Raw genomic sequence first — 70,368 nt, forward strand, 5'->3', positions numbered from 1 at the left:
CAAGCTACGCTCTTACCAAAGAAGAGAAGGAAATCTTCTTTGAATGCCTGCTCAGTATTAAGGTACCATCTGGCTTCTCGTCGAATATAAAGGGAATAATAAACATGGCAGAGAAAAAGTTCCAGAACCTAAAGTCTCATGACTGCCACGTGATTATGACGCAACTGCTTCCGGTTGCATTGAAGGGGCTTCTACCGGAAAACGTTCGATTAGCTATTATGAAGCTATGTGCATTTCTCAATGCAATCTCTCAGAAGGTAATCGGTCCAGAAATCATACCAAGGTTACAGAATGATTTGGTGCAATGTCTTGTCAGTTTCGAGTTGGTGTTCCCACCATCCTTCTTCAACATCATGACGCACGTCCTAGTTCACCTATGCGAAGATATTAACGTTTTGGGTCCTGTATTTCTACACAATATGTTCCCCTTTAAGAGGTTCATGGGAGTCTTAAAGAAATATGTTCATAACCGTGCTAGGCCAGAAGGAAGCATCTCCAAGGGCCGTCAAAATGAGGAGGTCATTGAGTTTTGTATTGACTTTATTCCTGACCTTAAACCGATTGGTGTTCCTGAATCGCGACATAAGGGCAGACTGGATGGAAAAGGCACGCTAGGAGGGGAACAAATAATATGTATGGACGGACATTCTCTCACTGAAGCACACTACACAGTTCTACAGAATTCCGCCTTGGTGGCTCCGTATATGGATGAACACAAGAATTTGCTACGCTCCAAACACCCGGAGTGGTCTGATGACTGGATTACACGTGAACAAACCAGGAGTTTCGCCAGCTGGTTGCAAGCACGTACCATGCATGACACCTATATTGAAGATGACCTGTACTTGCTGTCCCAGTTACCATCTTCGAATATAATGACTTTCAAAGGGTACGAGATAAATTGTAATACATTTTACACGATCGCCCAAGATAAGAAGAGCACCAACCAAAACAGTGGTGTCCGCTTTGATGCAGAAACCAAGACGGGAAAGGAAACATATTATGGTTATATACAGGACATATGGGAACTTGACTATCGACGTGGTTTGAAGGTCCCTTTGTTTCAGTGAAAATGGGTCAATATGACACGAGGCGGGGTAACGAAAGACCCGCAGTACGGAATGACAACAGTGGATCTCAACAATCTTGCGTATGCAGACGAACCATTCGTCCTAGCCAATGATGTGACACAGGTTTTCTATGTGAAGGACATGTCTACCAAGCCAAAAAAAGAAAAGATAAGGAAGCGAATGCATCGTACGATGAGCCAAAGCGGCACATAGTTCTTTCTGGGAAGAGAAACATCGTGGGAGTGGATGACAAGACAGACAAGTCAGAAGATTATGAAAAGTTTGATGAAATTGCTCCATTCACAGTGAATATTGACCCGAGCATCCCGTTAAATGATGAAGATTTTCCATGGCTACGACGCAAAAGGACACACGCGAAGAAAAAGTTTCACACCCAAAGATCTGGGATGTGATCGGCTTAACTATATCACTTTCTTCTGTGTTTCACACCCAGGAGGGAATCTCTGTAATAGTTAGGGTAGCTAGTTATGTGTTTTGGCATTTGAAACGCGAAAAATTTTATGTGCAAGCAAATTCTTTCATGCATTTACGGATTTTTTCAGCTAAATGACCCTGAAATTGAAAAGCATTTCAAATGAACTCAAAAAAGGATGAAAGTTGGCATGGTATCATAATTTCACCCACATAGCATGTGCAAAAAAGTAGAGAGGGTTACCGCAAAAACTGGATGCACTTCGTGTACAAAATGGACAATCTGTTTCGAAGTATCAGGGTTTCGGACAAAAACTCATCTGTTACAAAGGCATTTCATTTTTTAAATAACCTAAGCATTACCAAATTGAATATAATGATAAAACACACTAATATTAAACATAAAAAAAGAATCACTAAAAAATCTATTTTCAAAGTTAAGTTATTCACAAAAATAAATAAAGCAAAAAAAATAAGAAAAAAAAGCCCACCTACTGGGCCACAGCGGCCTGCATACGACTAGAAACCCAAATTCAAGTTGGGCCAGGATGCAGGCCCGCTAGCCCAGTAGGCCCAACAGGGCATCGCAGAAGAGGTAGGCCCAGAAGGCCTGCTTAAGAGAGGAGCTCGAGACAGCAGCGACGGCGGGGCTTATAAGCAGGTGCGAGTGCCTCTCGGCTAGCGAGGTGGGACTAAACTTTTGTGCCCCTCGCCTGGCAGCGCACACCCTTTAGTACCGGGTCGTGGCACCAACCGGTACTAAAGGGGGGGCCTTTAGTACCGGTTGGAGCCACCAACCGGTACTAAAGGGGGTCGCTTCCCGCCGCTTGGGCTAGCCAAAACAGACCTTTAGTACCGGTTGGTGGCTCCAACCGGTACTAAAAGTGGGTTCTATATAAGAAAACACTTCAAAATTTCGTCAGTTTCTCATCTCTCCCTCTGCTTCTTCTCCTCTACACCGTCGCCCGCCGCCCCCGCCGTCTCCATATCCCTCGTCGCCGCCCCGGCCCGTCGCAGCCCCGTCCCCGTCGTCGCCGCCCCGTCGTCCCGTCCCCGTCGTCCCCGTCATCACCGCCGCCCCGTCCCGGCCGCGTCGTCACCGTCCCCGTCGTCGTCGCCGCCCCGGCCCGTACGTCCCCGTACCCATCGTCGCCGCCCCGTCGTCGCCGCGCCCGTCGCCGTCCCCGTCGCCGCGCGCCCCCCGTCGCCTCTCGCCTCGCCGGACGGTGAGCGCGCACACACACACATTTTTAGTTATATATTTTTCTGTTTTTTAGAAATTGTTAGACATTTTTTTTAGAAATAGTTAGAAATGTTAGAATTGTTAGAATAGTTAGAAATGTTAGAATTGTTAGAAATGTTAGAATTGTTAGATTTTTTTCTATTTTTTAGTTATAGAAATAGTTATAAAAAAGTTAGAATTGTTAGAAATTTTTCTGTTTTTTAGTTATAGAAATAGTTCTAAAAAAGTTAGAATTGTTAGAAATTTCTGTTTTTTAGTTATAGAAATAGTTATAAAAAAGTTAGAAATTTTTCTTTTTTTTAGTTATAGAAATATTAGAAATGTTAGTTATATATAGCATTATTAGAAACATTATAGAAATGTTAGAAATTTTAGTTATCAAAATCCAATCATTAAAAAAATGTTACTTTTTGCGGGCATATAGCTAGTATTTGTTGTCGACGATGCCCGGCCCGCATCCTCGCCGACGACACGTCCGCGACGACGTCCAGCTGACCCATGTCCGGGACTGGGCTCCGCCGGGCTGGCACTGGGAGGTGCTGCCTGGAGGGGCGCGCCGCTTGATGAGGAACCCGGCCCCGGGTCCCGTCGTCGACCCTGATCTCGTTTGGTGGCGTTCGCATGGGCCAGTTTCGGTGCGGAGGGAGCCGGCCCCGCCGGAGGTGGTACGTCGTCGTGTCAGGGAGGAGGACGAGCACGTCCATCGCTACATGGTTGCGTTAGAGGGCGGCAGGTTCTCCAATACCTGGCAGTTTGTTCAGGGATCTCACTTCAGCTATGACCCTGTGAGGGTTCCTTCTCTTTGGGTGTCCACCGCCCGCGCCGCAGGAACCGCGAGTGTCCTAGATTCTTCTGTAGTATTCGATCTTTAATTAGCTACCTAGCCAGTGATGTACTATTCAATATTATATATTATTCGAGACGATGTATTCGAGATTAAATCTATTATTCGAGACGATGTATTCGAGATTAAATCTATTATTTGAGACGATGTATTCGAGATTATATCTATTATTCGAGACGATGTATTCGAGATTATATCTATTATTCGAGACGATGTATTCGAGATTATATCTATTATTCGAGATTATACTAAATTGTTTTATATTTCTTTTAGCATAGTTAAATAAAAGCTATGGCGGACAATACCGACAGAGAGAGAGAACAGACCATGCTCGATATCATACGCGGGCCAGATGATGATCAAAATGAAGAAGATTTTGACGGCTCCGAATTTCTAAACAACACCGGAGAGGGTGATATGATATTCGATCGCGACGACCGAGTAGATGAAGTCATGAACTACGACGAAGAACATGTTGATCCTGAAACAACAAACACCGGCGAGGTATATATATTTATATAAGCAGGAATCTGGTGATCATCGCATGTTTTAAATGAGTTGAAGATATATTAACGAATCGATCTTTCTTCTTTCAGCCATCCGGATCGAGCAAATCTTCAGGCAAAAGGACGAAACGAGGCCCGAACAAAAAGTTAAAGGAGGGCGTAAAGTACAATATCGAGGCATTCAAACCTAATGGCGAACCATTAGCGCCTAAGAAGATTGCGGACAAGTTCGTTCGTCAGTGCGGAGTTCTTGTGAAGGACCAACTCCCGATCTCCCTTCAAGAATGGAGAAAGCCAGCAAAGCCACGTCCAAATGTTACTTTTGTCGACGAGAATAAAAAAACTGCTTTGGGATACTCTCATGAAACATTTCACCCTACCAGATAATTTCACAGAAGCAGATGTGCGGAAAGTCAAGGACGTTGCTTTTAGGAAGATGGCGGTTGCATTCAAGAACCACAAGAGAACGACGTGGGAGAAGTACGACAAGGGAGGAAGGAAGACTCCAGTATTCGAGGGGATACTAGAGAATCAAAGTGCTCATTGGGACGATTTCGTGAAATTCAAGGATTCAGAATTAGCTAAGGAACGGTCGAGAATAAACAAGAAGAATGTCGAAAAAAAGGATAAGTTCCATAAGCTGGGGCCAGGTGGCTACGCGGTGGCAATGCCTAAGTGGGATAAGTCTGAGAAAGAGATGAAGGATGCAAGTGTCACTCCGGTTACTAAGAGCTGGCCCCCCAGGTGCAGGACTTGGTTCTATGCGCATTGGGGGGAGTTGGACCCGAAGACAGGCAATGTTTCGACGAAGGCATGTCTGAACGGAGCCGACGATGCGCTACTTGTTGCAATAGAAGAGGCTCGATCGGGGGTGTTCCAGCCCAACAGAGAGAACGACGAGCTTACGCGTGCCCTGGGAAATCCTGAACACCCGGGAAGAACACGAGGCAAGGGCGCTATTCCGTGGTATGAGGGATTTTCAGACTGGAACGCCGACTACAGAACCCGTGCGAGAAAGAAGATTGCGGAGGAGAAGAAGAGGAAGATGGAGGAGGAGCAGAGGAAGCTCGACTATGAACGCCTTCAAGGCCTAGAAGCAAGTCAAGCGGAATTGGCAGCTAAATTCCAGCGGCAGCAGGAGCAGATCGACTCACTTAGCCAGCAAAGGGGGTCTCAGCAGCTGCAGCAGCTAGCGGATGATCCAGCATTGGATACCACCGCCCCATCCATGCCGAGAAGCAGTGTGGGTTCCGCCCCGGGCGACGCAGTAGTGCTGGATAGATACCCCGTGGATGACATCACGGAGAACACTAACTGCGAGCTACACTTCAAAATGAAGAACATATCCATGAAGGTGGCGGACGCCGTTGCTTTTTCAAATTCCCCCGAGGCAACCTTTCATTGCAACCCGATTCCAGCGGGCTATACTCGTGTCTTGGTTGATGAGGTGGTGGACCAATATTCGGGGCTGGAGCTTGACATTCCTGGAGGTGACGAGGAGCACACACTCGGAGATGCCAAACATCGTATCATCCTATGGAGAAAGGATTGCATCATTTTTCGAAGGCCACCGACACCGCGTCACCCGACTCCTCGTCAAAGTCCGCCACCGAGTCAGCAGACTCCCGCTCCTCCAAGTCCACCAACGCGTGAGGCCACTCCTCCTCCTCCAAGTCCGGCAAAGTGTCAGGCCACTCCTTCTCCAAGTCCGACACAGCGTCAGACGTCCACTCCTCCTCCAAGTCCGGCACAACCTCAGGCCACTCCTCCTCCAAGTCTGGCACAGCTTCAGGCCACTCCTCCTCGTCCAACTCAGCCCCGTCAGCCGTCTCCGCCGCCTCAGCAATCGCAGAAGAGACACCCCGCAGCTATGGTGCGTAGCGGTACCAGTCGAGGTCATAGTACAGGAAGTACAGGTGGAGGCAAGCGATATAAATATGGTCCAAACCTCACTACTCCTCTTCCTGTGAGGGCTTACGACAGGACCGAGGAGCAAACCAATGCCATAGTGCGGGCAGAAGTCGACGCCCATTTTAGACCGAAACTGCCACCGCGGCCAAGGGAGAAAGTGCCTGTGGAAGTAGTTGACCACTTCATTCGTATAGCTCAATCACCAGCTCCTAAACCTGTTGACACAGACTATGAGCGCCACATCAGGAAGTTACATCGACAACGTCTACAGAAGGAGGCGAGCTCGCGCTCGAGCAAACAACAAGCTGCTGTCGAAAAATGCGGGAAAACCGTTGCCCAGCTGGGAGAACAGGCGGCGCAATCGATCCCCCCGCTTGTTGTGCCGCCAACAACACGTGACAGTACGCGCGCCCAATATTATTGTGGCCAAATAGTTTACGTTCCCGAGGTGGGCGATGTGGTAATAACCCAGGAGCATATAATGCAGGCTGAAGAACTCAAGATCACTGTTGGACAACTCCTCGAGATCGAGGACATGCCTGTGATTACAGAGGAAATAAAATGGAAATATGTCCGAGGCCAACCTTTGGTCGAGCCAGAAGATGTCAAGAAGCTCCCAACGAGAATGTATGAATTGCATCAATGGTACATGGACATTATCAAGAGATCCGATCGAGAGTCCCTCATGGTGTATGTCAAGAAGGATCATTACTACCATGAGAAAGCTGTGGCGTTGAGTATTCTGAACTGTTTCAGTTATACAATCAAGACGCACTCAACAAATCTATCGTCAGTTGCTATTGTCTGTAAGTGATTTCTTTCTGTAATTTAAGTCTCAAGCTAGCTGTAGTGATCCTTTTGATCAATCATTACCTGTAATTATCCTCACTATATTCTTTTCTGTGGTATTATGCAGGATGAAGATGTATGAAATAAGAAACGGTGGACGCTATGGCATTGGGTTCATTGACCCAAACACCGTTAATGAATACACATGGAAAATGAACAAGTATTATGAAAAGCAGGTAGAGGACAGCATGCTAGAGTTCTTGAAGCGCCTCAAATATAATGAAGATATACTACTTCCTTACAACTTTCAGTGAGTCACACTTTTTTGTACTACAAATTCTCTATTTTTGCCTACTAGCTAGCTACATGTTTTTGCTTACATATGCCCGCTTAATTAAGACATGCAAACGTGTGTGCATGCAGATTTCACTGGATCTTGTGTATCATTAAAGTTGACGCCGGAACAGTTGAAATACTGGACTCGCTACTCAAAGCAAATAGTGACTACAACATCTTGTATGGGATAGTCAACAGGTAATTTCAATCATTATTAACTATATATATCTCGGCCTATTTAGTTCGTCATTTCATGATATGAACTATTTAATAACCCCTTTATTCATTTTCTTTGTCGGCGGGCAGGGCTTGGGCAAGGTTCATCAGCGTCACGGAAGGCGAATGGAAACCACAGCTGAAATGGTTTCGATCCAAGGTAAGTAATTAAGTAGTACTAGGTAGCTAGCTAGCTGCCATCTCTTTAATTATCATGCTTGATTAATTATTATCTGATCAAATTAAATTCCATTCTCGTAATAAAGGCCCTAAAGCAGGCGCAGGGGGATGATCTGTGTGCATTCTGCGTTTGCGAGAACATTCGCATGATGGCGTCCGAAAGGAGCAGATCTCAAAGACAAGAATGGGTACGCTTGTCAAAACACTATTCATAATTTTTACACCATTATCGATATCTAGTCACACAACTAATACACATGCATATTGATCTCCTTCTTAACAGTTCAAAGAGGTGCGGGACAAGCTCTTAGAAACGGAGCGCGTAGAAGCACTTCAAGAGGAAATAGCGGGATTTTTGCTCGACCAGGTCATAAATCCGAAGGGAGAATACTATTACCCGCTACCGCCCCCATCGAACAGGTCATGAACCACTTCCAATTGTCATCGTACTCCGAAGGCACCAATTAGGCTAATGCCACTGGCTCCGAAGGCAACATGCATATGTAGGAGAAATTGTATATAGCTATACATGTGTGTATGTGTAAATTAATATGATGGTTTGTGAGACATTGATGATATATATATATGACTGGTTCTACTAGAAATTTATTTATATATATATATATATATATATGCATAATGTGTACAATGTGTAGTACCGTAAAATACCAGCAAACGAAAAAGAATTAAAATGGAAAACACAAAATTAAATGAAAAAGAAATCATAAAACCAAAACCCCCCAAATATTTTAGTACCGGTTGGTGTTACCAACCGGTACTAAAGGGCTCCCGGCCCCCGAAGCTGGCTCGTGCCACGTGGTTTTCCTTTAGCACCGGTTCGTGCTGAACCGGTACTAAAGGGGGGGGCCTTTAGTGCCGAAATGTTAGTGCCGGTTCCTAAACCGGCACTAAAGGGCCTTACGAACCGATGCTATTGCCCGGTTCTGCACTAGTGGACGCCGATTTAGTACATATCCATCATTTCCCGAGCGTCGCTGCTATGTCCCACATCTTCGAAGTTCGTTGTTGCATCCATGCCTGCGAGAAAAGTAATTGTAACAACCTGAAATCACGGTCTCTTCTTTGTAGCCTTATTTACGAAAGAAGACTGTGTGATGGGGCAGTACCAGCTAAAGACAGCAAGATTTCTTCACCTCCGGGGTGTTCCTCAAGAAACTTGGTCACATCATACACCTATGGAAGAAGAATATTTTCTTTAGTGAGTACTTTCCGACGATGACGACGATGATGAACAGCAACAATAATCACCACAACAGAGCGAATCTGACTCTTCTAATCGATCGACCCATGGACTGAAAAGCTAGCCGTTCTGCTCCTGATCGATTCTCTGGACGTGAACTAGTAGTACGTATGTGGTAGTGCTTCTAGCTAGCAGGTACACGGTAATATATTAGGCAAAGCAAACTAGTACTACCTCCGTTTCAGTTTACAAGTTCTACACGTATACCTAGGTTGCCAATTTTATCACCTTCATATAAACTATATAACACAAAAATTATACGGTTTGAAAATAGAATATCTAAAGTTTATATTGGTATATTTTTTGTAATATATGACTTGTATTAGGTTGGCCAAATTGACGACCTAGGGGTACGCGCACGTCCTGTAAACTGAGAAAGAGGTAGTACCGAAGGTCCTCGAGTATGCTTGGATACAATCCAGAAACAAGCAACAAATCCCATAAAGCTAGCAATGGACAGAACTAATTATCAGAGAGTAGATGCAAATAATAACGTGAAAAAAAATAGGTGGTCGTCCGTGTCGTCCACCAGGAACCTAATCACATCTTATTTCGCCCATCAAGCTAGCCTAAACACTAGCAGGAGTCAGATCAGGAATCGACAAGTCTACTACTACTACTGATCCACTTAGGGAATATATACCATGTAAGGAGGCACATGATAAAGTGAAAAGAAGCGACCTTGCCGGCGATGAGGAGCCAGCAATCGTTGCTGGAGTGGTGCTGGGCGACCTCCTCCATGGTAAACACCATGGCCATCTTTCTTCGATTGAGTGCACAGAGAGAGAATGGAGAGGGTCAATGCATGGGATGCTGTTTACATAGATAGGAGGAGGGGTGGTGAGGTGGGGGAGGCGTGGTGGCGGGTGGTAGAGAGTTGACTTAGGGCCGTTTCAAGTGGAAATATTTATAGCTTAATTAAGGCAGTCCCAATGCTACAGCAAGTATATTATGCAAACTAAGCCAACAAAAATTCTGATGTTTTGTTGACGCTTCAAAATGCATGATGGCAAAGAGCGGCTCAAAGCTATAACAAGATGATGTAAATTTATGGTTGGAAGTAACCATTGGAGGGACCTCTCCAAGATGATCAACATAGATAGAGTATTTAACAAAAAAAAGCTACCACTTTACAGATATGCGTCCCACATAACTACCATTTTAAAAAGTGGCCAAAAACTACAAAAATTTCGTAATTTTATGACTAAAAACTACCACTTTTAGAAAATAGCCAAAACGATTTAAACACGTTTATGACATGTGGGACCCACCCGTCAGGGCTAACGTGGCAGCAAAGTCAACTCTGACGGCTGTCTCCATCGCAAGTCGTGGCTGCCGCCTATGCGGACCTCCGCCGTGTGCTCCGTCGCAGGCTACCGATGCATGGCTATCGACATGGATCTCCGTCCGAGGCTGCCGATGTGGCGATCATCTATATCGATCTCCATCCGGGGTTGCCGATGTGGCAACCATCTACATCGATCTCTGTCTGAGGCTGCCGATGTGGCGACCATCTACATCGATCTCCGTCTGAGGCTGCCGATGTGGCGACCATCTACATCGATCTCCATCCGGGGCTGCTGATGTGGCAACCATCTACATTGATCTCCATCCGAGGCTGCCGTTGCAACAGCCACACACACACGGCCTATCACTCATATTGGTTGCAGACTTCCGACCTTGTCGTCGCAATCGGCCGTGTGTAGATGCACATTCCGTCGTGGCCGCCGCAGAATTTCGGCGAGATCAGGAATTAGCAGAGCCGCTCTCTGCTTGGGGAGGGGGGTGTTTAGAAAATTCACAGCCTAACTTAGGATGGAGGCGGGCCTTTTCCTGCAAAAAGAGGACCGATGCATAGTAGGCACGAGATTTCGACCGGACGGCCGACGATGAGAGAATGCAGGGATGCACAAACATGTGTGGATTTATAGGATACGACGCCTACAAAGGAAGTATCTACTTCCTCTGTTTCTAAATACAAGTAATTTTAAAGAATATATTTTATATAACGGGCGTTAAGCGGGGGTTTCGTGGAACAAAGGAGTCCCTCCACCAGCTCCCGCCGCCCGCGTGTCAACTTGAAGCATCCATCCCAGATCGGAGGGCCCACATTCAATTTCTTTTCTTCCTATTTCTCACCGGAAAGAGCTGCGTGTACTATTGCAGTCTTCCCCGGCTGTACAAGGAAAGCAAAATACTCGGCTGGGAGGGGGAAGGCAAATCGCCAGCTGGTCGTCGTCATCGTTGCCGCCGGAAGGTTGGTTCTCTTCTCCCCTTCCCTTCCCTTCTTCCTAGCTCGCGTCGCCACGCTGCACTGAGCGACTGAGACTATACTTTGTTTTATTGTGTTGTGGGATACGAAGAGGAGAGAAAGAAATTCAGTGTGAGGCTGTTAGTTGAGATTTGGCTGCTGCTGCTTCTGCTTGATTCCGCTGCTTAGAGGGTAAGGACTAAGGAGTGCGTGAAAGTGAGGGTATGGGAGAGATACAACCAGGATAGATCGATGCCCCTACTCTAGTTGTTTCGATGCTCATAGTTGTTGTCCGTGATGCTCTACTTGTTTCTACTGATTTTACAGCTTCTTTCTTCATCAACAACCATGGCAGAGGCTGTTGTCGGGCAGCTGCTGGTGACGCTGGGCGGGACGCTGGCGAAAGAGGCAGTGACCTACGGTGGGGCGCTGCTGTGCAAGGAAGCTGCAGCCTTGAGGGTTCTCTTCGGCAAGATCCGCCAGTCCAAGGTGGAGCTGCAGAACATGCAAGCATACTTGCGGCCAAGGTTGTCAGAATCGTGATTCTATTGTACGATTCTACGACTTTACGATCCAAACTAACCCCTCTGATTCTACGATTTTAGTCTCTAGAATCTACGTTTCTACGATCCTGATAGTGAAGATTCCACGATTTACGATCCAACCATCGGAGCTCCGATCTGATTCAGAATCACGATTCTGACAACCTTGCCTGCGGCAGGCAGAGCGGTTCAAGGACACCGATGAGACAATATCCATCTTCGTTGGTGAGATCAGGGGCCTCGCCTTCCAGATCGAGAACGTCGTCGACGAGTTCGCCTACAAGCTGGAGGACTGCAAGCATGGAGGGTTCGCTGGCAAGATGAAGAAGAGGCTCAAACATATAAAGACCTGGCGCCGCCTGGAGGCCAAGCTCCAAGAAATCGAAGCCCAACTGCAGCATGCCAACCGGAGGAAGAGAGATTATGCCGTCACCGGCAGATCTGCTACTGCTGGCAGATCTGGAGGTCAAGCTTTGCACTTCACCGGGGATGGGGACCTTGTGGGGATTGAAGAGCACAAGGAAAGGTTGATACAGTGGCTGACCGGCGGTGGTGATGGTTTGGAGCAGAGCAGCAGCAAAGTCACCCTCGTGTGGGGGATGCCTGGTGTTGGTAAAACCACTCTTGTTGATCATGTGTACGACACCGTGAAAGAGGATTTCAATGCCGCAGCATGGATAACTGTGTCGGAAAGTTACCGTATTGAGGATTTGCTTAAGAAGATCGCCGCTCAGTTCGGAGTCACGGTTGATGTCGCCAACATTGAGATGAAAGGTCTAGCGAAGTCCATCCACAAGAGTGTGGTTTTAACTAACTCGGCCTACATGGTACCCCATATCGCAATCATTCATTCTGGCTTCTGATTCATGTGGATGTGTGCACCGATGCAGAAATAAGCAGCTAGCGTCAGGCGCTCAGAGCTTAATCCTGAGGCCTACGAATGTCCATCAGACTAGGTCCACTGCATTCTTTTGTCCACCATCGACGCGTGTACAGGCAACACTGTCTCTCTCCCGTGATCACCACTGTCGTATCTCTCTCCTACTCTCACGTCAAATTCTAGCGACAACTCTCTCTGCCATGAAAAGATTTTTTTCTCTCTTTAAATACTCTTCATCACTTGTATCTCTCTCATACAGTTTCTCTCTGTCCACTTTCTCTCTTAATTCCCAAAAAATGAGCAACAAAAACTGCTCTCACACATCTTGATCTTTTCTTTAAAAACTGTATGAGTGGATTGACGCATCTTGATTTCTTGTTTGCACAAACACAATCCGCCGCATCTGACCAAGTAAATTTCTCTCATACTGTTTCTCTCTCTGTCCTAAAACTGCTCTCTCTCTCTCAACTTTCTCTCTCTGTGTCACCAGTTCTCTCACACGAGGATGATGTATTATACTTGCTGCTTAGTAATCAGAAAAGAACGGTGCATGTCAGCGAGTCACGGGTGGCACAGGAGCACAAGCAGCCAAACCTGATGTTGACTACACACTGTAGGCGAGGCTGCAGGGCCCTGTCCCCTGCGGTTCACTGTACATCTGTGAAAGACAAAGAAATGCTTAATATAGCATGCACCTGCTAATAGTCTGAAGTGTCTCGGCCCACCTCGTGCATCCCAAGACAGACAAACGGCCATGATTGTGGGTACCGCGGAGCTCGATCTATACTGCAACTTTTCGCATCCACAACTACCTTCAAGGTAAAAAGTACATCTTGATCCTGGATGATGTTTGGGCTGAGCGCCTGTGGCCAGAGATAAGGGATATCTTCCCAACATCTAATTGTACCGGCCGAGTTGTTATGACATCAAGAAAGCAGGCAGTGTTGGCAACTAGGGAGTCTGCATATGCAATTCACTTGGAACCACTACAAGCACATCACTCCTGGGTGTTGTTCTGCAAAGGGGTATTTTGGAATGCTGATGACAAAAAGTGCCCTTTGGAGCTGCGGTTATTGGCTCGTAAGTTCATAGCGAAGTGTGATGGCTTGCCTATTGCTATTGCATGCATTGGCCGCCTACTCTCCTGTAAACCCCAAACTTCTGCTGAATGGGAGGATGTGTACAGGTGTTTGGATTCGCAGTTGGCGAAAGATGTGATCCCAAATTCTGATAGGGTCCTAAAGGTCAGCTTGGAGGACCTTCCATATGATTTGAAGAATTGTTTGTTACATTGTGCATTATCCCCGGAAGATTATGTATTAAAGAGAAGGATAATGAGGCAATGGATTGCGGCAGGGTTTATCAAGGAAAATGAAGGGAACAAAACATTGGAGGAAGTGGCAGAGGGATACTTGGCTGAGCTTGTAAACCGAAGCCTACTGCAGGTAGTGGAAAGGAATTATGCCGGACGACTGAAACGATGTCGGATGCATGATGTCATACGCCTTCTTGCCCTCAACAAAGCCAAGGAGAACGACGAGCTCACAATGGCCCTCGGGAATCCTGAGCACCCTGGACGGACACGAGGCACGCCAGGCTCCATTCCGTGGAAGGTTGGGTTTCCGGACACAGGCGGTTACAAATCCCATGAGAGGAGGAAAAAAAGTGCAGCAGACCCAAATACAGGCGCTGCAAGCAAGGGTAGACGCGATAGAGGAACGAGAAGCAAATCACAGCAAACGTACTGCCGAAGCCTCCCCCGAAGCTACCCCGCCATCTCAGCGCAGAAGCAGCGTGGCTTCCACCGAGCTGCTTCAGCTGGAGCATGCCTTGACGGCTCCTGCCAGCTATCCCGTGGATGCTATAACGGAGTCTCAAAACTGCCACCTTATGACGCAATGGATGAATTTGAAGGTCAAGACGGCTGTTGGCTCTATTTATCCTACTGAACCCGGCGCAACTTTTCATTGCCGGCCGATTCCAGAAGGATATGCTAGGGTGATGGTGGATGAGATAACGGAGGGATTTGAGGACCTCCAGCTTGACCACCCTACCGGTGAAGGGGAGACTCGGCTGGGGTCTGCTCTGAAGACTCCATGCCTATGGCGGAAGGAGCTCATCAACCTTTCGAACTGGACGCCACCGCCTCCTCCTCCTCCTCCGGCGAGTCAGGGCACTCTGCCTCCACCGCCTCCTCCTCCGGCGAGTGACGATCAGGGCCCTCGGCCGGCTCCTTCTCCGGCGCGTGGCGGCACTCCGCCTCCTTCTCCGCCTGCGCCGACGCGTCCGAGCAGCCAGCCTCCTCCTTCTCCGCCTCGTCAGCAAGGGCGGAAGAGACCTGCCGCCGCTCCAGCTGCTCCGGCGCGTCGTAGTCCTTCTCCTCCGCCGCTTAAGCAAGTAAAGAAGACAACCGCTCCGTCTGCTCGGTCGGCGTCTAGCAGTACAATCAGAGGCGGGAGGACATACAGATTCAGTCCTTCTCTGAAGACTCCAGAGAAGTTACCATATGAGAGGACCCTGGAGGAGAACACCGAGATCGCGCGAGAAGAAGTGAGGAACTTCTTTGAAGGGGTGAAAGAAAAGAAACATCCACCTCCGGAGGAGAAGGTAGATCGGGTGAAAGTGAAGCGCACTCTGGCTGCCCTGACAAAACCACCGAAGTCTGATCCGCCGAAAGGAAACTATGACTGCATTATTGGAAAGGAATTTGCCGAAGCGGAGCGGTCAGGAAGTACTGTCAGTGATCAAAGGCTGAAAGAACGACGAGCTGGGAAACAAATTGCCCAACTCGGCGAACAAGTGAAGCAATCGTGCCCCCCGCTCAAGGTGCCTAGCCACAACGTCGATAATGATCCGAGGATGGTGCCCGGTTATAGCAATCTTGCAGATTACCTGCCCGACGAAGTACATTATGAACCCACGGAGGTGCAGATACAAAGATACGAGTACGGGAAGCCTCTCGTCAAAGATGAAAGATCTCTATCAACGATGATGCGAAGATTGCATGATTGGTACTTGAAAATCTGCAGAGACTCTGGGGGGAGGAGTACTTTGTATGCGAGAGTTAAACCGGAGCATGACCTCGTTGGAATTGATCTGTTGCCTGTTCCATTTGAGGAGTTCTATCAGTTTTTCAATCAATTGGCCCTCGATAAAACAACGGTCACCTGCTACTGTCTGTAAGTAGTACTACTTCTGTCATTAAGTTTCTCTATATAGCTTAGCTCTTTCATTGCATGTATTTATAATCATCCTCACTATATTATGCAGATTGAAGATCGCGAATTGAAGAAAAGACAAGTCGGTAATATTGGGTTCATTAACACATATCTCATAGATGCAACTCAGGTTAAACTTCATGCCGCAGCTACCGAGGCCAGCTTGCTACGATCGTTCGTAATAAATCAAAACAAAGATATAATACTCTTTCCTTACAACTTCAGGTGAGTGTTACTGTCTTGTGCGTATTCGGTTTCCCTTATATATTAGTCAAGGTTATAGTAATGTAATTGATGAGTTATGCATGTGTGTGCAGTTACCACTATATTCTCCTAGAGATTAAGCTTGAGCAGGGAGTAGTAACCGTCTTGGACTCTAAACGAAAAGATCCCAAGGAGTATGCGGACATGACTGAAATCCTCAAGAAGTAAGTTAAATCGATCATTATCCACCATATCAGCAACTTTGTTCATTTCCTGATATCAAATAATTGTTTTCTTTGTCCGGCAGGGTTTGGAGAAAATTCACCAAAACAGTTCCGGGACTGCCGAAGGAGCTGGAATTTAGACACCCGAAAGTAAGTACTATAGTAGCATGTTCCGCGCATCTCCTAGTGATTCAAGCGCTAGTTTCATCAATACCATTTAGCATTCTTGCTTATCAGTTTGATTGACCTCTATTTCTTGTAAAGTGGTTGTGGCAGGAACAAGGGAATGATTTCTGTGGATACTACATCTGCGAGTCCATCCGCCACACGACCTGTGAGCGGGGCGGGTACTCTAACGAACAATATGAAGTACGTAAATAACAACATTCACAATTTTATTTTATTACCATCATTTGTGTTGAGTTTCATTCATTTATATATATATATATATATATATATATATATATATATATATATGTATTGACCCCCTTCTTCAAATTAGATGTTTCGGAAGCGGGATGAACTCCTAGCACCAGCTCGCATGCGAGCAATTCAAGAGGAATTGGCGGCATTCTTTCTTGACCACGTGATCCCTGAAGACGGAGAATTCTATGTGGACCCTGAGTCCGTATGATTATATTTGTAAGAGATAATTATTGTATATATGTAGCCGGTAGTGTCAGATAGATATACGAGAACTTGTTGTTCGACCAATCTCTCGGAGAAGGAGAGGTGGTCGATATCACTTCTCTCTGTATATATGCATATATGTTCATGACGATCTTCTGTTTCCTTCGTTTGCTTACTAGCTAGCTAGCGTGTCTAGTCCTCTCTATATACGTATGTATAGTACGTAGCGTCGACCAAGCACGGACATAACAGAGGACACTTCTCTCTATTAATTATAACTAGCTAACACAATATATGAAACACCTAAATTAACCCCCCAAAACCCCCAACCCCCCCCCCCCTTTCAAAAAAAAACAAAAACCCCAGCCACAGAAGTGCTGACGCGTGGATGCCTATTGGTCCCGGTTGGTGCCACCAACCGGGACCAAAGGGTCTCCTGACTAGGCTCTGCGCACTGCCCACGTGGAGACCCTTTGGTCCCGGTTCTGGATTGAACCGGGACTAAAGGAGGGAGGTATTAGTACGGGACTAAAGGCCCTTACGAACCGGGACTATAGGCCCTTTTTCTACCAGTGTCCGTGGTTGAAGGGTTCCATGCATTTCAAATTTTAGCTTCACTACTTGGATCAATGGTTGCAGGAAGTCACCAACAAGGGGCGTCGTTTGCGGCACACTTTGGTGGTAACAACTTCTTCTTTCACCCGAGCCTCTGAAATTGCACCTTTTGTTGTATCTGTTCTGCTGTCCATTTGGAACAGGATAATAAGTTTTTTTTAGATGGGCAAAAAAACCTGGAAGAGTATAAAAAGAAATAAAAATAAGCTCAAGGCCTCAACCTCGAAGAGGATAAGGAAAGAGTGGACTGAGCTCAAAGCCTCAACAGCCACAAAACTGTGGATGACCCAACTGTGGTCTGGCATGCATGTTGATTTTTCAAAGACCAAATTGTGGCTTGCATTCACGCTGATTATTCAAAGGCCAGATTATGGACTCAAATTTGTGAGCTCAGGGAGTCGAGTAAAGCCTTAGCTACCACCACATTAGAGGCAGCGCTCAAACAGCCAGTTTACTCCTCAGAGCTACCACCAAATTGTGCGCTCAAACAACCAGTTTACTCTCCAAATCCTCAAGAACCATGGCGGAGGCTGTTGTCGGGCAGCTGGTGGTCACGCTCGGCGCGGCGCTGGCCAAAGAGGCGGCCACCTATGGTGGGGCACTGCTGTGCAAGGAAGCCGCCGCCCTTAGGGGTCTCTTCGGCAAGATACGCCGGTCCAAGGCGGAGCTGGAGAGCATGCAGGCCTACCTGCAGGAGGCGGAGCGGTTCAAGGACACCGACAAGACCACCGCCATTTTTGTCGGCGAGATCAGGGGCCTCGCCTTCCGGATCGAGGACGTCGTCGATGAGTTCACCTACAAGCTGGAGGACTCCAAGCATGGAGGGTTCGCTGGCAAGATGAAGAAGCGGCTCAAGCATATCAAGACCTGGCGCCGCCTGGCAAACACACTCCAAGAAATCGAAGCCCAGCTGCAGGATGCCAACCGGAGGAGAAGAGATTATGCAGTCACCGGCACATCTGCTTCTGCTGTCAGGTTGACTAATCGAGGTCAAGCTTTGCACTTCACCAAGGATGATGACCTTGTGGGGATCGACGAGCACAAGGAGAGGTTGATACAGTGGCTGAACGGCTGTTGTGAAGGTCCGGAGCAGAGCAACACCAAAGTCACCATGGTGTGGGGGATGCCTGGTGTAGGTAAAACAACTCTGGTTGATCATGTGTACAACACCGTGAAAATGGATTTCGACGCTACAGCATGGGTAACTGTGTCGGAAAGTTACCGTATTGAAGATCTGCTGAAGAAGATCGCCGCCCAGTTCAGCGTCGTAGTCGATGCCGACAACACTGAGACGAGAGGCCTAGCAAACTCCATACACAACTACCTTCAAGGTAAAAAGTACATCTTGGTACTGGATGATGTTTGGGATGAGTGCTTGTGGTCGGATATAAGGGATGTCTTCCCAACATCTACTTGTACCGGACGAGTTGTTATCACATCAAGAAAGCAGGCAGTGTTGGCGGCTAGGGAGTCTTCATCTGCAGTTCACTTGGAACCGCTACAAGAGCATCACTCATGGGTATTATTTTGCAAAGGAGCCTTTGGGAATGCTGATGACAAAGAGTGTCCATTGGAGCTGTAGAAATTGGCTCGGAAGCTCATAGCAAAGTGTCAAGGCTTGCCTATTGCTATAACATGCATTAGCCGCCTACTCTCCCGGAAACTCCCAACTTCCGCTGAATGGGAGGATGTGTACGGGGGTTTGGATTCACAGTTGGCGAAAGATGTGATCCCTGATGCTCATATGATCCTAAAGGTCAGCTTGGAGGACCTTCCATATGATTTGAAGAATTGTTTCTTACACCGTGCACTATCCCCAGAAGATTATGAATTAAAGAGGAGAAGAATAATCGGACATTGGATTGCGGCAGGGTTTATTAGGGTAAAGGAAGAGGGCAAAACATTGGAGGAAGTGGCAGAGGGATACTTGGCTGAGCTTGTGAACCGAAGCCTACTGCAGGTAGTGAAAAGGAATTATGCCGGACGACTGAAATATTGCAGGATGCATGATGTCATACGCCTTCTTGCCCTTAACAAAGCCAAGGAGGAATGCTTTGGTAAAGTTTATAATTGCTCTGGTACTGGGGCATTCTCTGTAGAGGGTGCACGTCGCATATCTGTCCAGGGCGAAAACCTTGAACAACTGAGCCAATGTGGTGCAACACATCTCCGTGCGCTCTATGTATTTGAGAAGTATATCAATGTTGATTTGCTGAAGCCTATCCTAACATCTTCAAAATTGTTGTCGACATTGGACCTGCAAGATACTCATATCAAAATGCTGCCCAATGAGGTATTCGACTTGTTTAATCTGCGTTATTTGGGTCTTAGAGATACCGATCTCGAAAGCCTGCCTGAAGCAGTGGGGAGGTTACGAAACTTGGAAGTTTTGGATGCTTGTGAATCTAAGCTGATGTATTTGCCGAACAATGTTGTAAAGCTTCAGAAGTTGAGGTACCTGTATGCAGGCACTCCCACCACATCAGAAACTATAACTATAGGCGGTGTCGAGGTGCCTAATGGCATGCAGCACTTGGCAGGATTGCGGGCTCTTCAGTCTATCAAAGCCACTCCAGAGTTTCTGCGTGAAGTTGGAGCTTTGACAGAGCTAAGAACATTTTCTGTCTACAACCTAAGAAGCGAACACTCTGTTGACTTAAGCAATGCTATCACCAAAATGAGCCATCTTGCCCATCTCGAAATTTGTGCTGCAGCTGAGGATGAGGTTTTGCAGCTTGCCCATCTCGAAATTTACGTCCAACCCTTTCTGTGCTTGGTTTGGCAGGGCAGCTAGAAAAACAACGATGCCTCATCTTTTCTCTTGTTGGTCACACCTTAATAGCCTCACTCAGTTGCAGCTGGCATTCTCCAACATTGATGAGGAAACCTTTTCGTGTCTGTGCGTGTTACATGGTCTACGCTCTCTTATGCTAATTAAGGCTTTTGAAGGGAAGAGGTTGGATTTTTATACAGGGTCTTTTGCAAAACTTAGTCATATGTGGATATATGGCGCACCACAGCTCAACCAAGTTAGAATAGAGAAGGGCACGGTGCAAAACCTCACCGAGCTATGTTTCGGAGACTGTCCCGAGCTCAAGTTTCTTCCTGATGGCATCGAACACCTTGCAGCCCTTGAGAAATTAGTTCTATATGACACGTCAGAAGAGCTGATAGAGAAGCTCCGGCAGGACAGAGATTCAGGTGAATTCAGCGAAGATATAATGAAGATTAGGCACATAAGGAATGTTACAGTTGAACTGACGCAGAAAGGAATTGTAGAAAGGATTAGGTGATACATCATCACCGCTCCAAGGTTTGTATTTGGTGTTTCTTCTCCACTCTTTTGTGCATATACACACAGTATTTTTTTTACAAACCTGGTCATATAATGGCAGAATTAAAGCAACTAGTAGCTCCTAGTGGTGTGAATTTGTTACGATCTTATAATCAACTAAATTTAAAATGATCTTTCTGCATGTTCATGTGTATCGTCACCTGACTCCATAGGACATAACTGGTAGGGTCGATCATGGAAATAATTGACTGGTCATGCAGTTTCCAGCATGTGGATGTTCCTTAATTTAGAGCTTGTCGAAGAAAAAGGATGTGTGCTTCAATCTTTCATACTTTTTTTTTAATTATGACCAGAAAGAGATTCCTTCACTCCCTTGATTGACTGATTAGATTTGCAATTATTATCAGATTCTCCACTGCCAAGCAAGCTCGGTTGGTCCATTATGCTGAAGGGGACAACATGGGAGGCGCCACAACAATGCCAACACATGACGCCTTCTTCCATATTATGCTGTGAATTGAATATTCTGCTCACCAGTTACAGTTAGTGGTAGCTACTGTGTCCATATCAGCTTCCTTGGGCACAAGCTTCAGCGTGCCTGCATATAAGCAGGAATGCAATGCATGCCTGTACCTGATGTGACCTATTCTTCAGGAGTAGGAGCGCTTCTTAGCCAATCCATCTTTCGAGCTTCTCCGTTCGTGTACTGCTGCTGGCACTTGTAATCTATATAAGCTGTAATCGGCACTTCACAATCTACAAGTATCTATTCCTCACTACTCAGCAGGCCATATGCTGCTGCAAACTCAATCTTGAATTATGCTGCTATAAACTAAAGAGCGCATTCGATGAATTTGTGATGAATTGATTTTTTTTGTTTCATTAGTCACATCAGTATCGGAATGTAAGTTAGCTTCCCACTGATGTTGATTGAATGTTCATCCAATAATGCAAAGTTCTTTTTTTGTCTGCAAACGTATTTGCTTTTACAAAAGATTGTGTTTTTTATCTCACCTCTCCCATCACAGAAAAAAAGACAATCCTTCCAAGGACTGGTTCAAATATTTATTTTGATTGGAATTTGCATCTAGGAGTAATAGTAAATAAATACATAAGCAATTATATATTTCAAAATTAAAATAAAATAACTCTATTTATTCCTCTAATGACATGTGCACTACCAGGGAGGCAGATTGTGACAGGGGCTACCACTTGCCACTAGTACAAAGCAGTGGACAGCAAGGGTAGCAGCTTCAGGACCATATCAGCATTGCTGGAGTTGGAGCACAAGACTTTTCTGCCCCATCTACAGGGTAACTGACAGTGTCCACACATTCTTCAGACTTGGCCAACGTCAGTGTTACTGGAATTTCCACGCGGTGCCCCTCACCGCACATGCACACGCACAAGAGTGGCAGGACTGGGTTGCAGCCACTACAACACAGCAAGGGGTTCCATTAAATCAGAGGTGGAAATATATTTTTCCTGCCTACCATCGAAGACAACATGTAAGAAGATCAGCTGTGGCCTGTGGCTCTGGTTATCGAACACAATATGACCGCGGCGATTTCTTAGCAGCAAAGAGGAAAAATGGAACAATTTATCTATGTCTTCGCGCACTTGCAGGTGCACAATCCTGAAGGGGAGAATAGGAGGGACTCTCCCACAATAATGCCAATTATGCATCTCGAAACTCAAATCTGGACTGATGTTGCTGTAAACTAAAGCTGCATTTCAATAAGTTCGTGATGAATTTGGAGACCAACAGTTTTATGAATCATTCATATGCATAAAAAAAAAACGGATGCAAGCTAGCTTCTCAGTGACAATGTTCATCCAACTGCCAGCAGAATGAAATACAATTACTGTTCAAGCAATATTTTGCATCAGAATTTATCGAGATTAATGAACAAACAAATAGCCAAATCTTTGAAGTTGCTCTGACAGAAAGCATTTATACTGGGTTGGTACTGTTACAACCATAACTTTTACAGATAAGTGCATCACTCCATGATACATACATATACGTGCACACATAATAAATTAATACCACAAATTGTATATATACCTCACATATCGTCTTCCTCTGACACTGCGGTCAAATCTTTCTCTGAGACCGCCGTCAGCTCAGAAGTGAACTGGTAAGAGTCCTCCACATGGATGTGCCCTTCGTCGCAGAAAAACGGCCTCGAAGGCATCTGCAGGCCATCAGCCCCGGCCTCCAGAATCTCTATGACCTCACCCATCGTTGGCCGATCACGAGACCTCATCTGAATGCACCACAATCCGACAATGCATAGTTTCTTCTCGAGCTCGTGCATGTCGGCAGCAACATCAGAAATCTCACCAGCTTCTTCCCAAGTCAGCCGGTCGTACACCCATGACGGGTAGTAAGCCTGGCTTGAGGACCCCATGTTTGGATCAGCGTTCCTTCTCCCGCCGGCCATCTCCAGGAGCAGCATCCCGAAGCTGTACACGTCGGACTTGCTGGATATGACGCCGAAGCTCCGGGATATCATCTCGGGGGCTATGTAGCCGATGGTTCCCCGCATGGCACTTAGTGGCACGAAACTGTCACCCCTCGGATACAGCTTGGCGAGCCCGAAATCAGCGACCTTAGGGACAAAATTGCTATCGAGAAGGATGTTGTGCGGCTTGATGTCAAAGTGCAGAATCTGCATGTCGCACCCCTGGTGTAAGTAGTTGATCCCCCTAGTAATGCCCAGAGCGATCTCGTTGAGCTTGTCCCAAGAAAAGCTCTTCTCGGCAGAGAAGATGTACTTGTCCAGGGAACCATTGGGCATGTACTCGTAGACTAGGGCCCTTCTCATTTCCTCCGAGCAGAACCCCACTAAACGAACCACGTTGATGTGGTGGATCCTGCCGATGGTGGAGACCTCGCTAATGAAATCTTCTCCATTGCAGTTTGAGTTGCCCTTTAGCATCTTCACGGCGACATGGACACCGCCTGGAAGAAGCACACCCTTGTACACAGATCCGTAGCCCCCTTGGCCCAGTTTATCTCTGAAATGGCTTGTGACTGCAACTATATCTGTGTAGGAGTACCTCGTCGGGCCAATCATTTGTTGAATCCTGGGGAACTTCTCAACTGCATCAATTATGATCCTTGTTTTCATGTACTTGTAGGCTAGGAATATCCATACAGCCAGGGGTGCCAACAAGAACCTGCACAGTACTGCACAACAAGTCGACGGATAAGCTAGATGAACCCATGGGTATATGTGTATATGCAAAATTGTGGCCGTATTAATTAGAATCATGCAGACAAACTAAAAGGTAGAAAGCATGTAATAGTCACGTACCGAAAAGGAACTTGGGGATAGCAATAGCAGATAATATGGCCATGGCAACCAAAATTGATTGTGTTGTGTAGTAGGGACTGTAGTGTTCATAAGTCACACATTGATAGAAGTGAATTTCACTCCATAGGAAAGCACGAGTCCAACTCACGATGCTTGCATCAGATATTTGCTCCTTGAAGTAGCTGCAAATTGTACCATTGCAAAGAAATGCATTGAGAAGGAAACCCAGTGATGTGCACAACTGATAGGGTAAAATGCACCTGCACAACTGATTTGATCACATTTGTGCAGAACAAAAAGGTGATGTGGCCAGCCCAGTGATGTGCCAGGCCACAGCTCTGGACCGGTGGGTTAAGAAAAAACTAGTGTAGAGTGCAATTCATAATTGAGTTGCATGATGTTGTGTGCAAAGGAAACTAAAACCCAGTATTTGTGCAAATGGTGTCAAACCAGGTTGAGGACTCGAAATGTCATAGACTAACTGCTTGCATGCTGCCAGCACAAGTACAATTATACTTTTTGAGGTCACGCCAATCCTTTGAAGACATAGGGAGGACAGAAACTAAACTTGTAAGGAAATGGAACAATGGGGTGATCACCTGATTGTATTTTTGCGGCATAAATTGATGGTCTTAGATAAAGAATCCTTCCTAGCATTGGTATCCACAGGGAATCGGACAGTAAACCCCTTACTTATGAATTGTGTGATATCTGCATAACTTGCATTCTGTAGCTGTAGCCAATCAGGAGAATACCCGTTACCAAATGGAATCTTGGCCAGGTATCCACAATAAGGTTCAAGATCTTCAACGTTACAAATGTAACCAGACACCCAGACATAAACATGTGAATTGTTGGCACTCAGGCAAGCAATGGGTTTGTATGCACTATTATCATTACTGCTTGCGAACAATTAGCAAAACAAGCTGCTTCATAGCTTTGAGAGACCAAATACCGAAAGCCAGGTGGTAAAACTGAATCAATTCCGCCCATGTATCTACCAAAGTATGTACCAATGTAAGGAACGTGATTCCACAGTGGAAGAGGGCAGCTGCTACTGGTATCGAAGTTGGTGTCGATGACCCGGAAGTAGGAACCGGTGTAGTTGATGGCAGACACATAGTATGTTCCTGTGCTGATGTGAATTGTAGCCTTGCTACTGGTGCAACCCAGCTCGTATGCTTCAACACCGCACTCACGAGGATCACCTCGCCGACGGAAAGGAGGTTGTATGTCTTGAAGATGCCCACAGGTGAAAGGTGGGCACCCATCATCTCGTCCCTGGACATGATCTGCTGCAAGAACTGCAACGAGGGAGAAGACAATTAAGGATTGTAGGGTAATATAACAATGAAATGCACCAGAGTTCCCCATGAAAGCTTCACAGATGCACTAGGGACTTGATATCCAGCTGTTAAGAGTACCAAGGGGGCCAAGGGATCGACATCGACTAGTTGGTCATATCCAGCTGTATGTACCAATCAATAGTGTGGTTGGGATATTGATTATGATTTCACTGGTATATACACCACGCGCAAAAGAGGAAGATATTCTCTCGATTTTTTCCAGAGATTTTCCAGAGATTTTCCACAGCTAGGACCAGAAGACGACCCAAGGTTTGGGGTCTTCTATCCCATCATTTTTTCCAGAGATTTTCCACACCGTGACAGCTGCCAATAGACTGGACAGTGGACTGAACCAAGTCCCACTAAAACCACAAGAGCATGGCATGGACTATCAATTGAAACGTTCTTTTCGTCCTTAGGCCTAACAATCAGTAGAGCATAACTCTGACTGCGTAGCTATAGACGAAAGGGAATAAGTGCTGTGTGTATTTTTGGCACTTGCCACTCCACTTCTTCCTCTTTGCTCACCATCTTGGTACAGCAGTATAGAAAGATGAGTAAATTACTTGTCATAGCCCTCCTGCTGCTGCCTCTGATCAACCACGGAATCTACTTGGCCACGGCATGGGATGATAAAGATTTCTTCAAATACTGCCCACCGTCCCAGTGCAGCCAACATGGCCCAGAGATCAGGTTCCCTTTCTGCCTTGAATCCAGCAATAAATCATCATTGTCGTCATGTGGATGTGCTGGCAGATCAATCAGGAAGTTAGCATGCTCTGGTCAAGACACCATCCTTGTTCACCCAGTTCTTGGCCCATACAGTGTCAGCGCCATAGATTACAGGCATTCTTCCATGAAGCTCATCCCGCTTGTAGACCCTTGTTTCGTGCTACAGCAGAAGCTTGTCATCTCTAGAAGCTCATCATCTCCACGGGCTGATGTTATCAACGATGAGATGCCAGGTCTTTATCGATGGAATTCTACCTTAGTGCGCTGTTCAAGAGAGTTTGCACTTGGTGCTGCCGATGGGATTGCAGGCCCAGTCTCCTGCCTTAGCAACACAACCCACTTCTTTTATTTGGTGGATGGTTATGAAGACATGTCTATTCTTCCGTTGGACTGCAAGGTCGTCCCAGTCTCAGATGGTGTCAGTCGCAGTCTGATACCCATGTATTCGAGTTGCTTCCCAAGATACGACCCACAGTCCTTCAAGGAAGCTGCAGAAACATTTATTAGTTCTGCTGAGACCACGGTGTGTTGGAATGATCACAGTTGCGAAAAATGTGAGCTCAGTGGGCGACGCTGCGCGTTCAGCTCAGAACAGAATCTAGCATTCTGTATGCCTGGCGGTATGATCAATTCTAACTGTCTAGAACCCTTTTTAATTGCATCATCCTATTTTATTTGTAATGAAGTTTTGAAGTCCATTAAAACTTTACTTTATATTTTCACATGTTTGAATCTCCGCAAGACTTTCTGTCAATAATTATTTTTCAAAATAGCACCACAAATCATTTTTAGTAGCTTTCTTGAGCTATCACATTGACCTAAGTACCTGAACTCTCATAAAAAATCTGAGAAATTGTCGAGAGGAAAGAAATATGTTTTGTTCAACTATTAAACACTGGGGCGTTATAAAATTTGCTCATCCATCCAACACTTTGGTAGAGATGCACAGACACCACTTCAATACAATCCTAAAGCGTAATGTTTCTAAATAACAGAAGAAAATAGAAATGAGTGTCCAAATGATTTTTTGTAAAATATAATAAACCTTGGTGCAATAGAGCCATGGTCAACATATTATAACCCACCTGATAATGCCTAGCAAGCCCCAGTGCTCTATCTATGAAGCCTCCCATTCAGGTCAGCGACCCAACCAAGAACCAGGAAGCGAATTACAGGGCCAGGCCAAAAGGAAGAAAACCAGCAAAAGACCATCGACAGAATAATCTTCAACCGGTACCACATGCTCTGCAACATAACAGAACAACCAAAGCACACATAGAATAGTTGGTGGGCTGTGTTTCCTTCTGTAATAGTATCTTGAATAACGTCCTTGTCTAAGTTCAGTGTAAAGCTTGGCAGTACCACAGTGTGTTCATGATATTCTCTTCTAGATATAAAGACACATGGTTCTCCTATATGCTCTACAAAAATGAAATATGGTTAGCCAGTTGTGACAAAGATTTTTTCTATTTCAAAAGGCCAAAAGATTACTGCTTCTTTGTTTCTCATCAAACATTAAAAGCTCTACTGTATCGCCGCTAGGGAAATGTATGGCAGCAACGGTAGACAACACCGAAATCAATTTGACAGTTTTAGTAAACCATCATCGGAATCAAATTCTCTTTCTTGGTATTTGCAGGTTCACGTATCAAAGTCATCACAGGTACTACTCTGACTGCAGTCATTTTAATTACAAAATTTATACTATGCAAATTCCTATTGTTGGCTACTCTGAACCTTGACGTCCACTTATCCGATTATCCACATAAAACTAAGGAAAGGCTTTTAATTCCCAATGCAATATGCTGATGTCATATTATTTGTTTATTCAGCTACATCATCGGTGGCCGCATTTGTCGTTCTTTTGGTGACGGTGGCCACTGCACTTTATCTTTCACTCAAGAAAAGATATAATGAGGAGATACATTTGAAGGTCGAAATGTTCCTCAAGACATATGGCACATCAAAGCCCACGAGGTACACGTTCTCTGAAGTTAAGAAGATAGCAAGACGGTTCAAGGAAAAGGTGGGGCAGGGAGGATTTGGAAGTGTATACAAAGGTGAGCTGCCAAATGGAGTGCCCGTGGCAGTCAAGATGCTAGAGAACTCTACAGGAGAGGGAGAGGTGTTCATCAATGAAGTTGCAACCATTGGACTAATCCACCATGCCAATATTGTCCGCCTCCTAGGATTTTGTTCCGAAGGAATGAGACAGGCTCTTATTTATGAATTCATGCCTAACGAGTCACTGGAGAAATACATATTCTCTCGCGACCCAAACATTTTTCAGCATCTTCTAGTACCAGACAAGCTGCTAGATATTGCTTTAGGCGTCGCGCAAGGAATGGAGTACTTGCATCAAGGGTGCAACCAGCACATCCTCCACTTTGACATTAAGCCTCACAATATCTTGCTGGACTACAACTTCAATCCAAAGATCTCAGACTTTGGCCTCGCAAAGTTGTGCGCAAGAGACCAAAGCATCGTCACCTTAACAGCAGCAAGAGGCACGATGGGCTACATTGCACCAGAGCTATACTCTCGGAACTTTGGGGGAGTATCGTACAAGTCAGACGTGTACAGTTTTGGAATGCTGGTGCTAGAAATGGTGAGCGGGAGGAGGAATGCAGACCCAAGAATCGGGAGCCAGGATGATGTTTACCTCCCAGAGTGGATCTACGAGAAAGTGATCAATGGTGAGGAGTTGGCGCTTACTTTGGATACAACTCAAGAAGAGAAAGAGAAGGTGAGGCAGCTGGCGATGGTGGCACTGTGGTGCATCCAATGGAACCCGCGAAACCGGCCGTCGATGACAAAGGTCGTGAACATGTTAACGGGGAGGCTGCAGAGTCTGCAGATGCCCCTGAAGCCTTTTGTCTCATCTGAGAATGAACCTCTAGCATAAATCAAAACAGGGACTACCATACTCTATCAACATTCAGGGACTACCATGCTCTGTCAACACTGCATTTCGATACTTTCAGTCCATATAATAGGTCTGGAGATGTATGAATAATCACTTGTCACTACCATGTAACAGTACTCTATTAGTTGTTTGCAAGACACACAGATTCACAATTGGACTTGTATTTCAACAGCTACGCCGATATTTATCTTCAAAAGTAGCGAATACTCTGTTGATTACCTTAATTATTCTGTCTCCACTCCCATATTTCTCTGCATCTGACAGTTAGTGGATCTCCTCTTATGATGTCCTTTGGAGCACAAAGTGGATGTGATCCACATTCACTCGTTTCACTTATCTCATCTGCAATTCGATAAAATGGCATCAAACATCTACATCAATTGGTGCTTCACTTATTTGCAAGATAGGCAGATTACCTTATTCCGTCTCCACTCCCATACTTCTCTGCATTGCAGTCCGTCCACATCTGACAGTTAGTGATATCTGATGGAGCTTTTCCTTTTCCAGCACAAGGTGAATGTGATCCACGTTCACTTGTTTCACTTATCTCATCTGCAAGTCACCAATGAATCGAAAATCCAACCAATTCGAGCTTCACTTATTTCAGTATAATAACAAACTAAATCAGAGACCGAAAATGTAAGCAGTGGTGTCGCGCAGGAGTACCTATTGGTCAACATCTTGGACTGTGACTGCTGCTTGCTGCCGTTGGGATTGGGGTGGACTGCTGCTGCCTCACCGCCGATTCTGTCACCGATGTGGAGGGCGACGGCCGGGGTCAGCTCCCTGCCGGCTGCGGCTGCTTCTTCTGCTTGCTGACGTTGGGAGTGTACGGGGCGGCGGCCGGCGTCATCGTCGCCGGCGGTGGGCGGAGAACCGTGGAGGCGGGTGGGAGTGGGACGGATGGATAGGAGCCCATTCACACAGGTATGTTTTCCTTTTTGCTTTCTTGGAATTGTGTTAAAAATAAAAAATATAATCCAATGTATAATAAAAAAAAGAGTAAAAATATATGTTTCTTATAAAAGTATTTAAACATATTGTTTTCTAAAAAAATCAAATTTCAATAAAACTTTATGCAACTGAAACAGTGTTCATCTATATTAAAAAGTATTAGTACAGTTTTCAAATTTATTTCTACCTCTTTTTAAAAACATCTACATTTAAAATGTGTTCACACATCATGTAAAGAAAAAATGTTGACCTCTTTGAAAAGGATGTTCTTGTAATTTTAAAGAGTGTTCATGTATTTATAAATATATTCATGCATTCTCTATAAATGTGTATATTTCTTTTACCAAAAAAACTATAGACAAATAAAACAGTGAAGTGAAGAAAAAGAGGGAAAATAGAAAAAGAAAAACGAAAACCCAAAAAATGTAAGATAAAAACACTGAAAATACGAGCGATGGGTGGAGAACCGTGGAGGCGGCCCACCGTGGGCCCTGCATGAAGAATACTTCTAACAAGGCTCAGCCAGAGCTTATCCGGTTTCCCAGCCCACGAGCAAAGCTTTCCCTTCTGAGCTCCAACCTTGTTTTTTAGCTTGTTGTGTCAAAACACATATCTTCACCCCACCTCGGCATCCTCGTCTACCCTCATCACTGCCGCCACCTATCTCGATGATCCATCGACCGACACCGGCCGGATCATCGTCTCACTCTACCCATGGTTGACATTGATGTCGCCATGTCCTTGCCGCAGTTGACCACACATGACTTATATGGGCCACGACCACTGCGGCCCATTCACATAGGTACTTTATTTTCTTTTTTGTCTTTCTTGGAATTGTGTTCAAAATATAAATTATAATCCAATCTATAATAAAAAAGAGTTTAAATATTTGTTTGTTATAAAAATCTTTACACATATGAGAATATTTGGCTTTTAAAAATCATCTTTTAAATTAAAATTAGTTCAATTGAAACAATGTTCATCTATATTGAAAAGTATTAGTATAATTTTCAAATTCATTCCTGTCTTTAGAAAAACATCTACTTTTAATATGTGTTCACAAATCATGTAAAGAAAAATGTTGACCTGTTTGAAAAGGATGTTCTTGTAATTTTAACAAGTGTTCATGTAATTTAAAAATGTGTTCATGTAATTAAAAAATAGACAAATAAAATGGAGAAGTATAATTTTCATGTATGTTAAAAAGTATTAGTATAATTTTCAAATTTGTTCATGCCTTTTTAGAGAAAAAAATATCAACTTTTAAAATGCGTTCACACATCTTGTAAATAAAAAAATGTTGACATGTTTGCAAAGGATGTTCTTATAATTTTAATAAGAGTTCATGTCCTTAAAAATGCTCCTGTAATTTAAAATTTTCTTCATATATTTAAAAATATATTCTTATATATTTGTCTATAAAAGTGTATATTTGTTTTACACAAAAAAATATAGAGGGAAAGAAAATGGAAAAGGAAGAAAAGAGGGGGAAAGAAAAAGGAAAGGGAAATCCCGAAGAATGTAAGAAATAACACTGAAAATACTAATACTGACAAGATAAACTAGAAAAGACAAATTAAACGAAAACCAGTACCGGCAGCACAAAAAATGTGCCTCCGTCCATGCAGTTCACTCTGTGGGCGTCCACGCACAAAAAATGCGCCTTTGACAGTCTACATGGGGAAAATACCATTTGGGGCCCGTCATGATTAAACTTGTTTGAACAGCAAAGGGCGATGTTTTTTTTTTACAGGGAAATTCAGAGAGCTTTATTGAGTAAACGCATTCTTGGAACAATCAGCCAAGAGGCTGGACACCAAGAAGCTAGGAGTCTCGTCAAGCCAACTATCGGTCACATTAAGTGTGCATGCACGCTTAACACACAAGTGAACCGGTAAATTGGCTGACCTGTTTACATGTTGAATAGCAAAAGAGAAAAAATGAGTACTAAGCTCTCCAATCTCTAAAACTAAAGGAGCCACAATTGAACGAGAATTGTGACGAGTGTTCCAGAGTGTCACCAACTCCAAGCAATCGACTTCCATTATCACATGCGAGAATCCACGAAGAGAAGGGAAACGAACACCATCTCGCAAAGAAAGTCAGCAAAGGGCGATGTGTACATCTAAGCTTCCAAACTTCTGGTATGAACTACGGTCTCTTATGTGAGATATTCCCTTTACACGATCCAACATAAATATGGTCACTAAATTCAGTAGTCGTCCTCTAATCAAACTCACTTAATCTTGATGGGGTCTTATATGCCTACGTATAACTGTGTACAAGTTCAAAAAAAAAACTGTACAAAGTACTACAACCTAAGTATTTAGATGACACAATAACGTTTAATTAATTATGACTAGGAAAACGCCTCCTTGTTCATCCCGTGCCGTCTCCTCATGCTTCGCACCACACTCAAGATCATTGTGTTGATCCACAAGTGCTCCCGTTGATCACTATCACTGGTGATCATCATCAGTGGATCCCGTTTGTCCGCGTAGGAGCCACCAGTGACCCATGTCCCGTTGTCGTAGTGCGATGGAGAATAGCTCCTGAAGAAGAGGTAGCTGGTCTTGGCGAGTTGTGAATTGGTAAGTGCCCAATCTTTCACCATCTGTGGAGACTGTTGAAATGCTTCCTTGATGTTTGTTGTCACGTTGAAGCAATCTCCCACCGTGAAATAATTTCCCCTGCAAGCACATATTGCAGCTCTAGTCAAATAACTAATCATTGTCATAAAAATGTAAATATGCAACACAATAGCTAACTAATTACATACGATTTTCATGGTCTTGTGCACGTTCCACTAGTGGCCCGTGTTGAGGATGAACACGTCGGTGCCGCGGCAGTGTGTCAAGCAGGATGGCCCTCCTGATGGTGCCATCGCTTGCCGGAAGGAGCCGATCGACCATGACGAGAATTGGTGCTCGATAATACACCATGGAAAGGTTGTAGTCCGCGAAAACTTACCAATTGTAACACAAAAATGTTCATTACTTTAAACAAAAATATCTAACTTATGCTAGAAAATATGCCTGTAGTCCAAAAAAAAATGCGCCAACCATTGAATTAAAAGTGGTCGTCTAGCGTCATAAAACATGACACTAGCCACTAGCTCAAAAAAACGTTCCAAGTATTCAAAACACAACCAAAAGCGTTGTACAAACTGTTCATGTATGTTCTTAAACAAATAAAACAATATGACATAACAAATAAAAATCCATGGAACATAAGAAATGTGATTTAAGAAACAATCAGACCAAAATGGAAAAAACACTATAACGTCAAAAGGTGGAAAGGAAAAAAAGAAGACAAAAGGAAATAATTAAATACAAATCAAATAAAAAATGAGAAGAAAGAACACTACCACCTCAGTATAACTCAAGAAAAAGGTAAAAGGAACCAAATAACTAACATAGGAAGATGAAAAACAAATAAGAAAACAAAAAAAAAGGTGTGCACATGACTTGAACCCATGACTTTTCACCGTAATTGTGATGAACCTCTTTGCTTGTTATTGAGCCCACCTGACAACGATTAGCTATGGGCGCACGATCGAGTTATGCCCATAATAAGACGGTGCTAGTGAAAAAAGACGACCATAGCAGTCGGACATAGATCAATGAACCGAGCACTCAAGGAGCAGCTCTGTATAATGCACGCATTTAACTCACGGCGGGATAAAAGATCTTCATTCTGTTTGCGTTGAGCATGGAGCTCTGCTTGGGGAGCGATATACACCTCCTTCTCTCATCTGGAGTTTCACAACAGAGATGGCTGGAGTTTGGGAAAAGGATAGTTTGTTTATATGACCTTTCCTTGGTCCAACATATTTTCACAAGTACTTTTTTCGAAAAAAGTGCTAGGATATTTTCACAAGCCTGAGTCGTTCAACAAGTACTTTCAGAAAGTTTCAGAAAACTGTTGTTTCTGAGGAACAAGTGGGATCAGCATTTCTCTGATCTCATCAAGGATCGAAATTAGGGGACACTAAAGAAGCGCGCCTATGACATACATCCTGCACATCCCTCTCAAACCTTGTTCAGAGATAAAGGTTGGTAGTTCAGAGAAACTTGGTGTCTGACATGCATGCTCTCCTTGTGGGATGAACAGACACTCTGCTTTTGTCGTGGGATGAACAGACACTGAAGAGCTGTGGCTGGGATGTCGCCGGCTTCCACGGTGGTATTTAACTGCTGGCAAAACTGACAGCGTACATCGGCAAATCGTTCAGGGTGGACGGGTGAACGGTCTTGAAGCCGAGCTCCACGGCTATAACATCAGGGAAGCACTCCTTAGATCCACTGGACCCTGCCTGCATAAGCAGCAGCAAGTGGACCGGGATACCGAACTACTGCCGGTTCAGCTTTTTACTCGAGAGCGACGACTTCGACCGGGCGATGGACTGCTTAACACAGTTCAGGCAGTTGGTTCTGGGAGCAGCAACGCTCAGATGTTGAATGGCAATTGTAGCTTGCTAGGGTTATTTTTTGGTCATGGTCATGGAAAGTAAAACCTGAAGAAATGTGGTCACTTATTATCCTTTTTTCTGCCTTGTAACTGATAAATAAATCGAAATGAGATTTTCTGATGCAAGGCTGGCGAACCATGCACGGTGGCACGCCGCAGTCACCCTGCGGTGGTACAAACTGTCATTTTGTTGTTTAGTTTTGGCATGTGTCTTTGTTTTTGCTTCTTATTTTTTTGTATCCTTATATAATAAAAGATACAGTTTGCATAAAAACCCAGAACAACTATTACACCATAATAGATGAGCACAAAAGAAAGAAGTCCGTGGAAATATTAGGGGTATAAAGCAGTACCTTAACATGCAAAAGCACATGACTGGAGCTCTGTCTTCAGTTCCATCTTGTTTCCAGATCATCAGCACCATGACGAGGACCAGAATACCACAATACTTACGTTTATCTGTGCGTTGTACATGAACATTGTGACACAATATATTCACATAAACCAGAATTTGCTGCATAAGGAATATTTATCTGCGCGTTGGGGAAAAAACAGTTCATATTCACCTTATTGAAGCCTAGGGTGCACTTCACCTACATATCCTACTGGTGCCATTTCAGTCAGAACTCCAACTCATAACCTATACTGAAAACACACGAAGAAACTGCATAAACAAACTTGCTGCATGAAGATTGCTACCTTGTTCATGGTCGTAGTTGTGCTAGGGTCACAGGGAAGCATGTGCATTCCTTTCAGAGTCGCCGAGGATGGTCAGTTGAGCTGGCAACCCACAAAGGGCAAACGCAACAGTGAAATCCAAGATGCCATTATTGGCTTATCCAAAATTATACAAATCGCACAGAAATTTTAAAATATCAGGTGATTATATAGCCGAGGTAGTCTCTTGATCATATCCACCTGACATCTTCCTACACTCGCAGAACTGCAGCAACTGTTGCAGTATGATTATGCACAATTTAAAACAACTAAAAATCTAAGTTCCCATCCCAGGTTTGACAAGAACAGAACAACACACATATTTCTATATCTGCCATTTTCTGCTACAATGATTCCTTACCATATATAACTGGCACTAAAAAACTTAAATAAGAGACAACTAATTAGCAACAGAAAACTTGCTTCCTTTATTCCTTCCTCTACACATTACAACTTCACGAAAATTGCTGAACTTAACAAGACTAGTAATATCGACTGCAAAATATTGTTACATTAAAATTGCAGCACCAGACTGTTCCGTCAGAGCTGCAAGTAGTCTTGGCATTGGCGGCACATCAATCTCCTGTAGGCCCTCGAGAACCCGGACCACTTCACCCATCGTCGGCCGATCAAACTCATTATCTTGGATGCACCAGCATGCAACTTTGCAAACCCTTTCAGCCTCTTCCAAATTGAAGTCACCATGTAACTGTGGATCCACCAAACTCTTTACATCTCCGCTGTGAAGCTTGCTGATGGTTTGCACAGGGAAATATCCAACATGCTGGTCCACATTGCTGCTGCTATTGGTGTAGTGTGATGTCTCAGGTGACGAATTCCTCCTTCCTGATATGATTTCCAGCAGCACCATGCCAAAGCCATAAACATCAATTTTTGGTGTGACCGCAACTCCGCTAAGCCACTCTGGGGCAAGATAACCTGTAGTTCCTCTGAATGAAGTCAGAATTCGGCTAAAATCCCTTCCCACAAACGCTGCCAGCCCAAAGTCTGCAACTTTAGGAACAAATGATGCATCCAGAAGTATGTTCTCTGGCTTAATATCACAGTGTATGATGCATTTGTGGCAACTCTGATGCAAGTAGGACAATCCTTTGGCAACTCCTAGGGCTATTTGATATCTAGTGTTCCAATTTAGAACAGCAGCATTTCTCTTTTTAAATAGATGGCCATCAAGAGACCCATTTAACATGTGTTCATACACAAGTAATCTGTGATCACCTTCACAGCAGAAACCGATCAATTTTACTAGGTTGATATGTTGGATCAGTCCAACTGAGCTCACCTCAGCCCTGAATTGCTTCTCTCCTTGATGGGCACCATCAAGCCTTTTGACTGCTATAGTAGTCTTTGATTCACTTAACACTCCCTTGTATACTGAACCAAAACCACCTCCTCCCAGCTTTTCTGAGAATTTTTTAGTAGCACGAACTAAATCAGTGTATCTAAAGGCTACAATCCCACCAGCACTCCCTTGATTGTCAGAGTATATTGGCAGCAAAACACACCACTTGAATTTGTTCCTCCAAATCAGTAGCAACAGCATGAGCATTAGTAACCCGACACCAATAATGATTGCTGCAGTAACAACCGCAACATTTGGTTTTCTTTTGTTTTTTCTTAAATTTGCCGAGAAATCTTCGGCAGCAAAGCGGAGATAAAGAACATCTTTGGAAGTGTTATCGATGCCATCATCAAAAGTTGAACTAAGCAATTCCCCATTCCAGACAGAGCATCTGTTATTTTTATAGGAATAAGCAGTGCAGGAACATGAACTGAGACAAGCTTCTTCGCATTTGCTCTGAGTGGTAGCAACAGCTATGCTTTGTGGGTTGTAGGGCAGTGTAACTTGCGCAATGGGATGGAAAATGTCTGTTGAACTTGTGATGTTCTTTGAAGTAGTGCAATGTAATGGTGTATTCCTGATGCATCCTCCTATTCGATCCTCAAACTCCCAATCATGCGGTGACTTCTTAGAGAAGTTCTCCATACAGTCACATGATGGATGCGGCTTGCCTCTGCATACCGCGAAAGGTCCACAGGCAGCAGGTGGATCGCAGGGATCATCAGGCTGGGCATATATTGTTTGCCAAGACTGATTTGCTTGGGACCAAAGATTCAACTTTATCTGACCAGAGATGTCTAGTGAGACAAACATGGAAGATGATTCATCATGTGAAGTATACATGTAGTACTCTTCTTGGTCATCATTGACATATACTAGGTTATATAAACCTTTAGTCCGAGGATCCAAACTTAGCAGTGAATTGACTACTGGTACCAACGATGCTGCTGTGGAGGATGCATAAAGCCAGTATTCTATGGAGGGGTTACGGTGCTTAAGGACAATCCCCCTGGTGCCTTCTAGTTCAATACTGTATGAGCCGAGACCTGGATCAATGAGGCTCTTCTTTGAGATCCCATAACGACTAAAACCGGTGACCTTGTTCCTGCCAAACTTGGCACCAGCAAGCCAAACATCTGTTGGGTTGTCGAAGCTCTGCCACACCGATAAGTCAGATGATGGGCTCTCTTTGAGGACAAGGTTTCCACTATTCAAGAGAACGGCAGCGCTAGTGATGTTTAGGCTGTTGTGTGTCCTATTATTGACAATATGAGTGGACCAAACTATAGATTGAGTGTTGCTACCATGGTTTACTACGATGGCAAGATTGCCATCGTTTGAGATCTTGAGCTGTGCTGAGTTGAGGTTGGGGTGGGTGATGGGCTCCTCTCTATTAGCGATCCACACGGTAGTCAAAACTGGGATTTTATTAAACCATATGCCAAGGTACCAGCTGGATCTTGAGGAGGTGGCGTTGCGGGACGACTTACTGATACTGCTGCTTGCTGCTGGCTGGAAGAAGCCAAGGGCAAACTTGCCGTTCCTGGAGACGAGCTTGTCACCAACGGCGAGCGCTTGGCCTGCCATGAGAGTGTCCTCATCTACAGCTGCAGAGAAGCACCAAGGAGCAGTGTGCAATAGGAGAAGACCGAGTAGTATGTAGAGGGGAGCCATGGAGAAGAAGAATGAATAATTTGGAGAAGAGAGGATGTATGTATAGAACTGAAAGGCCAAGTGTTCTGCTGACTGAAGCTGACGGGGAAGTCCATTTGGGCTCACCTAAGTTCACATTGGGACAGAACTACCATAAATGCCATGTGCTACTGTCAAAGGCCACCCCACAGTTTCAGTTTTTAAAAAAAAAATCATGTGTACCTTAGCTGGTCAGGTCAATCACGAGGCTTGCACCAAGCTTTCATGAGGCTTCCACCAACCCTCATGGCAATGGCTTCAATGGTAAATGGCAACACACGAAACAGTAGCAAGCCATAGCACTCACTTTTTCAGAGAGAGAAAAAACATCAGTATAATAATCATCGGCGTAATTTGGCAATGTCAGTAAGTCACAAATAAGAAAAGCTCCCTTGAAAGCTCCCTCGTAATTTGGCAATGTCAGTAAGTCATAAATATCAGTATAATACCCACGAATATCTGTTTCTATGAATACTACTAATGCAAATTCCGTGCATGTCAACACCAAAGCTCCCTCGGAAGACAAGCAAAAGTGTGACCACAGAAATACAAGAAATGTTGTAAGCTGGAGTTAGGAAACTTAATAAGCTACCAAAGTTTCAGAGTGATCTTCAGATTCATCAATTTCGAGTGCCTTCTTGTGTCGAGGGTGTTGCCCGAGTCTTGTAGCCTAAACGCGTCTTGGCATGAACTGGCTCTGTGACAAACAAAAAACGAAACCAATAACCTATCAAAAATATTGTTTGAAGAATTTGAGCTGTGACAACGTAAAAGTAAAAAAATTGTATATGCACTTTGGAATTGATCATTTATGCGGGTTGGTGAAGAACTGAAGATTCAGTTTCTGTTGCTTTGAAACATGTTATCTAACTAGAAGGGGATGGATGCCTTCATCATGCTGAGCTGTTTCTACCGCATAGAGAAGGGAAATACGAAAAGAGACGACGGCTGCAGCGTCGCTGGCGTAAGGGTAGGGAAGGGGAATGGAATGAGCCCAATATTTTTCAAGCCAACTAATACATAGCCGGTCCCAAGCCTTGCATTATGGATCAGGGTATTCATACTATTATTGGAGCATATTTGATATCTCTGCTTGCTTCACCAACTTCGCGCACGGCCGAGACCAATTAACAGCAAGATCGATCCATGGCAGAATCGCTGCTTCTTCCCACCAACACGCGCTTGCCTAGACTGCTTCTTGGCGTCAATATTGGTTGCGACTTGAGAGGGCCTCATTTGTTCACACTGATTTTTGAAGCTTTTTGGAACCCACGTACATGCATGCTGGCCCACAGGTCAGAACATCGACCATGCACGCACGCGGTTTCTGTCTCCAATAATTCTTCTCCATCTCAATAATTGTACTAGGCAGCAACACTCACTGTCTGTCACTGTGGAGGAGCAGGACCAGCTCTCTGCGTCCCTCCCCTTCATAATTGTACTAGATAGCGCAGGGCAGCAACACGCAGTTTCTGTCTCCAATAATTCTTCTCCATCTCAATAATTCCACTTCATAATAGTCCCTCCCTTCTCGATCTCAACTCCACTCCATGTGAGACTCAACTCCACTTCATAGTAGTTCCTCTCCAGACCGCTTCGCACGTACGGCTTGCTGAGAAGAAGGCCATGCGAAGAGTTGGTCACCATTGGCAGACGTATTGTCAAGAAATGCAGGGGGTTGCCTTTTGCTCTGTAGACGATGGCTGGCTTGATGATCTGTAAACAACAAGTGCAGGAATGGCAGGTCATAGAAAATAGCAACATTGGGGATAATGACCAAGGCAAGTACAGGAATGGTCCTAAGCATACTGAAATTGAGCTACAGACACTTGACATCTGAAACGAAGCAATGCTCTGCCTCTGTGTTGTCTTTCCCAAGGACTACGAGATGAAAAAAGACATACTGATCCAAGTATGGATGGCTAATGGTTTTCTTCAAGAAGAGGTTACAATGGATTTGCCATAGGAAGGAGAATTTGTTTTCATCGCAGATGAATATGCAACTTAGAAGAGTTGGTTCAACAGAAAGTATTGTTAGAAGACGCCCGTCATATACAGATTCCAAAGTATGAATGGAGCATGCCAAAGTCTGAATTGGAACAAATGAGTGGATTATTCAGAAGCACAACACCTCTCTGCACTTTGTTAATGAACCAGACAGATACACGGATCTTAAGGAGTTAAATACGATGTCGTTAAGAGCATTGTGTTGTGACAGTTCTTCTGTTACCAATTGCCAGATCATAAATGCAAAAACATTTACGGTATCTTGACCTATCTGAGTCTTGCATTGTTAGATTGCCAGATTCAGTATCTACGCTTGCAAACATTGAGGCTCAATAGTTGTTGGAATCCGCAGCGGTTACCTGAATGTATAAGTGCAATGAGGAAGCTCATTCATTTCTATCTTCTTGAATGTCCTAGCGGCCTGGAACAGATGCCCCCAAACATCAGACTACTGAAAGACCTATAAGTTGGTGTACCTCTGATAGCCTGAATCTCACTGAATTTCTTCAGAGATGACATTCCATCTTTGATGTATTGATGGCATTTTATCGAATTGTGATAAGAAGCGAGAATGTAAGCAGTGGTGTGGCTCCAGGAGTACCTATTGGTGTTGGATTTGAGAGGAATCGAAGCGCGGCCGCTGCTGCTCCTTACCGTTTGGGCCGACTGCCGCTGCCTGACCGCCGACTCAGTCACCGATGTGGAGGGCGACGGCCGGGGATCATCTTCCGGCTGCTGGGTTGGGCTGACCTGCCGTTGGGAGCGGACGTGGGGCTCGGCGGCCACCGTCGTCGGCGGCGGCGGTGGAGGAGAACCGGCGAGCTGCGGGCCGTGGGGGCGGCTGGGAAGGACGACGAGCCTTGTGTGTGGCCTACTTGTTAACAAGGCCTGCTACCCCATCAAAAAAAAAGGCCTGCTACCTCACCCAAAACTAAAAATAAAACTAGGTCTGCTAGGCAGAGCCCATCACGTTTTCCGGCCCATGACCAAAGGTTAACCATCCGAGCTCCAACTTTGCTCCCTTCTTCTTTCTCTTTAAAAAGGTTGAGAGCATCTCCAATAGAGGGTTCAAATGTAAAAATACCTAACTTTTGGACCGTCTGAAGCAAAAAACGCTGCTCCAACAAACGGTCCATATGCAAAAAAATTGGACCGTGGCCTCCTCGTGATGTAAAATACAACACCTCGCGATGCAAATATACATCACGAGATGCATCTGGTCCAAAACTAGCCGCCGCCCGCGAACGCCCAACCGCCACTTAATTTCCTTTCCCACCCGCCCGCGCCCGTCCGCCCGCCCGCGACCCTCCCAGCCGCCGCTGATACGTCTCCAACATATCTATAATTTATGAAGTATTCATGCTATTATATTATCTATTTTGGATGTTTACGGGCTTTATTAGACACTTTAATATTATTTTTGGGACTAACCTATTAACCCAGAGCCCAGTGCCAGTTTCTGTTTTTTTCCTTGTTTTAGAGTATCGCAGAAAAGGAAAACCAAACGGAGTCCAATTGACCTGAAAATTGACGGAGCTTATTTTTGGATCAGAAGAAGCCCATGAAGCATCAGAGTTGGACCAGAAGAGTCCCGGGCTGCCCACGAGGGTGGGGGGGGGGGCGCCAAACCCCCCTAGGCGCACCCCCTGCCTCGTGGACAGCCCGGAGATCCACCGACGTACTTCTTCCTCCTACATATATCCATATACCCTAAAAACTTCGGGGAGCAGAATAGATTGGGAGTTCCGTCGCCAGAAGCCTCCGTAGCCACCGAAAACCAATCTAGACCCGTTCCAGCACCCTGCCGGAGGGGGAATGCCTCTCCGGTAGCCATCTTCATCATCCCGGTGCTCTCCATGACGAGGAGGGAGTAGTTCACCCTTGGGGATGAGGGTATGTACCAGTAGCTATGTGTTTGATCTCTCTCTCTCTCTCGTGTTCTTGAGGTGGTACGATCTTGATGTATCGTGAGCTTTGCTATTATAGTTGGATCTTATGATGTTTCTCCCCCTTTACTCTCTTGTAATGGATTGAGTTTTTCCTTTGAAGTTATCTTATCGGATTGAGTCTTTAAGGATTTGAGAACACTTGATGTATGTCTTGCGTGGGATAACCGTGGTGACAATGGGTTATTCTATTGATTCACTTGATGTATGTTTTGGTGATCAACTTGCGGGTTCCGCCCATTAACCTATGCATAGGGGTTGGCACATGTTTCCGTCTTGACTCTCCGGTAGAAACTTTGGGGCACTCTTTGAAGTACTTTGTGTTGCTTGAATAGATGAATCTGAGATTGTGTGATGCATATCGTATAATCATACCCACGAATACTTGAGGTGACATTGGAGTATCTAGGTGACATTAGGGTTTTGGTTGATTTGTGTCTTAAGGTGTTATTCTAGTACGATCTCTATGATAGATCAATCAGAAATGATAACTTTGAGGTGGTTTCGTACCCTACCATAATCTCTTCGTTTGTTCTCCGCTATTAGTGACTTTGGAGTGACTCTTTGTTGCATGATGAGGGATAGTTATATGATCCAATTATGTTATTATTATTGAGATGACTTGAACTAGCACTAGTAGAAAAGGGGGCAAAGGTTCAGGCCAGGTAAGCCCATTAGTCCCGGTTCAGTCTAGAACCGGGACCAATGGGTGCATTGGACCCGGTTCGTGAGCCCAGGGGGCCGGCCGGGCCACGTGGGCCATTGGTCCCGGTTCGTCTGGACCTTCTGATCCCGGTTTGTGGGACGAACCAGGACCAATGGGCCTGGCTCCTGGCCCACCACCATTGGCCCCGGTTGGGGGCATGAACCGGGACCAAAGGCCCCCCTTTTGTCCCGGTTCATGCCACCAACCAAGACCAATGGTGGTGCCTATATATACCCCCTCGCGCAAGAGCAGAGCACACTGCTCTGTTTTTTCTGGCCGAGGGGGAGAGGGCTTGGTGGTGCTCTAGCTCACCTCCTATGCACACAAGGTGTTCGATGGAATGCCCGAGCCACACTACTTAAGCTTTCTCCTCTCCAAGCTCGACCTCCAAGCTCCATTTTCCTCAATATTTGTCTAGGTTTAGCGGTCCGTCACGCCCCGCCCCCGTCTTCACCGCCGTCGATCACCCGCGCCGATCTCATCAGCGGCACCACCGTGGTGAGCCTCTTGTTCTTATCTTCTTTCTGAATGGAAAAATATTCTTACTTGTATGTTTAGATAGATACTTGTATCATTTTCTTACTTTTATTATTGCATCTTATATAGTGCGATGGTTTTGGTATCCGCCCCCGTCGGCCTTCGTCCTGTCTATGATTCGGATGTGGTATATATTATCTTTATAACTATTGGTTCATTTATTGTTTATGAAAATTATGCCGACCAACGTGACATAGATTTTATTTATCTAGGAGGTATGTGAACCAGAAATTCCAACTGGCCCTATTGTTGAGAGGTTAAATTTAGTTGAAGAAGAAAACAATTTCTTGAAGGAAAATGAGGAGGAGAAGATGATATTGGAGTTGCATGTTGCGGATGTCGTCGATGATCACAAGATCAAGATGCATGCAATGCGCTTGAAGATTAGAAAGATTAGAAAATATGCCGTTCATACCGAGGCTTGGTATCATTATGCCGTTGGATCAATTGTTACCTTGGTTGCGATTATGATCGCGTTTGTTTTCGCATTGAAATGTTTTACATAGTTTCAATGTATGGTTTAATTAATTAGATGCTCTGGAGAGCTATATGTTGTTAGATGAGAACTATGTATGTACTTTGGTTTTAATGTGATGATGAACTTATATTAATTTGGTCACTTCATTATCTATTCATGATGTTCTGTAATGGTTTTTGACACACTTAATTATATATAACGCACGCAGATGAACCGGCAATGGATGTACGGTGACAGACACACCTCCGAGTACATTAAGGGCATGCATGAATTTCTCGAAGCGACTGAGGCAAACAAGCAGAATGGTTTTATGTGTTGTCCATGCCCTAATTGTGGGAATACGAAGTCTTACTCTGACCGGAAAATCCTTCACACCCACCTGCTTTACAAGGGTTTCATGCCACACTATAATGTTTGGACAGGGCACGGAGAAATAGGGGTTATGATGGAAGACGGCGAAGAAGAAGAGTACGATGACAACTATGTGCCCCCTGAATATGGTGATGCTGCAACGGGGGGAGCTGGTGAAGATCAAGAGGAACCAGACGATGTGCCCAATGATGCTGCAACGGGTGAAGCTGCTGAAGATCAAGAGGAACCAGACGATGTGCCCGATGATGATGATCTCCGCCGGGTCATTGTCGATGCAAGGACGCAATGCGAAAGTCAAAAGGAAAAGCTGAAGTTCGATCGCATGTTAGAGGATCACAAAAAAGGGTTGTACCCCAATTGCGAAGATGGCAACACAAAGCTCGGTACCATACTAGAATTGCTGCAGTGGAAGGCAGAGAATGCTGTGCCTGACAAAGGATTTGAGAAGCTACTGAAAATATTGAAGAAGAAGCTTCCAAAGGATAACGAATTGCCCGACAGTACATACGCAACAAAGAAGGTCGTATGCCCTCTAGGATTGGAGGTGCAGAAGATACATGCATGCCCTAATGACTGCATCCTCTACCATGGTGCATACAAGGATATGAACGCATGCCCGGTATGCGGTGCATTGCGGTATAAGATCAGACGAGATGACCCTGGTGATGTTGACGGCGAGCCCCCCAGGAAGAGGGTTCCTGCGAAGGTGATGTGGTATGCTCCTATAATACCACGGTTGAAACGTCTGTTCAGAAATGGAGAGCATGCCAAGTTGATGCGATGGCACAGTGAGGACCGTAAGAAAGACGGGAAGTTGAGAGCACCTGCTGACGGGTCGCAGTGGAGAAAAATCTAGAGAAAGTACTGGGATGAGTTTGCAAAGGACCCAAGGAACATAGGTTTGCTTTAAGCGCGGATGGCATTAATCCTTTCGGGGAGCAGAGCAGCAATCACAGCACCTGGCCCGTGACTCTATGTATGTATAACCTTCCTCCTTGGATGTGCATGAAGCGGAAGTTCATTATGATGCCAGTTCTCATCGAAGGCCCTAAGCAACCCGGCAACGACATTGATGTGTACCTAAGGCCATTAGTTGAAGACTTTTACAACTGTGGAATGGAAACGGTGTATGTACATGGGATGAGCACAAACAAGAGGAATTTAACCTAAAGGCGTTGCTGTTCGTGACCATAAACGATTGGCCCGCTCTCAGTAACCTTTCAGGACAGACAAACAAGGGATACCACACATGCACGCACTGTTTGGATGACACCAAAAGTACATACCTGGACAGATGCAGGAAGAATGTGTACGTGGGCCATCGTCGATTTCTCCCGACCAACCATCAATGTCGAAAGAAAGGCAAGCATTTCAAAGGCGAGGCAGATCACCGGAAGAAGCCCGCCATGCGTACCGGTGATCACGTACTTGCTATGGTCAATGATTTACACGTAATCTTTGGAAAGGGTCCCGGCGGACTAGCTATTCCGAATGACGCTAAGGGACGCGCACCCCTGTGGATGAAGAAATCTATATTCTTCGACCTACCCTACTGGAAAGAGCTAGAGGTCCGCTCTTCAATCGACATGATGCACATGATGAAGAACCTTTGTGTGAACCTGTTAGGCTTCTTGGGCGTGTATGGGAAGACAAAAGATACACCTGAGGCACGGGAGGACCTGCAACGTTTGCACGAAAAAGACGGCATGCCTCCGAAGCAGTATGAAGGTCCTGCCAGCTACGCTCTTACGAAAGAAGAGAAAGAAATTTTCTTTGAATGCCTGCTCAGTATGAAGGTCCCGACTGGCTTCTCGTCGAATATAAAGGGAATAATAAATATGCCAGAGAAAAAGTTCCAGAACCTAAAGTCTCATGACTGCCACGTGATTATGACGCAACTGCTTCCGGTTGCATTGAGGGGGCTTCTACCGGAAAACGTCCGATTAGCCATTGTGAAGCTATGTGCATTCCTCAATGCAATCTCTCAGAAGGTGATCGATCCAGAAATCATACCAAGGCTAAGGAGTGATGTGGCGCAATGTCTTGTCAGTTTCGAGCTGGTGTTCCCACCATCCTTCTTCAATATCATGACGCACGTCCTAGTTCATCTAGTTGACGAGATTGTCATTCTGGGGCCCGTATTTCTACACAATATGTTCCCCTTTGAGAGGTTCATGGGAGTCCTAAAGAAATATGTCTGTAACCGCGCTAGGCTAGAAGGAAGCATCTCCATGGGCCATCAAACAGAGGATGTCATCGGGTTTTGTGTTGACTTCATTCCTGGACTTAAGAAGATAGGTCTCCCTAAATCGCGGTATGAGGGGAGACTGACTGGAAAAGGCACGCTAGGAGCGGACTCAATAATATGTAGGGACGGGCATTCTTGGTCTAAAGCACACTACACAGTTTTACAAAACTCTACCTTGGTGACCCCGTATGTCGATGAACACAAGAACAGTCTGCGCTCCAAACACCCGGAGCAGTGTGACGACTGGATTACATGTGAACACATCAGGACTTTCAGCAGTTGGTTGGAAACACGTCTCAGAGGTGACAACACTGTTTGTGATGAGCTGTACTTGTTGTCCAGGGGACCATCTTTGACTGTATTGATTTACAAAGGATACGAGATAAATGGGAATACATTTTACACGATTGACCAAGATCAAAAGAGCACCAACCAAAACAGCGGTGTCCGCTTTGATGCAGCAACCGAGAAGGGAAAGGACACATATTATGGTTAGATAGTGGACATATGGGAACTTGAATACGAATATGATTTTAAGATCCCTTTGTTTAAGTGCAAATGGGTCAATCTGTCAGGAGGCGGGGTACAGGTAGACCCACAGTACGGAATGACAACAGTGGATCTGAAAAATCTTGGGTACACTGACGAACCGTTCGTCCTAGCCAATGATGTGGCACAGGTTATCTATGTGAAGGACATGTCTACCAGACCGAGAAAAAGAAAAGATAAGAAAGCGAATACATCATACAATGAGCCAAAGCGCCACATAGTTCTTTCAGGATAAAGGGACATCATGGGAGTGGAGGGCAAGACTGACATGTCTGAAGATTCTGAAAAGTTTCATGAAATTCCTTCCTTCAAAGTCAAGGCTGACCCAAGCATCCTGATAAACGATGAAGATTATCCATGGTTATGGCGCAATAAGCAAATGACACAAGCGAAGAAAAAGTGAAAACTTTCTCCCGCAACTATTATGATGATACCATGCCAAATTTGTAACAGACGAGTATGATACCATTCTCCGTTTTGTACATGTACATGCTATGCCAACTTTTTCAGAGTTCATTTCAAATGCTTTAATGTCTTATGGTTTGGCCCTCGTAATACCATTAATCCCGGTTCGCTCCTTGTCAACAATGTTCTCACCAAGAACACTCTCAAGAGGGCAGCCACGTGGGCCATTTGTAAAGTTAATCACAAACTTGCGATTCACACAAATTTCAAAGAATTCAAATTTTAACTATTCTAATTTGAAAACTAATGGCACTAACAGAAAGTTTATAATTTTTCTAAAACTAAAAGCAAAAAGAATTAAAAAAATAAAGCAAAAAACAAAAGAAAATAAATAATGCAGAAAACAAAACAAAAAAACTGAAAATAAAATAAAAATAGCAACAATAAGTATTTTGTTGTAAGTAGAAACAAAATAAAATAAATAAAGCAAAAAAGAAAACAAAAAAACAAAAAAATGTTTTCAAATTTGAAAATTAATGGCATTAACAAAAAGTTTATAATTTTTCTAAAACTAAAAGCATAAAGAAAAAATAAAGCAAAAAACAAAAGAAAATAAAATAAATAAAGCAACAAAAAAACAAAAAAAAGTGCCACCTACTGGGCCCCAGGGCCTTAATACGACTAGAAACCCATCCATGGGCCAGGATTCAGGCCCGCAGGAGGCCTAGTAGGCCCACAGGCATAGCAGTGACAATTAGGCCCGTAAGGCTGCAATGGAGAGAAGCTCGAGAGGGGTGCGGCAGTGGGGCTTATAAACCACTGCGCACCCCTCTCAACTAGCGAGGTGGGACTAAACTTTCGACACGGGCGCAGCAGCACAAGGCCTTTGGTCCCGGTTGGTGGCACCAACCGGGACTAAAGGTGGGCATTGGTCCTGGTTGGTGCCACAAACCGGTTCCAATGCCCCCCTTTAGTCGCGGTTGGTGCCACCAACCGGGACCAAAGGCCGCCGCTTCCCGCCCTTTGGGCTGCTGAAAAGTGGCCTTTGGGCACCAACCGGGACTAATGCCCACCTTTAGTCTCGGTTGCTGCCATGAACCGGGACTAAAGGCTCTGCTATATAAGTCCACACTTAGGAAATTTTCACTCTCATCTTGCAGTTGCCGCCCCCGACGACGCCGACGCCGCCAGGCTGCCCCGACGCGGCCCGCCCCGTCCCACCCCCGTCGTCGCCGTTGCCCGCGCCCCTGCCCCGACGCGCGCCGCCCCGGCCCGCCCCCGTCGCCGTCGCACGCGCCCCTGCCCCGACGTGTGCCGCCCCGGCCCGCCCTCGCCGTCGCCCGCGTCGGCCCCTTCCCCGATGCGCGCCGCCCAGGCCCGCCCTCGCCGTCGCCCGCGCCCCCTACCCCGAGCGCGCGCCCACTGCCTCATCGCCATCCTCGCCGCCGACCCCGCGGTCCTCCTAGTCCGGCCGACGCCCTCCCTAGCTAGCATTTTTGTTCATATATATGCTATTTTTTATATATGTATATATGTTCTCCGTGTATATATATGTTCATGTATATATGCAAAAGATAGTTTTTTAGAAAAATTAGGATTTTTTTTCTGTTCATAGATTTTTTTGCTGATATTAATTATTGTAAATATGCAAATGTTTGTATATTCATATGAACAATGAATTAAGCAATACTACTTCATGTATTTTTAAGAAGGAAGAAGAAGAAAAAGAATGAGAGGAAAAAGGAAATAAGAAGAGGAAGAATGGAGAAGAAGAGGGGAGAGGAAGAAGAGGAGAAATAAATAAGAAGAAGAAAAAAGAAGAAAAAGAAGAGGAGGAGAAGAAGAAAGGAATAGAGGAGATCTTCTTCTCCTCTATTCCTTTCTTCTTCTCCTCTTTTTTTTCGATCTTCTCCTCTAGCTATTCCTTTCTTCTTCTCCTCTTTTTATTTCTTCTTCGTTTTCTTATGTTTTATCGGGTCTGTCGTCGTCGATATACCCCTCCCGATAACTTCAACACATGGGGGGGGGTCGATATACCCCCTCCCCGATAACATTATTTTCCCGTGTATGTATCTCATCGTTGTCAATAATACCCCCTCCCGGTAACTTCAACACGAGGGGGGGTCGATATACCCGGGCCCCCTCCCGATAACGTCAACACGTGGCGGGGGGGGGCTCGATATACCCCCTCCCCGATAATATTATTTTCCCATGTACGTATGTCGTCGTTGTCGATATATAAACCCCTCCCAATAACTTCAACACGTGGGGGGGGGTCGATATACCCGCTCCCCGATAACATTATTTTCCCGTGTATGTATCTCATCGTTGTCGATATTACCCCCTCCCGATAACTTCAACACGTGGGGGGGGGGTCGATATACCCCCTCCCCGATAATATTATTTTCCCATGTACGTATGTCGTCATTGTCGATATAAACCCATCCCGATAACTTCAACACGTGGGGGGGGGTCGATATACCCGCTCCCCGATAACATTATTTTCCCGTGTATGTATCTCATCGTTGTCGATATTACCCCCTCCCGGTAACTTCAACATGAGGGGGGTCGATATACCCCCTCTCGATAACTTCAACACGTGGGGGGGTCGATATACCCCCTCCCCGATAATATTATTTTCCCATGTACGTATGTCTTCGTTGTCGATATAAACCCCTCCCGATAACTTCAACATGTGGGGGGGGGGGGCGATATACCCGCTCCCCGATAACATTATTTTCCCGTGTATGTATCTCATCGTTGTTGATATACCCCCTCCCGGATACCTTCGACAGTGAAAACTCTTGAGGAGTACACCCAAACTAATATATCCACGTGCTGTCATGCTTGTGTAATAATTGCCATGTTGTAATATATATTTGCAGAAACAATGGAGCACGGACGAGACGAGGAAGCAGAAGAGACGTTGCGGGACATAATCTTAGACGGAGGTGATGTCATGTCATGTTATCTTAACGACAATGATGGTCTGGAAGAACAACAGGGTGAAGAAGTAGGTCTGGAAGAACAGCAGGGTGAAGAAGCAGGTCCGGAAGAACAGGGTGACGGCTCCAGTGACCGAACAGAGTCCGGCCAAGTAAATATATTAGTTAAGCCTGTGCTGAGACTAGCTAATTGATGCATTCATTGTTTTGGTATGTACACATATTAATTAACTCTCGTCTTTCTTCTTTTTTCTAGCCCTCCGGATCGAGCACAACTTCGGTAACGAGACGAGGCCCGAAGAAAAAGTTGCGCGAGGATGAAAGGTTTGAGATCACAGCAATCGCGCGCGACGGCCTACCGATTGAACCCATCCGGACGAAGGATGCATTTACTGCTCAGTGCGGGGTTCTTGTGAGGGACAAGATCCTGATCAGCATCCACCAATGGTTTAAGCCGGCTAAAGAAGACCCTGAGGTGTCTTATGTCAATGATATGCAGAAAGATGATCTTTGGAATGAGCTGAAGGCAAATTTCACCCTACCGCCAGAGGAGGATCCGGAGAAGCCGGTTATAGAGCAATTAATTACGTCTGCTGCTCTTAAGAAGATGGCAGAGCTATTCAGGAGGTGGAAGAATGAGCTGAAAAGGTTTGTCGACAAAGAAGAGACACCACAATTCATCGGCAAATATGAGAAGATCAGAGATCAATGGCCCACATTTGTGGCCCACAAGACATCGGATAAGAGTAAGAAGATGTCGGAGACAAACAAGAAAAATGCTGCGAAGAAGAAGCTTCACCATCGCACGGGGTCAGGTGGCTACCTCAAAGGCCGTCCTAAGTGGGAAAAGGCTGAGGCTGATCTGCTTGATAAAGGGATTGAACCAGAGACAATGAATTGGCCAGATCGTTGCCGGACTTGGTTCTTCGGGGCTGGCGGATCCTTGGACCCTGTAACAGGGAAGTGTGTTTGGACGGACGAGCAACTTGACATACCCTTGAAGAAGCTTCGGTACTATATCGATGCAGCGCAGAGAGGGACGTTCCTTCCAGACAGAGAGAACGACGAGCTCACAAAGGCCCTCAGAAATCCTGAGCACCCTGGACGGACACGAGGCACGCTAGGCTCCATTCCGTGGAAGGCTGGGTTTCCGGACGTAGGCGGTTACAAATGCCACGAGAGGAGGAAGAAAGTGTAGCAGACCGAACTGCAGGCGCTGCACGCAAGGGTACAAGCGAGAGAGGAACGAGAAGCAAATCGCAGCAAACGACTTGCCGAAGCTTCCCTTGAAGCTACCCCGCCATCTCAGCGGAGAAGCAGCGTGGCTTCCACCGAGCTGCTTCAGCCGGAGCATGTCTTGACGGCTCCTGCCAGCTATCCTGTGGATGCTATCATGGAGTCTCAAAATTGACACCTTATGACGCAATGGATTAATATGAAGGTCAAGGTGGCTGTTGGCTCTGTTTTTCCTAATGAACCCGGTGCAACTTTTCACTGCCGGCCGATTCCAGAAGGATATGCTAAGGTGATGGTGGATGAAATAACGGAGGGATTTGAGGACCTCCCGCTTGACCACCCTACTAGAGAAGGGGAGACTCGGCTGGGTTCTTCTCTGAAGACTCCATGCCTATGGCGGAAGGAGCTCATCAACCTTCCGAACTGGACGCCTCCGCCTCCTCCTCCTCCTCCGGCGAGTCAGGGCACTCCGCCTCCTCCACCGCCTCCTCCTCCAGTGAGTGACGATCAGGCCACTCGGCCGGCTCCTTCTCCGGCACGTGGCGGCACTCCGCCTCCTTCTCCGCCTGTGCCGGCGCGCCCGAGCAGCCAGCCTCCTCCTTCTCCATCTCGTCAGCAAGGTCGGAAGAGACCCGCCGCCGCTCCGGCAGCTGCTTCGGCGCGTCGTAGTCCTTCTCCTCCGCCTCGTAAGCAAGTAAAGAAGACAGCCGCTCCGTCTGCTCGGCCGGCGTCTAGCAGTACAGCCAGAGGCGGGAGGACATACAGATTCGGTCCTTCTATGAAGACTCCAGAGAAGTTACCATACGAGAGGACCTTGGAGGAGAACGCGAAGATCGCGCGAACCGAATGTTGGATAACGTAGCAGAATTTTAAAATTTTCTATGCATCACCAAGATCAATCTATGGAGTCATCTAGCAACGAGGGAGAGAGGGGTGCATCTACATACCCTTATAGATCGCGCGCGGAAGAGTTCAAGAGAATGGGGTTGACGGAGTCGTACTCGTTGTGATCCAAATCACCGATGACCAAGTGCCGAACGGACAGCACCTCCGCGTTCAACACATGTACGGTTGGGAGACGTCTCCTCCTTCTTGATCCAGCAAGGGGGAAGGAGAGGTTGATGAAGATCCAGTAGCACGACGGCGTGGTGGTGGATGCAGCAGGATCCCGACAGGGCTTCGCCAAGCGCAAGCGGGGAGAGGAGGTGTTACGGAGGGAGAGGGAGGCGCCAAGAGCAAGGGGTGCGGCTGCCCTCCCTCCCACTTTTTATATAGGGTCCTTGGGGGGGGCACCGGCCCTAGGAGATGGATCTCCAAGGGGGCGGCGGCCAAGGGGTGGCTTCCCCCCAAGCCAAGTGGGGGGCACCCCTATGTAAGTGCATCTAGTGCCACCCCTAGTTGGTTTTGGAGTATTGACGACAAACCTAGTTGAGGGACTAATGTGTTTGTGAGAATTGCAGGATAACACAGGTAGAAGTCCCTCATTGATTCGGTTTTCCTACGAGAGATGACCCCTAAAAATGTATGAAGACATTGAAGTCAAAAGTGCTATGTGAAGACATTCACCTTGAAGACTATGACAAGAGAAGACATCGCATGAAGATTATGGAGCGCGAAGACTTAGATCTTTCGTAGTTCTTTTTCTTCTTTGTTGAGTCATAGGAACAACCGTACTATTAAGTGGGGTCCAAGAGAACTAGTCAGACTGACTGAAGTGATGCTTAACCAAAATCCTATGTCTTCGAGTGAAGACTATGAGAGCGAATCTTGTCCAGAGTTGGACAAGTCAGCTTTTCTTGTAGCCCAAGTAAAGTTGCCGTGTGTGTTTGACATCTGACCGTTGGAACACGTGTCAGTTCCTTAGTGACCCAGGGTCATTTCGGACAAATCAGGTCGGGTTGCCTTGTGGCTATAAATAGCCCACCCCCTACAACCATAAACGGTCGACTGCTCAGAGTTAAAGTACGGCTGTTGTCGTTTGAGAGCAACCCACCTCGAAGCCTTTGAGAGAGAATTCCTTGCGAGGATAAAGCCCTAACCACCCAAAGCCAAAGAGTGTTAGGCATCACTTAAGTCGTCTTGTATGTGTGATCTGAAGAGTTATTACACTTGAGGACTGTGAATCCTCCATCCGGTTAGGCGTCGCATTCTGAGCATCCAAGAGTCATTGTGGATTGCCCCTGAACGAAGTCTGAAGGTTTGGGAGTCTACCTTGAAGACTTACCAGAGTGATTGGGCGAGGTCTGCGTGACCTTAGCTCAAGGGGAATACGGTGAGGACTAAGTGTTCTGAGCTGCGTGTTCAGGACTGGGTGTCCTCAGGTTTAAATACGTAGCCGCCCTAACCAGACATACAGTTGTCACAGCAACTGGAACTGGTCCAACAAATTATTGTCTTCAACGAGTCACTGGTTTTATCCTTCCCTTCCCTTTACTTACTGTTGGTCCTTGTGAAGTCATTGCGTGATTGCATTATCTTTTGTCTTCACTAAGTGACTGCTTGTTCTGATTGGCTTCACAATATCTTCCTACCCGATCCTTACTGCCTAGCTGCTATTAGTCATTGTGCTTTCACTTCATTGAATACTTGACTAAGGTTTTCCTAGTGTAGTCTACCTTCCGCTGCGTGGTAATAGGTTTACTTCTATCATTTGTCTTCGAAACTTTCATGTTTTGAAGACTTTCATAAAAATCGCCTATTCATCCCCCCTCTAGTCGATCACTAGCACTTTCAATTGGTATCAGAGCAAGGTACTCCCTTGTTCTGTGTGATTCGGTCTAACCACCTGGAGTTTTAGCTATGTCGACTGCAGGGATAATTAAAGTCTCCGCTGCGTGCCCCATCTTTGATGGAACTGAATATCCCTACTGGAAGAATAAGATGCGCATGCATCTTGAAGCCATTGATGTCGACCTATGGTATGTCGTCAAGAACGGCGTTTCCAAGGCTGGAGAAGGTGTCACTGCTGCTGATGTCAAGAAGTTCGTTCAACTGGACTCTACTGCCAAGAATATCATCTGTGGTCATCTGACCAAAGGACAGTATGGCCATGTGAGTGCTTTGGAGACTTCCAAGCTAGTCTGGGACTGGCTCTCCAAGGTCAACGAAGGCGTCTCCACCCAGAGAAATCAGAGAATCAGTGTCCTTCGCAACCTCTTCAACCGCTTCAAGAGAAATGACAATGAGAATGTCCAGCTCACGTTTGATCGACTCAATGACATCACAAATGATATTCAAGCCCTCGGCGCCACTGAGATCACCAAGCATGAAGTCATCAAGACACTCCTGAGATCACTTGACAGTTCGTTTGACACCCAAGCCCTGATGATTCAAGAACGTCCTGATTTCAAGACACTCAATCCGTCTAACATACTTGAGAGGCTCAACATACACGAATTTCAGCTTTCTGAGAAAAGAGACATCTACGGTCCCAACTATGGGCGAACTCGTGCCTTGAAGGCAAAAGCTGTCTCCTCATCTGAAGAAGAATCTGACAGCAGTTCTGATGATCCTGAAGACATTGGAAAGGAGCTTGCTATGCTTGTGAAGAAGTTTCAAAAATTCACCAAGAAGAAAGGCTTCAGAAAGTCTTCACGATCAAGCTCAAGGAATGATGAAGCTTCTGCTCATGACTACAAGAAGAGAACATGTCACAAGTGCAAGAAACCTGGCCACTACATCTCTGAGTGACCACAATGGGACAATGAGAACAACAAGAAGAAGAGCAAGGAGTATGACTCTGACGACAAGAAGAAGAAGAAATACTCAAAGTCTTCTTCCAAGTCTTCCTCAAAGTCTTCATCACACAAGAAGAGCTCATCTGGCAAGGCACGTGCGTTTGTTGGCAAGGAAATGGATTCTGAGGAGGAGTCTGCTTCTGAGGAGGCGGAGGTGGAGTCTGAGGAGGAGTCCGATTCTGGTGTTGCGAGTCTGGCTACAGCATACGTTGCCAAGTCCATTCAACACTGAAGACAATGACTTCATCATCGACACCGATGCAAATGACAAGGACTACTCTGCTCCTTCCTACTGCTTCATGGCACGCCGTGCCAAGGTAAACACATGCACTACTCACTATCAAACATCTAGTGACGATGACTCTGATTGTGATTCCAAACCTATCTACAAAAGACTTGCCAAAATTGCAACTGAACAACAGAAAGCTATGGAACACATTCAAAAATGTTAGACAAAAGCGATGATCTGTTAGACGCTGAAATGACTCGATCTCAGTCCTTAATTGAAGACATAAAAATCTTCACGTTAAGTATGAGGAACTTGAAAGTCATCATGAAACACTCTCAACAACTCATGAAAGGCTTTCCTATGATTATCTTCAAAGGAAGCAAGATCTTGAGAAATTGAGAGCGGCTCATGAAGATATTCAAAAGGAAAACGAGTCACTTCGCGCCAAACAGATCAGTTCAGCTCAGGAAGGATTTGAACCACCATGTCTTAAATGCATTGAGCGTGATAACACTACTTCTGTTGCTGAATGTTCTGCTGCTGCTACTGTTGCAATATCTTCAACTGTTGATGTGGTAGCTAACCCCTCTGCTGAGGATACCACTGCTATTGCTGATGAGAATGCTCGGTTGAAGATACTGCTTGAAACAGGGATGTGCAAAAGTCTCAAAGGGCATCAGACACTATGTGATGTCCTCAAAAGGCAAATCCTGAACTGAAACCCTAGGAAAGAGGGTGTTGGGTTCGAAAGGAAAATGAATGCCGATGGCTCTTACTGGAAACCTGAGCAGTACCCCAAAACCACATGGGTTGCTGCAAAGGAACCTTCAGCGGATCCATCCACCCTATCTGGCTTCACTTGTGCTAATCCCATTGTTATTGATGAATCCTTTGACGCAAACTACAAACTGTTTAAGAATCAGAATGGTGAAGTGTTTGCCAGGTATATTGGTACTAACTGCAGGAATGGACCACCTATGAAGAAGATCTGGGTGCCGAAAAGGTGTTTGGAGAATCTTCCTGTGAATGTCATCATGACACCACAGGTGAAGAAGACAAACCCCAGACCACAGTCCTCATACGGTCCAAAGGCTTCATACAGACAGAGGACTCACCTGACTCGCACTAACGCAAATGTTTTGCAGGGAAGCCATACTCAAGCCTATGAATATGAGCGCGGTTCATCAAACCGCCATGTTCATAAGACCAAGAACTATTCTGCTTATTCTTATGAGTACTATTGTCCACCTGCAAGACTTTTTGCTAGGGCTCCAAAGCCAAAGTTCTCAGATGCTGCACTTAGACTCATTGCTTCAAAGCCACCCTTGAAGATGTGGGTGGCTAAGAAAGCTTAACTCTCTTTTACAGGGAAAGGTTTCCAGCAGAAAACCAAAATCGTCTAACGCTATTGCTGGGGACCTTAAACATCTTGTAGGGCGCAAGATCAAATGCCCAAATGGTCTTATTATGTACTTTGTTCCTGAGTCGCTTGCTTCTTGCCTCATCAGTCCGAATCTCGATCTAAGTTTTCATAATCCACTGGCTCGTCAGATGTTTTTGCTTCGCAATTCTCTTCGTGAAGCCTATCCCCTAACTGCACTGTAGGGTACGACACCAGCTACTTCAGAATGGATTATTGATAGTGGATGTACCAATCATATGACTGGCAAGCGAAGCCTTCTTATGGACTCAACCTTACGTCCATCTCACAAGAGTCACATCACATTTGCTGACACTGGTAAAAGTAAGGTATTGGGTCTAGGTAGAGTTGCAATCTCAAAGGATCAACACATGGATAAAGTCATGCTTGTTGTATCCCTTGGTTTCAACTTAATGTTTGTCTCAAGGCTTTGCGATTTAAACATGACTGTGATGTTTGGAAAATATCGTTGCCTTGTTCTAATGGAATCTGACAAGTCTCTAGTGTTTTAAGGGTATCGGAAAGATGATTTGTACATGGTAGATTTCTCAGCAGGACCACAGCTTGCCGTATGTCTTCTAGCAAAAGCTTCTGAATGCTGGCTCTGGCATCAGAGGCTAGGGCATACTGGCATGAGGAACCTGCACACCATTTCAAGGAAGAAGCATGTCATAGGCATCGAGGGCGTCAAGTTCAAGAAAGATCACTTATGCGGTGCCTGTGAAGCAGGAAAGATGACAAGGGTCAAGAATCCCTCGAAGACAATCATGACAACGACTCAACCCTTCGAACTGCTCCACATGGATCTTTTCGGTCCCACTCATTACTCAACTCTTACTACTACTGCTTGTCTCTATGGCTTTGTCATTGTTGATGATTATTCTAGATATACTTGAGTGCATATAATCCTCTACAAGACTGAAGTGCAGGATGTCTTCAGACGCTTCGCCAATCGAGCAATGAACAACTATGACGCCAAGATAAAATACATCAGAAGTGACAATGGCACTGAATTCAAGAACACTGGCCTAGATACATATATTGATACTTTGGGCATCACACATGAATTCTCAGCTCCATACACGCCACAACAGAATGGCGTCGTCGAACGCAAGAACAGAACACTTATTGAGATGGCCCGAACGATGCTTGATGAATACTGAAAGTGCGTTATATCGACTAGAGGGGTTGAATAGGCGATTTTTATGAAAGTCTTCAAAACATGGAAGTTTCGAAGACAAACGATAGAAATAAACCTATTACCATGCAGCGGAAGGTAGACTACACTAGCCAAACCATAGTCAAGTATTCAATGAAGTGAAAGCACAATGACTAATAGCAGCTAGGTAGTAAGGATCAGGTAGGAAGATATTATGAAGCCAAACAGAACACGCAGTCACTCAGTGAAGACAAAAGATAGTGCAATCATACAATGACTTCACAAGGACCAACAGTAAGTAAAGGGAAGGGAAGGATGAAACTAGTGACTCGTTGAAGACAATGATTTGTTGGACCAGTTCCAGTTGCTGTGACAACTGTACGTCTGGTTAGGGCGGCTAGGTATTTAAACCTGGGGACACACAGTCTCGGACACCCAGTCCTGAACACGCAGCTCAGGACACCCAGTCCTCACCGTATTCCCCTTGAGCTAAGGTCACACAGACCTCGCCCAATCACTCTGGTAAGTCTTCAAGGTAGACTCCAAACCTTCACAGACTTTGTTCACCGGCGATCCACAATGTCTCTTGGATGCTCAGAACGCGACGCCTAACCGGCTGGAGGATTCACAGTCCTCAAGTGTAATAAGTCTTCAGATCACACAGACAAGAAGACTTAAGTGATGCCTAACTCTCTTTGGCTCTGGGTGGTTAGGGCTTTATCCTCGCAAGGAATTCTCTCTCAAAGGCTTCGAGGTGGGTTGCTCTCAAACGAAAAAAGCCGTACACTAACTCTAAGCAGCCAACGTTTATGGTTGTAGGGGGTGGGCTATTTATAGCCACTAGGCAACCCGACCTGATTTGTCCGAAATGACCCTGGGTCACTAAGGAACTGACACGTGTTCCAACGGTCAGATTTCAAACTCACACGACAACTTTACTTGGGCTACAAGCAAAGCTGACTTGTCCGACTCTGGACAAGATTCGCTCTCATAGTCTTCACTCGAAGACATAGGTTTTGGTTAAGCATCACTTCAGTCATTCTGACTGGTTCTCTTGGACCCCACTTAACAGTACGGTGGTTCCTATGACTCAACAAAGAAGAAAAAGAACTACGAAAGATCTAAGCCTTCGAGCTCCATAGGCTTCATGCGATGTCTTCTCCTGTCATAGTCTTTGATGTGAATATCTTCATATACCACCTTTGACATCAATGTCTTCATATATTTTTAGGGGTCATCTCTGGTAGGAAAACCGAATCAATGAGGGACTTCTACCTGTGTTGTCCTGCAATTCTCACAAACACATTAGTCCCTCAACTAGGTTTGTCGTCAATACTCAAAAACCAACTAGGGGTGGCACTAGATGCACTTACAATCTCCCCCTTTTTGGTGATTGATGACAAACTAGTTGAAGTTTTCAATGGGGAATATAATATGTGAAATTGCAAAAGTATTAAGAATTGTCTTCATAAGCTGCAAGGGCTCCCCCTGAAGATGTGCATATAAGTAATTTTCTTTTAGAATGCAAATGCACATGGCAGGTTGTACTCGTGGAGATCCGCTTCAACTTATGATGAAAATTCATTATGCATGAGAAGGTATGTGAAGATAATGATATGCATAATGGAAAATGGACGTCTGCAAAATGATCTAAGTGCAGAATTTATCGTCGCACATGCGGAATTTATCATCGCATCACAAAGTGGCAAATAAGTAGCAGACGACCATCGAGTTTAAGTGTTACAACTCAAAGAACCAAATGTATCAAAACGAGAGTTGTAAACACGAAGCAAAATATAAAGCAACCGCCCATATGGACCCGCTTGAAGACTATCAAACTCATATGCTTCTCCCCATTTTGTCAGTAAGGACCAAAAAGGTTTGAAGACATAGAGCATCTACTCGTTCCCATGAAGAGTAGGTGAAGCAGCAGGGTCGTCGGTGGTGTTCGGCGGTGCAGAAGAACTTGGAGCAGTGTCGAAGCGTGCTGAAGGAGGTGGCGGTGAAGTAGCATCGTCTTCGTCCTCGATCACTCTGGCATTCACAATTGCAGCAGAGGAAGAGAACTCAGCGTCTTCAACAGATGGAGTTCGTCGCAGCACTGCTCTTCGAGGAGGTGTGTACTCAAACTTGAAGCATTTGGAGAAGCCATCCTCTTGAAGATCATCTTCAGAGCACATCAGCGTCAGCCCTTTCCATGTGCGTCGAGAGGTTTCATGGGCAACAAAGGCATTCTTGGTGGCAAGATTGCGAATGCGGTTGACATCCACCAAGAGGCTTTGCATTTGGCGCTTCAGCCAGTCATGATGCCTATCTTGTTTCTGATGAAGAGCCACCAGAAGCTCTCGGTCATTGAGAACACGAGTGTGCTTCTTGGGTCGTTGGGCAATTGTGCTATCGGTGGCTTCAGTAAGGGCAGGATGTGGTGCACGTGTAGTTCCAGCCAAAGGATACACACGAGTGACAGCTTCAACTCCTTCAATGTTCTGAGAAAAACTTTGATGCTCCGCATTCTGAAGACTTAGAGGTTCCTTGGCAGGCTCAGGATAAATGGCTTCAACAGACATATCCACATCAGGCAGAAAGATCCGATGATTGCGAGCAGATGGCTGATATGAGATAGCGGAGTGAAGTTTAAACAGCCACATTATCCATGGAGCGTGGAACTTCAAGCCAAAAAGATCAGAGCCTGATGCAGCAAGTTGGCGGATGAAGAAGTCCTGTGCATTGAAGCATTTTCCATGAAGAATATAGAAGACCAAAGTCTTCATTGCACCTTCCAGCTTGGCATGTGGAGAATGTCCTTTGATGGGCCAGAGAGTTCACCTTATGATGTGATAAATAGTCCTGGGCAGATACTCAAGGTCTTCAACAAAGAATTCCTTGGGATATGCAGCATCTTGGGGCAATGGCTTCATCATACTAAGCATCTGACTCATGTTAGGTTCAGGTTTCTGAAAGATGCTCTCCACAGCTTCACTGTGAAGCTGACAGCCATGTTCGTAGAGATCGCCAGGAGTGGGCAGACCAGTGAGCTCAATGATATCAAAGGCTTTGGCTTCGTGATGAACATTTCCTATCATCCACTCCAGGACCCAAGTCTTCGGATCTCTGTTGTACCCACGGATGTGAAGTGTGGCATAGAGCTGGAGCAGCAACTCTTCATTCCAGTGCTCTTGGTCGGTGACAAACGGCAGCAATCCAACTTCTTTGAAGCAATCCAGAGCTTCTTCCAGACAGGGCAGACCAGCTATTGCTTCAATGTCAAGACGCTTATGTGGGAAGATGCGACCTTGATTGTATAGAATGCAGGAGTAATAGCTTCGCTGTGGATAGCTCCAGAACCGATCAGAAGATATTCTTTCCCTTGAGTAGGGGTTCCTGGAGCTATTGAAGAAAGTGTTGTCTGCTTTGAAGCCATTGACATTGAAGGATCCAGGTGCTGATGCAGGACCTAGAAACCTGGGCAATCTTGGGATTGGCTTCTGTACCTGAGGCATGTGCTCAACATGATAGTCAAACTAAGGACCAGCAGCAGGCGCAGGAACAGAAGCGGTCGCATCATTGGCTTCGCTAACTTCTGGTGCTTTTGTTGGTGTAGGCTCCACATTGGCTTCAGCCATGACAGCGACAGTGGCGTCAGTGGCAGCCTCAAGATTCTCAACCTCCACTTGATGAGCTGGAGGGTCGGTCACTGTCACGTTCTCCTTGAGAACAGCTTCTTGGTGGGACGGGGGAGTAGCAGCTTTTGGGGTTTCTTCTTCATCGGCTGATGCAGCCGGAATGTCTTCAGCAGTATTAGCTTCAGACCCAGGGACTGGAGGCCTTGGTCCTTTGCGAAGCCTGCGTAACGCTGGCGACGCCTGTGGAGTTGGTGTTGGCTGGGCCTCAAAGTCTTCCTCCTCTTGAGCTTGTGGGTGATCAACGCATGATGCATCCTGAGCAATTGGCGTCAGAGGACAACCAATGCTGATGAGCTCACTGTGTGTTAGCACAGGCGATGATACCTGTTGGTGCTCGAGCTGAGGAAGAACTGCATCATCTTCAACATGGTCATGGTGACCAATGTCTTCAGCAGCGATGGGATCAGCTGCTGGAAAGTCTTTAGCTTCATGAGCCCCTGTGAAAGCAGGCTCATGGACAGTCAGTTGGCGCTCTTGAGGTTCAGCGTCAGGGCGAACCATGGAGATGGGTTCAACAATCAAGGGCTCTGTGGGAGCAGCCCGTTCCTTCTTGGTCTTCCGCTTCTTCTTGGAGGGGGCAGTAGCAGAGGCTTCAGGATGTTTCCTCTTCCTTGCTTCAGCCTCAGCAGTCCTCGTCTTCTTCAGCTCTGAAGCGGTTGACCGAGCCTTTGGCTTCGAGCCAGTCATGCTAGTTGGGAAGACAATGGGATCTGCTTCCTGCCTTGGTGCATTGGGTTCGGCCACGGTGGGCTTCTTCTTCTGCTTGGCAGCCATCCTGGGATCAATGCCCGGATGCCCAAGGGCCTTGCGCTTCTCAGCCTCGTTGTAGCCTTGCACACACTTGTCAGCCAGGCTCTTCATGCGCTCACGAGAACCCTGAGCTTCTGCGCGTTTCTTGAGAAAGGCTTCTTTGAGCTCGTGCAGCATAATCTTGATGTTTTTCACCTCTTGCACGCTGAGCTTGGCCATATGCTTCTTGAACTGAGCTTTCTCAAAGTCAATCTTTTGCTTCAGTTCAACAATGCGCTGGGCGATAGCTAATTCTGAAGCAATGGCGCCATGGAAGGCGACACTGAGGCCAATGGGTAGTTGCAGATCTTCGAAGCTGATGTTGGGCGTGTCAAACCACTCATCAATGAAGTTGTGGATGATTGTCACGTCAAAGAGAGGCAGATCATTGAAGATTTCTGCTTCTTCTTTGCTCTTGATGAGTTGCTCAAGAGCGTCATCTACAAGATTTTCATCACTGGATAGATCAATGGCATCGTTTCGCAGAATGGCAACAGCAGTCAGTTCTTGGCCGGTGTGTGGCAGAGGTATCTTGACCTTCTGGGGCTTGGAGATGCGTGACAAATCTTCAGACTGCACACTGTCTTCAGGAGGTGCAGTGGCCAGTGGCTTCGCCCGTGAGATTTTTGGTGCAGAGGCAGGCTTTGAAGCTTTAGGCTGCTTCAACTTCTTTGGCTTCGGCACTGCAGGCGCTTCATCCGATTCAGCGTCATCTGCAGGCTCATTTACGGCTGTCCCTTGAACCACGCTGTGAGTGATGAGACCTTCCAAGTTGTAGAAGGGCCCAAGAAGATTGGGTTCAGCTTCACGAGTTCCATCGGCACGGGGAGCAGAGGGACCAGGGTTGAAGTCTAATCCCAAAGACTTCTTGTTCTGCTTCGCTGTGTTCTGGGCAAACAGATTGTCGTCACGACACCATAGCAGTGACGATGGGTCAGCATCCGCAGGCTGTGGTCCATGGACCATGCAGGGATAGAAGCCTTGTTCAATGGCTTCATCTCTGGTCCTGGGTTGAAGATTTTTGTAGAGGATGTCTCCCCATGGTCACTTGATGGCATTCTTTTCAGCATATTCCTTTGTCAAAAATCTGTTCTTGAACCACTGTTCTGCCCAATAGCGTCGAATCCATTGGATTCGTGTCTTGCGTTGATTGTAATCCTCTTCAGGATCTGTCTTGTACAACTCTGAGAGGTCATCGGGCACATCTCTTGATGTTTCTCCTCGATGCTTTCTGCCACCCTTCCTTTCTGATTTCTCTGAAGCCATGAACTTTAAACTGAATGGCTTCAATACGTTCAAAGGCTTCAAAGGCTTTCACTTGCTGGACAGACAGGAACTGGCTTCGGGAGAATTTATGTGATACTGTAAGAATTCTGCAAATGAATGCAGACTATGAGAACCAAGGGATTCTCCCACGGACATGTACCTGCGACAGCATTAAGGTGCAAGGGAAGGGGAAGAGGTCATATGCATTCTCAGAAGATTTTGAAGATAAATCAGTTTAGAAGACATTGACCTCATCGTGCGAAGACATTCACTCATAGATAAGGAGTTGGTTCCAGATTTGTACGAATCCACGAATCAGTACAAGTGAGGAATCTAACTACTTTGTGAAGCATAAGTGAATATACTAGGCATATTATGAGATGCAGTTTGAAGTGGATCCAACATGTGTGAACAAAAACCACTTGTGGTAGAAAGTGACGAATCTACAGGATCAAGGGGCCGTAAAAAGGAAGTTTTATTTCCCACACGTAGAACTGCTAAACAGAGTGGATGAGGAGGCCGAGCAATTCGATCGTCCGTGCCCTAACTTGGCGATGGAGGACACCTATGGCGACGGCGGAGAGGACGATGTCCGCGGTCGGCGTGAAGACGGCATTGGAGAGGTTGCGGCAGCGAAGCGCTTTGTCGCCGGCGTCGTCGAGGGCTAGCGGTGGCGCTAGGGTTCGTGCGATAGTGGAAGAAGAGATAATGACTGTGGTGAGGCATGTATTTATAGGGACAGGGGCGGCTCAGTGTTATTACACAGGTGCCCTTGGCGATTCACATCTGAGGAACACGTGGCCATCATGCAGCATATCGGGGGTCGTTCCATGTCCCACGCACCCCTGGATTGTCGGGTGGTCGTTCCCACTTCTCCGGGTTTCAGGTGAAGGAATGAGCATTGGAAACGGACTTAATGTTTGTCTCTGTATCTTCTGCTGACAAGGACGCAGAGAAGACATTCGATAGTTTCAATAGAATGCATATGATTTGGAGGGATAGAGTTTGAGATAGAAAGCATAGAAAGGTTAGGGTCCGATCACATTCACTTAGTTCAAAAGATTCAGCAAGAAGACATAGCTATAAGTGAATGTTGTAGAGGACAGAACACTAGTATATATATATAATCAACATAGTGAAGATAATCATGAAGACATGTTGAGATTGAAGCCAAACCAAATGTGAAGACATAGAAAATGTAACACCATGAGTGAAACACTTCAAACAGAACATTTGGTGGTGGCATTACCCACCGTATAGGAAGTATTAGACCCAGACATGACGCACAATTATCGTGGTGCTCTGAAGTCAAATTCCACATTAATGTATTCATACTTAGAATGTATGTCTTCATTGATTGAAGATATACTTCACTTCGTGTGTTGCACATCTAAGTCATCAATATGCATAAGTGTTAGGATGTGTGCCTGATCACAGGACATTTGAGGATTCCAAGATATTTAGCTCACACCGCAACTTGCAAAATCTCTTCTCATCCAAGGGCTTGGTGAAGATATCTACCAATTGCTCTTCAGTGTTGACGTGTATGATATCAATATCTTCCTTCACAACATGATCTCTGAGAAAGTGATGATGAATTTCAATGTGCTTTGTCTTCGAGTGCTGAACTGGGTTGTTGGCAATCTTGATGGTGCTTTCGTTGTCGCAGTAGAGTGGCACTTGCTTCAGATGAATGCCATAGTCCTTGAGTGTTTGCTTCATCCACAGAAGCTGAGCGCAGCAAGATCCAGCAGCAATGTATTCAGCTTCAGAAGTGGAGAGAGACACACAGTTCTGCTTCTTTGAAGACCAACATAGAAGTGATCATCCTAGAAAGTGACATGTGCCTGATGTAGACTTGCGATCCACCTTGTCACCAGCATAATCAGCATCCGAGAATCCAAACAGATCAAACTCTGAGCCCTTTGGATACCATAATCCTAGAGTTGGGGTGTGAGCCAAATATCAAAGAATTCGCTTCACAGCTAAGTGATGCGACTCCTTTGGTGCCGCTTGGAATCGAGCACACATGCAAACACTAAGCATAATATCTGGCCTAGATGCACATAGATAAAGTAAAGAACCAATCATGGAGCGGTATACCTTTTGATCGAACTCTTTACCATTGTCGTCGGGACCCAGATGATGTTTGGCTGGCATTGGCGTCGTGAAGCCTTTGCAGTCTTGCATACCGAACTTCTTCAGGCAATCTATGAGATACTTCTCTTGAGATATGAAGATGTCGTTGCGTTGTTGTCGTATTTGAAGACCGAGGAAGTACTTCAGCTCTCCCATCATGGACATCTGATATTGCTCTTGCATCATATATCCAAATCTTCACTGTACTTCTGATTGGTGCAGCCGAAGATAATGTCATCCACATATATTTGGCACACAAATAGTTCACCATCATATGTCTTCGTGAAGAGAGTGGGGTCGAGGGAACCAGGTACGAAGCCTTTGCTCTTCAGGAAGTATTTGAGTGTGTCATACCAAGCCCGAGGGGCTTGTTTGAGACCATACAGTGCCTTGTTGATCTTGTATACCATGTCAGGATGTTTTGGATCTTCAAAGCCAGGCGGTTGTGCAACATACACTTCTTCTTCAATCTTGCCATTGAGAAAAGCACTCTTCACATCCATTTCATATAGAAGTATGTTATGATGATTTGCATAGGCCAGCAGTATGCGTATGGCTTCAAGTCGAGCCACGGGAGCAAATGTTTCATCGAAGTCAATGCCTTCCACTTGAGTATATCCTTGAGCAACGAGACGAGCTTCGTTTCTGACAACTTGACCATGCTCATCTTGCTTGTTGCGGTATATCTATTTGGTGCCTATTATATTGTGCTTCCGAGGGTCAGGACGCTTAACCAGTTGAAGCTCTTCTTGCATAGCTTGAATCCATTCAGGTTCCATGAAGGCTTCTTCAACTTTCTTGGGTTCTGTTATTGAGACGAATGCAAAGTGCCCATAGAAATTTGCTAGCTGAGTTGCCCTTGAATGAGTGAGCGGACCGGGTGCATTGATGCTATCAATTATTCTCTCAATCTGCAGTTCATTGGCAACACGAGGATGTACAGGGCAAAGATTTTGCTCTTGCTGATCATTGTCATTGTTAGAGGGATTGTCTTCGGGCTGAGCATTGTCTTCAGGTTGATCAGGTGCGGATATGATAAGTTCCTCTTCAGGTTGAGCTTCAGAGGGTATGATTTCTCCAGTTCCCATTAGTTTGATTGATTCACTGGATGGAACTTCATCTAGCACGTTTGGCAGGTGCTCTCTTTGTGAACCTTTAGTCTCATCGAACCGCACCTCCACTGTTTCAACCACTTTATAATGAAAGAGATTGAAGACTCTGTACGAGTGCGAATCCTTTCCATATCCAGGCATAAAACCCTCATGTGCTTTTGGTGCAAATTTTGAAGTGTGATGTGGATCCTTGATCCAGCACCTGGCGCCAAATACTCTGAAGTAACTGACATTTGGCTTCTTGCTAGTAAGGAGCTCATAAGATGTCTTGTTCAGAAGCTTGTGAAGATAAACACGATTGATTGTATGGCATGCAGTATCAATGGCTTCAAGCCAGAATTTTCTTGGAGTCTTGTATTCATCAAGCATCGTTCGGGCCATCTCAATGAGTGTTCTGTTCTTGCGTTCGATGACGCCATTCTGCTGTGGCGTGTACGGGGCTGAGAATTCATGTGTGATGCCCAAAGTATCGAGATATGTATCAAGGCCAGTGTTCTTGAATTCAGTGCCATTTTCACTTCTGATGTGCTTTATCTTGGCACCATAGTTGTTCATTGCTCGATTGGCGAAGCGTCTGAAGACATCCTGCACGTCAGTCTTGTAGAGGATTATGTGCACGCAAGTATATCTAGAATAATCATCAACAATGACAAAGCCATAGAGACAAGCAGTAGTAGTAAGAGTTGATAATGAGTGGGACCGAAAAAGATCCATGTGGAGCAGTTCGAAGGGTCGAGTAGTTGTCATGATTGTTTTCGAGGGATGTTTGGCCCTCGTCACCTTTCCTGCTTCATAGGCACCGCATAAGTGATCTTTCTTGAACTTGACGCCCTCGATGCCTATGACATGCTTCTTCTTTGCAAGGGTGTGGAGGTTCCTCATGCCAGCATGCCCTAGCCTCCGATGCCAGAGCCAGCATTTTGAAGCTTTTGCTAGAAGACATACGGCAAGCTGTGGTCCTGCTGAGAAATCTACCACGTACAAATCATCTTTCTGATACCCTTCAAACACTAGAGACTTGTCAGATTCCATTAGAACAAGGCAACGATATTTTCCAAATATTACGATCATGTTCAAATCGCAAAGCATTGAGACATACATTAAGTTGAAGCCAAGGGATTCAACAAGTATGACTTTATCCATGTGTTGATCCTTTGAGATTGCAACTCTACCTAGACCCAATACCTTACTTTTACCAGTGTCAGCAAATGTGATGTGACTCTTGTCGGATGGACGTAAGGTTGAGTCCATAAGAAGGCTTCTTTTGCCAGTCATGTGATTGGTACACCCACTATCAATAATCCATTCTGAAGACGCTGGTGTCGTACCCTACAGTGTAGTTAGGGGGATAGGCTTCACGAAGAGAATTGTGAAGCAAAAATTTGATGAACCAGTGGGTTATGAAAGCTTAGATCCAGATTAGGACTGATAGGGTGAGTAGCAAGCGATTCAGGAACGAAGTACATAGTAAGACCATTCGTGCATTTGATCTTGCGCCCTACAAGATGTTTAAGGTCCCCAGCAATAGCGTCAGACGATTTTGGTTTTCTGCTGGAGACCTTTCCCTGCAAAAGAGATTTAAGCTTTCTTAGCCACCCACATCTTCAAGGGTGGCTTAGAAGCAATAAGTCTAAGTGCAGCGTCTGAGAAATTTGGCTTTGGAGCCCTAGCAAAGAGTCTTGCAGGCGAAAAATAGTACTCATAAGAATAAGCAGAATAGTTCTTGGTCTTATGAACATGGCGGTTCGATGAACCGCGGTCATATTCATAGGCCTGAGTATAGTTTCCCTGCAAAACATTTGCGTTAGTGCGACTCAGGTGAGTCCTCTGTCTGTATGAAGCCTTTGGACCGTATGAAGCCTGTGGTCTGGGGTTTGTCTTCTTCACCTGTGGTGTCATGATGACATTCACAGGAAGATTTTCCAAACACTTTTTCGGCACCCAGATCTTCTTCATAGGCGGCCCATTCCTGCAGTTAGTACCATTATACCTGGCAAACACTTCACCATTCTGATTCTTAAACAGTTTATAGTTTGCATCAAAGGATTCATCAATGACAATGGGGTTAGCGCAAGTGAAGCCAGATAGATTGGATGGATCTGCTGAAGGTTCCTTTGCAGCAACCCATGTGGTTTTGGGGTACTTCTCAGGTTTCCAGTAAGAGCCATCAGCATTCATTTTCCTTACGAACCCAACACCCTCTTTCCTCGGGTTTCGGTTCAGAATCTGCCTTTTGAGGACATCACATAGTGTCTGATGCCCTTTAAGACTTTTGTACATCCCTGTTTCAAGCAATGTCTTCAACCTAGCATTCTCATCAGCAATAGCAGTGGTATCCTCAGCAGAGGGGTTAGTTACCACATCAACAGTTGAAGATATTGCAACAGTAGCAGCAGTAGAACATTCAGCAACAGAAGTAGCGTTATCACGCTCAATGCATTTAAGACATGGTGGTTCAAATCCTTCCTGAGCTGAACTGATCTGTTTGGCGCGAAGTGACTCGTTTTCCTTTTGAAGATCTTCATGAGCCGCTCTCAATTTCTCAAGATCTTGCTTCCTTTGAAGATAATCATAGGAAAGCCTTTCATGAGTTGTTGAGAGCATTTCATGATGACTTTCAAGTTCCTCATACTTAACGTGAAGATTTTTTATGTCTTCAATTAAGGACTGAGATCGAGTCATTTCAGCGTCTAACAGATCATCGCTTTTGTCTAACATTTTTGAATGTGTTCCATAGCTTTCTGTTGTTCAGTTGCAATTTTAGCAAGTGTTTTGTAGCTAGATAGTGAGTAGTGCGTGTGTTTACCTTGGCACCGCGTGCCATGAAGCAGTAGGAAGGAGCAGAGTAGTCCTTGTCATTTGCATCGGTGTCGGTGATGAAGTCATTGTATTTAGTGTTGAAGATGGACTTGGCAATGTATGCTGTAGCCAGACTTGCAACGCCAGAATCGGACTCCTCCTCAGACTCACCTCCGCCTCGTCAGAAGCGGACTCCTCCTCTGAATCCATTTCCTTGCCAACAAACGCACGTGCCTTGCCAGATGAGCTCTTCTTGTGTGATGAAGACTTTGAGTATTTCTTCTTCTTCTTCTTGTCGTCAGAGTCATATTCCTTGCTCTTCTTCTTCTTTTTGTTCTCATTGTCCCACTGCGGACACTCAGAGATGAAGTGGCCCGTTTTCTTGCACTTGTGGCATGTTTTCTTCTTGTAGTCATGAGCGGAAGCTTCATAATTC

The 70,368-nt window shown here is 45.5% G+C and overlaps 4 protein-coding genes, 3 long non-coding RNA genes and 2 pseudogenes across 12 annotated transcripts; 3 read left to right on the top strand and 6 right to left on the bottom strand.

Moving 5' to 3' along the window:
* Window positions 1-8,167: 8,167 nt before the first annotated feature.
* LOC147988425 (uncharacterized) lies at window positions 8,168-9,633 on the bottom strand. The gene is made up of 3 exons (XR_015616853.1): window positions 9,470-9,633; window positions 8,655-8,721; window positions 8,168-8,565 (listed from the first exon to the last, which is right to left on the bottom strand). It is a non-coding gene; the product is annotated as an uncharacterized LOC147988425 (long non-coding RNA).
* Window positions 9,634-10,913: 1,280 nt separating this feature from the next.
* On the top strand, window positions 10,914-17,450 carry LOC125532513 (disease resistance protein RPM1-like). The gene is made up of 5 exons (XM_087534796.1): window positions 10,914-11,045; window positions 11,367-11,554; window positions 11,751-12,366; window positions 13,259-14,048; window positions 17,377-17,450. Exons 2-5 carry the CDS (start codon window positions 11,388-11,390, stop codon window positions 17,448-17,450), a joined length of 1,647 nt encoding a protein of 548 aa, XP_087390922.1. The 5' UTR covers window positions 10,914-11,045; window positions 11,367-11,387.
* Window positions 17,451-17,712: 262 nt separating this feature from the next.
* Window positions 17,713-21,423, top strand: LOC125533278 (disease resistance protein RPM1-like; annotated as a pseudogene). The gene is made up of 2 exons (XR_015616835.1): window positions 17,713-20,665; window positions 21,055-21,423. The product of XR_015616835.1 is annotated as a disease resistance protein RPM1-like (transcript).
* Window positions 21,424-21,687: 264 nt separating this feature from the next.
* On the bottom strand, window positions 21,688-24,703 carry LOC147988426 (rust resistance kinase Lr10-like). The gene is made up of 4 exons (XM_087544227.1): window positions 24,570-24,703; window positions 23,971-24,152; window positions 22,716-23,843; window positions 21,688-22,081 (listed from the first exon to the last, which is right to left on the bottom strand). The coding sequence occupies exons 2-3, from the start codon at window positions 24,011-24,013 to the stop codon at window positions 22,717-22,719; spliced, it is 1,170 nt and encodes a 389-aa protein (XP_087400353.1). The 5' UTR covers window positions 24,014-24,152; window positions 24,570-24,703; the 3' UTR covers window positions 21,688-22,081; window position 22,716.
* On the bottom strand, window positions 24,101-25,344 carry LOC125533168 (uncharacterized; annotated as a pseudogene).
* Window positions 25,345-25,731: 387 nt separating this feature from the next.
* Window positions 25,732-29,198, top strand: LOC147988427 (rust resistance kinase Lr10-like). Of its 2 annotated transcripts, XM_087544233.1 has the most exons (3): window positions 25,732-26,668; window positions 27,688-27,711; window positions 27,881-29,198. In XM_087544233.1, the coding sequence occupies exons 1-3, from the start codon at window positions 25,870-25,872 to the stop codon at window positions 28,951-28,953; spliced, it is 1,896 nt and encodes a 631-aa protein (XP_087400359.1). In that variant the 5' UTR covers window positions 25,732-25,869; the 3' UTR covers window positions 28,954-29,198. The 2 variants fall into 2 exon arrangements, with proteins under 2 accessions (XP_087400359.1, XP_087400361.1); XM_087544235.1 differs by lacking the exon at window positions 27,688-27,711.
* LOC147988428 (uncharacterized) lies at window positions 29,178-29,869 on the bottom strand. Its single transcript, XR_015616855.1, has 3 exons — window positions 29,641-29,869; window positions 29,391-29,526; window positions 29,178-29,316 (listed from the first exon to the last, which is right to left on the bottom strand). It is a non-coding gene; the product is annotated as an uncharacterized LOC147988428 (long non-coding RNA).
* Window positions 29,870-32,052: 2,183 nt separating this feature from the next.
* Window positions 32,053-35,118, bottom strand: LOC147988429 (uncharacterized). The gene is made up of 2 exons (XR_015616854.1): window positions 32,708-35,118; window positions 32,053-32,618 (listed from the first exon to the last, which is right to left on the bottom strand). It is a non-coding gene; the product is annotated as an uncharacterized LOC147988429 (long non-coding RNA).
* A 160-nt stretch (window positions 35,119-35,278) lies between these two features.
* Window positions 35,279-41,042, bottom strand: LOC125526588 (G-type lectin S-receptor-like serine/threonine-protein kinase At2g19130). 4 transcript variants are annotated; one of them, XM_087544219.1, is made up of 3 exons: window positions 40,779-41,042; window positions 40,537-40,598; window positions 35,279-38,867 (listed from the first exon to the last, which is right to left on the bottom strand). In XM_087544219.1, the coding sequence occupies exon 3, from the start codon at window positions 38,150-38,152 to the stop codon at window positions 35,624-35,626; it is 2,529 nt and encodes an 842-aa protein (XP_087400345.1). In that variant the 5' UTR covers window positions 38,153-38,867; window positions 40,537-40,598; window positions 40,779-41,042; the 3' UTR covers window positions 35,279-35,623. The 4 variants fall into 4 exon arrangements, with proteins under 4 accessions (XP_087400345.1, XP_048547198.2, XP_048547199.2 ...); XM_048691241.2 differs by having other exon boundaries at window positions 35,279-39,886; XM_048691242.2 differs by lacking the exon at window positions 40,537-40,598 and having other exon boundaries at window positions 40,832-41,042.
* Between the last annotated feature and the right edge of the window lie 29,326 nt (window positions 41,043-70,368).

The sequence above is a fragment of the Triticum urartu genome, chromosome 1A, assembly GCF_056163025.1.
Source record: "Triticum urartu cultivar PI428250 chromosome 1A, HENAU_Tu73, whole genome shotgun sequence".
NCBI classification, from domain to species: domain Eukaryota; kingdom Viridiplantae; phylum Streptophyta; class Magnoliopsida; order Poales; family Poaceae; genus Triticum; species Triticum urartu.

What these genes read in the sequence shown, in the direction of transcription:
- LOC125532513 (XM_087534796.1), top strand. Translation starts at nt 11,388, where the DNA reads ATGGCAGAGGCTGTTGTCGGGCAGCTGCTGGTGACGCTGGGCGGGACG. An exon ending in CTGCAGAACATGCAAGCATA is followed by an intron (nt 11,555 to 11,750) that starts CTTGCGGCCAAG and finishes CTGACAACCTTG; the next exon opens with CCTGCGGCAGGCAGAGCGGT. An exon ending in AGATGAAAGGTCTAGCGAAG is followed by an intron (nt 12,367 to 13,258) that starts TCCATCCACAAG and finishes ACTGCAACTTTT; the next exon opens with CGCATCCACAACTACCTTCA.
- LOC147988426 (XM_087544227.1), bottom strand. Translation starts at nt 24,013, where the DNA reads ATGGCCATATTATCTGCTATTGCTATCCCCAAGTTCCTTTTCG. An exon ending in TATCCCCAAGTTCCTTTTCG is followed by an intron (nt 23,844 to 23,970) that starts GTACGTGACTAT and finishes CTTGTTGTGCAG; the next exon opens with TACTGTGCAGGTTCTTGTTG.
- LOC147988427 (XM_087544233.1), top strand. Translation starts at nt 25,870, where the DNA reads ATGAGTAAATTACTTGTCATAGCCCTCCTGCTGCTGCCTCTGATCAAC. An exon ending in AGCATTCTGTATGCCTGGCG is followed by an intron (nt 26,669 to 27,687) that starts GTATGATCAATT and finishes TGGTATTTGCAG; the next exon opens with GTTCACGTATCAAAGTCATC. An exon ending in ACGTATCAAAGTCATCACAG is followed by an intron (nt 27,712 to 27,880) that starts GTACTACTCTGA and finishes TTGTTTATTCAG; the next exon opens with CTACATCATCGGTGGCCGCA.
- LOC125526588 (XM_048691242.2), bottom strand. Translation starts at nt 38,152, where the DNA reads ATGGCTCCCCTCTACATACTACTCGGTCTTCTCCTATTGCACACTGCT.